Here is a 58,841-nt window from a genome sequence, read left to right as displayed (position 1 = left end):
AGCGGGCCGGGCGGCACCAGAGGGTTTCCCGCCCGCCCTCAGGGCCGCACGCCCGGGCCCTGCTGCTCCCCGACCCCGCCGGCCAGCTCTGCCCTCCGTGCCCCCCCGGGGTCGGTTCATATTTATTTAGACGTGCAACGCTGCAAGTAAAAATGAGTGATGCAACAGCGAAAACGTCAACGGTTTGAGCAACTCCGGGCTCTCGGTGACCTCACGTTACCCCGCGGCGGCCCTCTGCCCCCCCCACCACGGCCCCGCATCGCCCGCCCGCGGCTCGCCCCCGGCGTCCTGCGCATGCGCGACTCCGAGCTCCGCCCCACCCGGCGCCGGGCTGACTGACGCTCCATTGGGAGGGGGCCTCCCCCCGCCCACGACCCCCCAGCGCCCCGTTGCCCTCTTCCAACATGGCGGCTGCCGCCTCAGTCGTGCAGGCACGCAAGCGCCCCCTCGGCTCCCTTCCGCCGGGCGCCGCGAGTGGGAAAGGCACGAAGGAACCGGCCCGGGAACTCTATGGTTTCGCGCGGTGGGTAGCGTGCCACAGCCGCCTCGTCCGCCCGCCCCCGCCCGCGTTGCACGCCGGGACGCAGCGGGTCCTCCTTCCTGCCCCCCCCACCCCCCGCCCCCGCCCGCCGCGAGCCCTCCGAGCTTGCGCCGCGCCGAGATCCGCGTTGCTTCCAAGATGGTGGCGCGGGGCTCGGGCTGAGCGCGAGCGAGTCCGCGAGAGGAGGCGCACCCGCGCGCCTGGCCCGCCCTCCCGCCCCTGCGCGCCGCGCCGCGCCGCCGGCCTCGCCAGGCCGCTCGCCTCTCCCTTCCCCTGCCGTCCCCGCCCCGCCAGGCCGCGGGCCCGTCTCCTCCGCCCCGGGGCCCCGGCGGCTCCACCGGCAGCAGCAAGCGGCGGCGCCTCTTCCTCCTCCTCCTTCTCCTCGCCCGTGGCGCGGCCCCCGCATGAGCCCGGGCGGCGGCGGCGGGAGTGACCGGGAGCAGCAGGCCGCGGCGCCCAGGTCGGTAGGCGCTGCGCAGCGCCCGGCCCGCGGGAGGGCCGGGGGTGGGGGGTGGCGGCCGCCTCACGCCGAACCTGACGGGGAAGCGGCCCTGCCCGCTGCCCTCCGCCGGGGGTGGGAAAGGCGGGCGGGGGGCGCCGGCGGCAGGGGTGAGCGGCCCCGGTGGTCCTCTCCCTCGTCCCCGTGAGGCACATGGGTGCAGGGCCGCCCCGTCCCTCCCCAGCAGCGGGAAGGCCGGGCGGCTCCGGGCTCCATCCCGCCCCCCCCGGGGACACCGGGCTTGCTGGGCGACCTTGGATGAACCCAGCCTGCTCCTGCCTGCGCTTCGGGGGGCGACCCGGTGCCTTCGGCGTGGCCCGCTGTGGCCCTTGGGGGGGGGAGGTGGGGGCATGGCTGGTGTACGGGGCCTGCTGAACGAGCCGGGTCTGCTCACCTGGGAACGGGCTGCTGGGCTGGTAAACGCGATCTGTCACTCCTGACTGCAGGACTTGCCGCGTTTCAGTTTTTAAGTGTACCCGCAGTATTTCTGTTAAAGAGCTCCGTGGATTGTTATGGTTCACAGTCGATTGGTAAATCAGATGTCTGAGATGATGGGACATGGTCGTTCAGAAGTTGCTGCTGCTTAGGAAATAAAACATGGTCCGCAACTCTCCTATAAGTGGCAAGAACCTGTAATCTGTAGACTTGTAGTTATGCTTTTTTTCCCTCTAGTTAATGGAAATACTTGTTTACATTTACTTCTGTGTAAGTGATGTTCTGAGACAAAACCTGTGTCTTGCACATTACTTCAGGGATGGTCCCTCTGTGTCTGCACGGAAACTTCCCTTCATCAGCAGGAGTCTGTGCAGACCTGAGGCTCTGTGAGAATCGACTGGTCAGATTAGTTCTACCATGCCTCTTGCATGTCTACCAAAAAGTTTCTCAGTAGGAAGTTATACCTGATTTTAGCTTTGATTTCCTAAGAAAGTAAGACCTACGTGGTTGTATTGTCAGGGTGTTTGTTTTCCTTTTTTTTTTTTTTTTTTGGGGGGGGGGTGTCTTTTTGGTTGACTAGTTTGAAAAGGAGTGTTCTAAAAGATAAGGCTGAATTCCCAATTCATGCAAATAGCTTCCAGTTAGAGATTCCCTGCTAAGGGAGAAGCTACACTTAACTGCATTGTTAGGTATCTATGACTGAGTGGGAGAATAATGGAGATGGTGAGAGGTGCATCTTGCGAAGAATGAAAACTGCTGGAAAATGGGCTTTACAGTTTTCACAAACTGCTTGGTTTGGGTGGTGGCACTAAATACTTTGTGCCCTTTCATCTTGGAAATGGTTAAAGGTACTTTTTTAAATTTGAAAATATGGTGAAACTCGGAGTTTAATGAGTGTGTTGAATTGAAAATATGTGCATTACCAAATTGCTATGGATATTCAATAGTTTTCCTCACATTTGTCTTTTAAAACAGATGCAGTTTGCAGTGCTTATAACTTATCTTCATAACAGCAATATTCTGTGAATTCAGTGCAGACAAACCTTGGAAGAAAAGCTAGACCACAACTTATGTTTATAGGGCCAAAAAACACCTTTAATTGAAATTATTTCCATGTAGTATTACAGATACTTCATCTCTCTTTTGTGAATACCTTCCAATCCACTCTAAATATTTGCTGTCTAACGTAGCATCTTTCATACTGGAATTAACAAGTTCTTTTTCTGTTTACCAGAGTTGTTTGCTGTTTCCCCTCGCTGGAGTATCTTGAGTATCTCCCAAGGGTTTATAAATAAAAGCACCAAGCTAGATGGAAAAAAAAATAATAGCAAACAAAACTTTTAGTCTTTTTTTAATTACTGCTCCTGCTTAAAGACATATGCAAATGATGATTCTTTTGTGAATGGAGTTTACAACGCTGTGTGTGTTAATGCATCTAGGGGTGTTCTCAGCTTGTTAGGGCACCTGGAGTTTGTGCCAGTTCTAATCGACCTGAGAAAATAAAATAGGTTCACTTTATTTTCATTTAACTTCATGTTTTGTAGGAGAAAATCTGCTTCAGAAGTATGAAATGTCATATGTACCCTAGTGTGAAATCACGCTTATTTCATTATGAATATGTGCTTTGTTGATGTGTTCTTCACTAGTTCTCTGTGATTTCACAGGTTCTACTTAACCAAATACATAATTGTTAGGGAAAACATCTTTAGGTCAAGTTTTAAGTCATAAACATGTTTAATTGCGAGAACGTTTAAGCATATAACATTTTGTATAAACAATAATTAATGTGATACATGATATGACACTCATGGAACTGAGTGTTTTCATTTTTGTAAATATGCATCATCTTAGTTTTTGATATGCAGGAAAGACTTTTTAATTTTTTTTGCCTCTGCTACTTTTGGTTTCAGTTTACTTAATGAATGTCCAGAGAGAATTCATCTTTTTTTAAACGCAGGAAATGTCTTTCTTCCTCCCCACACTTGAAGGTAAAAGCCACTAGTTCTTAAAAATAGAAACGCAATTGAGGGATAAGAGGAGAGAATTCCTAAAGTGTATAGGCAAATATCTAATTTTCAGTGTCAATCTTTGTTTCTGTGGGCCAGGTTTTTGCTTCACTTTAGTTGATGAATTTATATTGATTTTTAAACAAAGGAGGTATGTTTTACACTTTTTTGTGGAGTATCCAATATATTTAAGGTAGTTATGAGTTTTATAGAGAAGCAGTGTTGAAAGGTTTTCTGCATTAATCAAATTCTGATTTGTACATGGTAGGAGATGGGTAATACATTTGCTGTCAGGGTCTGTAACAAATAATGTAGAATACGATATTTACTTCAAAAAAAAAAAAAAACCAAAAAAAAAACAAAAAACAAACTCCTTCCCGCCCCTTGGAGAGTGCTGTAGGCTTTGCTAAAGAGTTGGTTAGCAGAGATAACAGCAATGAGCAAATCACATGTTTGAAGTGACTTGTGTCACCTTACATACTTTGACCTTAACATTAACTGCATTAGCTTCCTGTATTTACAGGCAGTGCCTAACAGCCTCATAAGGCTCGATTGCCCATGAATGAAAGTTTGGAAAAAAGCTAGTTCATGTGAAAAGTAATGTGTAATGTATCTGGTTGGTTAGCAGAAAGTCAGCAAATACAGTGTAGAGGTAATATTTTGTTACAAAGCAACACTTCCATAGCTGTACAAGCTGCTGAGACATTTCTTCAGGCAAATAACCTCATAGGAGAATTATATAAAAGATAAATTCAGTTAATGTTAAGATCCAAGATTCATGCTTGGCAATGTAACATGTAGACAAATAGCACTTTAAATGGCTATTTTTTAGTCGTTCCACCTTCTTGTGGCTAGGAGTGACAGAACTTATTAATGACAAAACAGCTTACTGGTTGCAAAATTACATTATAAATTAAATATTATGATAGTGTTCTGTCTCACAAATAGTCTTATGAATGAATCTCTTAAAGGAAGCATTAACTACTTCTTACTTTTAATAGGTTGAGCCCGCTTCCCTGTATTATGCAAACTGCTGAATGGAGGAAGGGGGAGGAAGTCAGTCTTTACCGATACTCTTTCCGTTACCATCCTGCATGGTTCTTTACCCATGTTTTACAGGGTGGTGAAGAATTAGGAGAAGCTGCAGTTGTTCAGCTGAGTGGAACTAAATGGGTGGCTTCCCTCTGGACCCTCACTTCACTGTCTTAGGTAAGAGGGGTGACCTGCTTCTTCTGAAGCAGCTTGCATTTCCTTAGAACAGAGTTATATGTGTTTTAAGAGAAACTTCCAGTTAGCAAAGCAGCGGTTTGGACTCTTTTTTTTTTTTTTTTTTTCAACCTGGTAGGCTGAAAAGGATGGTTCATAGTGTGTAGCTGTTCAAGGCTTTTAATCAGAAAGCCTTACTGTTTGCATCCATCCAAATAGTTTTAAAAACATGCTCTATCTTAATATACTTTACCTTTGAGAATCATGCTTGTCTTGTGTAGTACGTCAACAGTGGGACTGTACCAGGGGTGAATTACAGCAGTGATGTTTTAGCACAAACTTGAACTGATGTACCAGTTGGCTGCTTGAAGGGTGCTACTTTTTTTAACGTTTAATCCTTGTATGCCATAATTTCAAAGCTATGGTCTAAGTAACTAAATAACACAGAATTTGAGTGTCTCAAACTCCAAGGTGCAGTATCTCAGTTTGAAACCTAATGGAAATTTGGCCTCGCATGTACCAGTGGGATCACAGGCAGAAGTCACGGAACCCGCATTTGGGTTTGGTGGTTGTTGCATAATTGTCTGGCAGTGATTAGTCTGTGTGGTTCGCTTTTCATTCTGGTGTCCTGCCACAGTCGTCACAGGACTTCTGCTGCCTTGACTGAGCTAGAGTTCTAGGGGTGAAGCTAGTTCTTCGTCTCTCATTCATAGAGGAGACCACGCTCTTACTCCATTTGATGGACCCCTTTTTGGACTTGGTGATACTTCCTTGATAATGATTACACCAAAGAAACTGGTGGAATGAGGAGATGACCATGACAAACACACATCCCCCTCTCCCTTACCTTTAGGAGCTGTGTGCAGGGGAAGCACAAGAGCCGTCTGTAATGTGTTGCCAAGCTTGCGCGATGCGGAGAGATGCCAGACTTGTCCAGGCAGCCAGGCTCTGGCACTACTTGTGTGCTCCTGCTCTGGTATGCTCTGTGGGACCCAGGCTGGAGCAGCGGCAGTTCAGCAGGCTTGGGGTGTTAGAGCGTGGTGGAGTGGCTCTTAAAGGAGCTGAACTTCTAAAATGGGCTGCAGGTCAAAATACTTGAGGAAATGCTACCATAGTTGTAGGCGAGTTTTACTTCTGTGTTATGGCTAGTCGTGTGTTTGAGCTGATTAATGCTTAAAATATTTTACAGTATGGTGTTGTTTTCTTAAAAGGTACCAAAAACTTTAAGAAAGCTAGATAATACTGAAGATGTCTGTCATGGCTTCAGAATTTTTCGATATGTTGTTCTCATCTCTCTTATTTGTATAGCCATATTCAGGTGATGGTTACTTTTTATTTCACAGTGAAATCTTATGTACAAAGTCTTGGTGCTAAATATTGTGGTTTAATATGTGTATATAACCTGTCTTACTTTTAGGAAGTTCAAGGTATACTACCATATACTGGCTGCAGTAGCAGTACCTAGATACATTTCAGCTGTTGTAGCAAAAGTTGCCTATTGTGGACCATGGAAATAAAACACGGACCTGTTGGAGCGGGTCCAGAGGAGGACATAAAAATGATCAGAGGGCTGGAGCACCTCTCCTGTGAGGAAAGGTCAAGAGAGCTGGTGCTGTTCAGCCTGGAGAAGAGAGGGCTCTGGGGAGACCTTATTGCAGCCTTTCAGTCCCTCGAGGGGCCTACAAGAAGGATGGAGAGGGACTTTTTACAAGGGCATGTAGTGATAGGACAAGGGGTAATGGTTTTAAACTGAAAGAGGGTAGATTAAGACTAGATATAAGGAAGAAATTTTTTACAATGACGGTGGTGAAAAACTGGCACAGGTTTCCCAGAGAGGTGGTAGGTGCCCCATCCCTGGAAACATGCAAGGTCAGGCTGGATGAGGCTCTGAGCAACCTGGTGGAGTTGAAGATGTCCCTGCTCACTGCAGGGAGGTTGGGCTAGGTGGCCGTTAAAGGTCCCTTCCAACCCAAAGCATTCTGATTCCATGCTTCTGTACTTAGAGTCCAAGCAACCTGCAAGTCCCCTGAGAGTTCCAAGGACACCAGAGCTCTTAAGAGAGTATATCACTTCTGTGAAATACTGGCATTTCTTGGTTGCAAAGGTTGAGCCCTTTAGGTTGTAAGGTGATTGTAAATACTCCATTTGCATGGTTCCTGTGGACTGAATATCTTGGTGAAAGAAGCGTGCTTGTGAATACTTGTTTTGTATTTGGCTAATGTTGTTGCTTTAAGAATGCCATTCATGGAAGAAAATCATTGTTTTTTGAAATTGTGTGAGAGAATCTGTGATACTAGGTAAAATACCTACTATTTTCTTTAGTGTAGCTGTCTCAGAATTTTTTTCTGCTTCTGTCTTGTGGCAGTTATTGCAAAAAAAGAAAGGTGCAAGACATTGTTTAAGCACCAGATAGACGTAACTTCATGATGTCTTTCATCAGGCCAGATATGAGTTGCGAAGTATTTTTTGTAATTTATAATTCTTTTTTTAAATATTTTGCAGTTCTGTATGCTACAATTTGGTTAAATTCATTAGCTTACCATCTTTGTTAATATCATTCACTGTGCCTTGAAGTCTCTTTTTCTTATTGAAAATGTATGACAATGTAAAAAAAGGAGCTCTTCTGGCTCTAGTCGTGTGACAAGTCAAGATTTCTTTACGTTGAGTGGGAACTGTAGTGTTAGCCATGCTTTTAGTCACGTTTTCCACTTGCATGTTTTTTAGGCAGATGTGGCTTAATGTTGATTGAGAATACTAAAGGTGAACGTTGAAGCACATCTGACTTCATGAAATTATTTTCATTCCTTTTAGCCAAGCATTACAGATGCTGTATTTCATTTTGTTGCTGTTTATGTACCCTTTGTGCAGATCTGTTTAGTAGGCCGCTGAGCTCCTGCTCTGCCTTGGTGGTAGCTGGTGGGGAGAGATTGAGGAAAGAGAACTGGAAGTCCAGGTGCTTTAGTTCTGTGCTCTTGGAGTTACTTGCTCTTCTGCTGCTAGCTATGTGATATTAAGCAAATGCTCTGTCTCAATCTCTTCTACTGCAGTCTTGTTTCTTCTGTAAATTGCACTGGCTTAAACTACATAGCTGCAGCTATGTTGGGAACCTTTGTTTTCTCCTATTACTGGGCAATAATCATAAGAACCCTGGTAGATGTATTTGTGATACTTTTTCATGCTTACTTGCTGTTGTGCTCATACTCTGTGCACACTGGAAGTTGGTGCTTTTGTACCTTAGAGGAGAGTGAGTAATTTCATATAGATGATGTTGTGGTGTGTATGTACGTGAACAAATACATACATTGGAGTTTTAAGTTGGAAGTTCCGTGGTAGAAGGTGTGAAAATACTAGTCACATTTGTTAGAATACTTTTAACTTGTTTTGCCTAATGATGTCACTGTGAATGAAGAATTATTCTTCAATAGAATGTAAAATAGATTTTCTGGATTTCTGCTGTTTGTATGGAGTGGAAGTGTCATCTCTGAACAGGAAAATCATCAGTTACTGTCTCATGCTGTTCAGATAAATTTATGCTGTTTTTTCTTCTGAATGGTAGTAAAGTTTTATTGACACAGTTGCATAACATTAACTTATTCATACTAGTTGTACATAAATCCACATAATTATCATAATTGTTTGAAATAGCAATCTTGTTTCGTAAAACAGAGTGCCCTGTTTAACTTTTTTCTTTAAATATAAAAGATTGTGTACAAACTGTTAGTGCTGTAGAGCTTTACGGGCACGACCGTGTCAGTCCGGGATCATTTCTTTTCACATCTATCATATAGAATTGGGCGTTTGGTACTGGATGGGTTCTCTGTTTGACATCTTTAAGGCAAACCTGAATGTACTTTTAAGGTAACCAGATCAGGGTTTCCTTCTTGGGAACTCCGATCTGTATTGGAGATCAGCCTAAATCAGCTGCACTGGATTTGTTCTTAATAGTTTTACAACGAAGAAATGAAGTATTAAATCTTAATGGTACTGGAAATACGATACTCTGGTAAATGAGTGACTTTACAAAAGGCAGTTACTAGATTTCTTTAGTTCTATGCCTATATGCTGGTTCTTGTCACTTTTTCCCTTGAAATTCATTGTGCTTTTAGGTGTTCATTGAAAATGTTTGGAGTTTTAGTTGTGTATCCCTCAATTATGGCTTCCCTGAAAATGAACAATTTATAGAAAAGCTTATCAAACTTCAGCAGTTTTGTGCAGCCAGGACAAAGATGTTGTTCTATCCATGACTTCTTTTGAGTGTTGGGTGGTTTTTTTCTTATTGTAACTACCAATTCTTTAAAAAAAAAAAAAAGAGGACAGGGACGAGAAGCCTTGCCAGAATCTTCCAGAAGAAGGAAATGGGTATTTGTAATGAATTGGGTGAATGGACTTGTAAAACTCTATTGCATCACTAGAGAGGAAAGAATAGGGAACATTGTGTGTATGGAGTTTCTACTTTCATAGTTTCCCTAACATACTAAGTGTTTTCTGTTGTGGGTTTTTGGTGGGTTTGGTTGTTTTTTTATTTTTCTTTTTTTTTTTTAGTTTGGGAAGTCATAGAATTTAGCTTTAGGTAGTTCTGCAAGGAGCAGGGAGGTGGACTTGATGATTGTTATGGGTCCCTTCCAACTTGAGATATTCTGTGATTCTAAGTATATGTTTCCTTTAGTTGCAAACTTCTGATTAACTGAATGGCCATTCTTGAATGTATTGTTCTGAAGCTGCACTGAATTTCAGATTGGCATGGAGCATAGAGCAAAAACTGAAATGTAGTGTTTTGCATTATAGGTACAAGAACTGTAGAAGTCCACTTTAGAATCTGAAAGAATAAGTTTCTGCAACTCTGGAAAGATATGGTATGTTTATGCTTTCACTTATATTGTATGCGTGCTAATAATCATGATAACAAATATTTATACTTTTGTTCCCTGATTTAAAAAAAACAAGTTGAAAAATTCAGGAAGAAACACCCACAGTCATTTGGCCCACATTTTTTTGTCTGTGATGTCTTACTTAGGCAGAGTTATCTAGAAAACTTGAGTTACTTGGGGTTTTTTTGGAAAGAAATATACACTGATGATACATCATTAATGAATTCCATTTTAATTTGTTTTACAAGCTCAGCATCACACTGCTACCATCCATCTATTTCTCCATGGAAGGGAGAAGAATCAGTGCTGTTTCTTAAAGGTTGTTGTTTTTTTTTTCCCCTTGCCGCTGAGCATATTTATAGTTAGGCGTGTACAGTTTTTAGGTATGACTTGGAAAGTAAGTTCAGTAAGCAAACATCAGTGTAGATCAAATTTGCAAATTGGAATGTTAGGAAATACAGAAATGTGACATTCAATAGCAGTGCTAATGTGAGCCCGTGGCACATGATATCTCTTTTTGTCTGGGCTCTTAAATGTCCAGCCAGCTTAAAAATATATACATGCATTAAAGCAAGGTCAGAACCTTAACTGCTAGTTATTTTAAATTTCCATTTTCTAACTTTATTCTAGTGTACTCCAGTGGAGATATGGAATAACTGTACCGCTGTGTAGTGACTCAAGTTCTGTAGTTTTGCAACTTTGTACATAAAGAATTTTTTAAACTTTTGCATTACTGCATTCATTTTCATGAATGCAGTTATACTGGAAGTTCATTTTTGTAACATATTAAATAGGTCTGTTAATGCGTGTATAGAATTGTATGTAGTTACTTCAACAAATACTTCTAAGCTATGTGTGTACTTTCATTTTAACCACTTAAAATGTGGGGAAGAACTCGGTAACTGCTGATAAAAATTTTATACCCTGTATGTTTATGTCTAGATTTTTCTTTTGAAGATACTTAAGAACATATGTAAAGTTTTGAAATCATTACCTTGCAGAAGAGTTGTTGGGTATATTTTATTTTCTTTGAAGTTCCATGTCATAGAAAGCTATAGACAGGAGCTAAGATTCATTCTAAGCTGAAACTAAATAAAGTGTGTGTTAATTAAAAACTGTAAATCTCTTAAAAAGCCATAATATTACACTATCATAATCCAGATGTTCCTGAGAGAATTGTATAGCTTGGTCCTTTACTCTAGCAGGCATCTGGCAGGTAGTGTATATTCATTTTTGCACCCACAGCACCACTGGGACCACCCGCCTGCTTCTTGCTCCCCAGTTTCAATACCAGTTGTGTGTATGATGGCTCTTCAAATCCAAGCTGTTGCTTTATTGCTGTTATTTCTGCTGGCTGCTTTTTTCTGAATGTTTAACTGCTTGCCGTTGTATGTATGCATGGAGTCTGTGTAACGGTATGCGCTTCATAAATTGATGAACAAGAATTCCTCTCTAATCTCCCCCCAACTTCAGTAATGAATACTAATGGAACATCAGAAAAGCTGAATATTATGCTACAGAATTGCATGATTACTTGGTCTTAATATGAGCTATATATAAACAAATGTGCTGGTGACACTGGAGAATGTGGTGAACAGAAAGGTACTTTACATGGAAGGCTGTGTGGAAGATGAGTGGCAAACGAAAGCAAAATAACAGTGTAAGCAAAAAGACAGATGGAATAAAAGTTTAAATACTAAAGCTGAAGTGAAGCTGTAAAACTTACCTGTTTGGAAAATAACTTAATGTGATACCTAGCCAGTAAAACGAGAGCTACTAAAAGAAATTTAAATAGATGATTGGATTTCACCTCCTGATGTGAGAGGGGCTTTCCATTCATAACTGTGTATGATTTTGGAGGGAGCCTGAAGTAGCAGACATAACTGAAACAGAAGTAAATGGTTCTGCTGCAAAAAGTATTTGGGGGGGGGGGGGAGGTGTAGTGGAAGAAATACCAGCTATGGTCCAAGTGAAAAACACAGAAGCTAATTTCGGCTCTTTCCCTCTTTTACAAAAGTGAATAAAGTACAGTTATGATCTAACCAAAATCAAATGTTGAAGGGAAAACTTAGTGTCCGGAGTTGGGGGGGAGAGGGGAGCAGTTGTAGAAAATGAGAATAATGCACAGGCCTTTAGTTTTGGGGTGGGGGAGGGAATAAGAGCAAGCACTAGACCTTTTTCTGTTACTGTGTGATTTGTGGAGTATTGACATTAAGGCAAAGTAAATGTACAGATATTATGGGATGCAGCTTTTATATGAATCTGTAGTTGATCTCTGTATATTGAGATGCACCAAATTCTGCCTTTATTAAATTCAGTAACTTGCGTTTTTACTGAAGTGTAGATTCCAGAATGGCACCAACTTTAATTTGAAGATAGTAGCAAATTCAGATCCCACCCCAAATAATTTCTTCAAGCATTAATTGTATTTACGATCCTTCATGCTTGCGTTCCTGTTCTAATTTGAGTTTGTCAGCCTTCGGTTGCTAGTTGTGAGGGTTGTATATGCTTTCTTTTAGTTGGAGGATCTTTTTTATGTGTTCTTTCTGTGCTATGAGAGAACTTGGTTTCTTCCAGTGTCCGTATTTATGAACTTGATTAACTTCGAACTCTTTCCATTATCTAATCGTAAGGCACTTTCTGCTGTCTTTGTGCTATCTTTCTGGCTGTTTTCTGATACTTCTGGAATATTTTTGAACAATATTGAATAAGTGAAGAATGGGGCTCAGGTTTTGAACATGTCTGAAGTACTTTGTGCAGATGAACAGGTGCCTTTCCAGGAACCCTATATGAGTTGTATCTGTCATTCTAGCTGTAGTACTAGGAGCATGTGTGTGTGTGCTCATCAGCTGTGACTGCCTTAGTCACTTTAGGTTGGCATTTTCCAGGATAGAACCCAATTCTTTTGGTCTTCTGACTATGTGATTTTGTATTTGTTGTTCTTAGTTGAATGGTTTGGTTTACCAGGCAGTGGAAAAAAATTCTTGCAGATGTTTTTTTGCAACTTCATTAGGATTTATGTAATCAGGTTTTATTTGTGGCTGTTTTTTTTTTTTACTTTTGGATCGTTGGTAATTTGACCTCCTATTAGTTGCATGAAGAAAACTTCTGGAATCTTATGTCTTTTCATGTTTTCTGTGTTGGAAGCAGCACGTGGGCAACAAAAGCAATTGATGTTTCCAACCTTATCAGGAAATAGTCTCAAGCATGCCTATTACATCTTTTTTTTTTTTTTTTTTTCCTTCCTGCGAGCAACAGTTAAAGTTGAACTTAGGGATTTGGTGAATATTCTACAATTTCCTCCAGGCCACTTGAGGAATCAATCTCGAGTTATAAAAGGCCAGTTTGTCTATTAGTTGGCAGTTCCTTTTTTTGAAGCAGTGAGCTAGCATGCATAGTTCTGAGGGCACCTTTTACTGTATAGACTGTCAGTTTCATCATGGTACTGAAAGTTATGCAGGAAGTGTATCAGATTTGAGAAGAGCATTCATTCTTGGGGGATTCAGAGGGATTCTTCAGAAAACGTACAAAAGCTGTCTTTAGTTGTGTCTTGAGAGATGGTTGTTTTTAATTAAGCAACTCAAATTCTGGCACTGGACTGTAAGGAAGCTCATGGCACTTCTTCTGTACAGGTGATTCGCCCCCATTTTCATTAGATCATCTGTCAAAGAGAATCTAAAAAAAGTGGATCAAAGATTTGGGTGGAAACTTAAATTCTTTTGCAAAGGAAACTTAAATTCTTAAAAATACTGTCTCCCAGGGCATGCAACATTCAGTAAGGTCACTAAGAAGTCATAGTTTAAATAAGAAAAGTGTTCCTTCACTCAAGGATCTTCCTAGACCTCATTTACTGTGTGTCATGTGCCACATAGCTGTGCTGTCACAGAAACTGAACACCTGTGCATCAAATAACATAGTGAAAGTAATAAGTATAGGAAATCCATGCAAGTGACAACGTTCAATTAAATGATTTGTAGGTGGAAGTTTTTTGGCTTTATTATTAATTGCTGACAAATAGGTTTTTACATTCTCCATGGCATGGCTTTAGGTTCTGTGTTTGAAACCGGTGGCCCCTCTTCTTGGCTCGTGTTTGTGACTCCAGACTTTGAAGATTAAATGAAACGTGCAAAGAGATCTCGTCAGGCTGTGCAACAATGTTGTTTTCTAGCCCCTTTTTATGCACCTGAACTTGGTTTCTGCCTTCTTTTTCTTTCCCTGATCTATTCTTTATTTCCTCCCTCTTTTTCAGTTGATAGGAACATTCTTTCCAGAAGATCTGTGCTTTTGTCACCTTGGAGACATGGGTGTAGTCTCAAACCACTGCATAAATGTTATTTGTCCTGTTCCCTCTCAATGAGTGCTACTCCATGCCATACAGCGTTCTTCAGATACATGGTTTGAAGGCATGGATCTTGTGTATTGTCTTGCTAATTATAACAGGCATTGCTGTAGTCCTGGTTGAATATACCTCTTGAAAATAGTCCATAGGCAGATGTAGAAGTGTCTGTACTGGAGCTTGTCCAGTCCCAAAGAGCCTCTAGCAGCCATTTCGGGTTTCTCAGACACAATTCCACAGGTACAAACTGTGTTTGATACCTGCAGCTGCTCTGTGTGTCTGTGAAAGCCTAAACTGTAAGCCATGCTAATCAAGACAGTGAAGACCAGAGAAATCTGTCTGAGTAACTCTGTTCTAAGAATAAATATTTGTTGTGGGGCTCCTGTTGCAGGATCCTACCTTCTAGAAGGCAAGTTATATCCAGAGATATTTTGTAAAGGAATTCCTGTGACAGAAAAGCAGCTGGTTTAGGTCAGGTTCCTATTCTTCATAATCCACTTTTTCAAGACGTTAGTCGGTTCATCAGTCTTATTTCCCTTTACTGATCAAGTAGTGTCCTTTGCCTCTCTTACCAATTTTTTTTCTGCCTTCTTTGCATCCGGCAGTCAAAATGCCCTTTGTTCAAACTAGATGTAGAATAAGGAATCTTTGATGGCAGTCTCCTTCACCACCCACCCTGTGTTTCAACATGCTGGACTCTTTGCCAGCAGACAGTACTCTGCTGATGCATCAATGAGTAAAGTTTTAGAAAAATGAATTCTTTCATCTGTGCTAGGGAATCCTTGCCAGTCATACTCAATCCCACAGGAGTGGCAGTAAGGATAGGTATGAAAAGTAGAATGAGAAGGAGATGGAAGGCAAAATAATTCATTAAGATTTCTTGCATCTGGATTGTTGAAAAGTAGCAGGAGATTTTTAGACCCCAGTACAGTAAATCTAGTTCTAAATTATCTTGTAACAGATTAGAAATGCTGCAACTACCTGATTCAAAGCTCTGATCCACGATAAATTCAACTTATACCTTCAAATTTCAGGACAAAACTTAGATGAACTTTAGCTCAGTGAAATTCATCCCAGTTAGGATACTGCCTCTCTTCAGAGCTGCTGTAGATACTATGTTCAGTTGTGTGTTAAATCTCACTAACAGAGTTGGATCTGTGTCAAGCATGGGCACAAACTTTGTCTTGGCCGTGATTGTAGAGCTGCCACCTCAGTGCATATTCTTTAACATTCCAAAATCTGATGTTTTGGAATCCAGCACCAACACTTCATGTGTTCCTGCGCTACTGACAATCGTGTTCATGACTTCTCTCCTCCCATATGAAACAGCCTCAGGAGAACCCTGTTTTACTAAGGTTGCTGTCAGCCTGTTGTTCTAACATGCTTCTATCTGATTGGAAGACTTCTGTGATTAGCTTTTGTCTGTGGTCTGGGTGATACAGGACACAAGTCTGAGTAGGGAGTGATTGTTTCGGTGCACTCCAGAACATGAGCTGATACCTCCAGCGGTCAGACAGAACGTGGGTTTCCAGACCAGTGAGGCACTGGAGGTTACACCACTGTCCTCCTTTGACCAGCATACTAAAAGTTACTTGGACAAAGAGCTAGAAGAAGGTTTTATTTCGAAGTGCATTTTTACAGAGCCATTTCACATCATTTCAGAAAGCAGCAAGAACTTTAGAAGAAAGCACTGCCTTGGAATAGGTATGTGTTTCTTTAAAGCTGAGGCTTGCCTGAAGATGGGCATTGTCAGGTCTTAAACAATCAGAATGCCATAAGCACTGTTTTAAGGCTTTTCTTAGTTTTGCATCAGCGTCTTGGGTTTCGCTGTTTGCTTTTCCGTACAACTAATGGTCAGCAAACATTAATTTGAAAGTCTTTACCCTGTTTGTCATTTAATGTTGACAGATGAGGAACCCTTCCAACTGACTTTTATTCATTGCACTGTGTTCCTGGCATTGACTCAGTTAAACTTTGACAATTTACACTTGTAAAACATGGGTACTAGAGAACCTGTTTTGTTTCAGACGTTTTCAGTAGCCTGCTTCTTTTTTGCTTATGTCAACTGCATTTGTGTTTAGATGAGAAGACTCAGGTATTACTGATGTTAAAATAATTAAATGTCACTTTTTGTATCTCAAGGAACACACCCGATAAAACTAATAAGCATTATTTTGAAAGTAATACAGATTTTGTTCTGTTGCAGAGTTTGTAGCAGAATGGTAAATTGTAGTAGAATGGCAAAAGTGAGCATCTTTTTTGACAAACTTTAGAAAGTCATTGGTCTTGCTTACTGATCAGTGATTGCTCATCAAACCTAAGACCTCACTGAAGGACTTGTGTAATAGGTTGGAGTGAAACACAAGAACTTTCTTTACTGAGACATTTAAAGCTGTCTGTGCTGTTTTAGTATTTGCACCAGATCATGGTGACTGCGGATGTGCCCTCAATAGCTCTCTAGCCTTTGTGCACCTTGCTTCTGTATGAGGCTTCTGCTGCATGGCAGCCTACAAATGTGGGCTTTCATCTGGGTTAGAGCCACAGGAATAAACTGCTCAGATACTGTACAGAGGTCTGTCTTCATAGCTACTGGCTGTTTAGAGAAAGTAAGATAACTTCTTATTTACTACATACAGTAATAACATTTCAATTTTAATCACAACTTTATATTAACAAAAAGTGTATAATACTATTTGTGATCTGAATCTCCATCAGAGGCCTTTTTTCTTTACAGTCTTTGTGCAGTGCACCTGGGAGCTTGGGTGGGAGAGTGAGTGGGGTGAATTGAGTGTTAAGGTTTATGTTTGGAAATATTTTATCAGTTGACTTTAGTTCAGAGTAGATAATAGCAATAGGTAAGAGACTAACTGGTTCCTTTTCAGCCATGGAAGTAATCAGCTGGGGTGGTCCCAGGGCGCTCTGGGCTCGAGTATTGCTGAGTGATCATTGGCTGCCACCTGCGTGACAAAGTAAAGGACCAACCCTTCAATTTGTACCGGTGGAGCCAGATCACGGGAAACAATTGACAGGTAAAATACACTTTTGAAAATTTAAGGGAGAGGAGAGAGTACATGTGGTGTAAACGGAGCAAATAACCTAAAAGATAGGCCACAGATAGCAAAGGTTGCTCCTCTGAAACTTACGTAGCTTCAGCTTGCTTTGTTTTGGGGAGAGGCACACAGCAAAGTGCAAGTTACATGTTGCTCCTCTAGAAATACAGAGCCTTGTTAGGAACCGCTATTGAGTTGCAGCAGGGAAACAAGTAATGGAATTTTATTTTAGTTAGAAATTATAATTCGTATTTACACACATGCTTCCAAATCTTTGAATGCTTGTTGTCTTGATGTTGGGTGCTTTCCACTGGTTTTGTTGTTTTTTAGAGAGGTTAAAAATAAGTTGAATATTGAAGCTCACCAGTGGAGTGTACTATAGTGAGTTACTCTAGAAGTCTTAGAATGCCATTCAAAAATGAACTAATTTTTGTGCAGTAGGTCTTTCTTCTAAGTTTTTTTAGTGGCCTGGCTGTAATTCGTCAGGACTTTTAACTAAAATATTTTTACTTATTTAGAGTTGTTAAGCTTATGCTTAGCCCAGCGTGATACAGGACTGGTGTGACAACTCATTTTTAATCAGTGACTCAAAATTGTGATCACCCTGATGTCACCGAATGGCCACAGCTTGTAAAAGGTAAGTATAAAGTGTATCGTGTTGCTTCTCAGGATCAATTTTAGAATAATGTTTATTTTAAAAGCATTTCATTTGTATGGCTTGAAGTTCATTTTGTAAATAGTATTAAGGTATGTTGCTTGTTTAAGATAATTCAGCTGGCAAAGTTGACTTACCTTTTTGCTTAAAGTGATTTCAAAGCTCACTGAGCTTGTCCTTGCTTGCTGTTTAAAATATGAGCACTGTGGTACTCCGTGGCATCGCTCTTAAGAGTAATACTGTCACTTAAAAGTGTCTTGTGGTTTTTACTGTCATACTGAAATTGTGTATAAATTGTTTAGTATATGTATTTAAGCAATTTGTTCATTTTTTTTGAAGTATTTGTCCAAGAGGCTTGATGATGTTAAAATCTGAAGGCTTGCATACCTTCACTTTTCTATCCTAGAGAGATATAGTGGAGGTAAAAGAAGTGGCTTGCAGAATGGAGAAGTTGCTCCTTGTGGTTTTGGAAGCGAGCCACCATTTGAATTTGCTAGCTCATACTGCAGCATTCAGATTAGTTGGTGTCTTGTGATCAGTATCTACGATCTAATTCAAAGCTGAAATTTGTAAGAGCATTTGCTCTGAGACTTGCTCTGAACAGAACTCTTGTTTCAGATTTTAAGCATGATGAAGGGACGTCTTGCCGTACTATATAGTTGTTTTTCAGTACTGTTGCCTGCTCAGAAGAGTAACAAGGTATCTTGTTTGTAAACAATTGTGTATTGCAGAATAAACAGCTTCTCAACAAACAAGTACAATTTCTGTAATTGGGTTGATTTTCCATGTTGTTTTAATGAGTACTGAAAGCTCATTTGGTGCTTACATTGTCATTTGAAACCTTTTAAAATCCAGTTAAGTGCATTAATAGTTTTGTAAATCATGGTTATGGTAGGTCTGCTCATGTTGTAGGAAACAGTAAGCTGAAGGAATCTGAGATCTGTTTTCTGTAGAGCCACTTACTTAGAGGACCAAAGCTTTTTGACTCAGCTAGGTTTTATTTTTTCTGAACTTTCCTGAAACTTGGTCTTCTCTTACATTACTTGTTTGTCTTACAGAAGAAACATTTTTTGCAGAGTAGCATGTACTAAACTGCACTGTCTGTTCAAAGCCCAGATAAAACTCACACAAATTGTAAGGATAGAAGATTTTGGTTTTACTGATAGCTGTGTTTACATGTCTGTACTGCAAATCACCAGGCTGCCTGTTCACATTCTAAGTTTAAGTGCAGTCTGCTCTTTTTCTGCATTTTTTCCATATTGCTGTGTATTTTAAAGGCTCCAAGTGATTAATACTCTTGGTTTTTTTGTTTTGGCACCACTATTTCACTTGAGTATTCGTATCAACTTAAAGCACTACTCTTACCCAAAGCTTCATTCTATTTCCTATGACTAAAAGATAGCAACTGCCTCAAACTTCCGAGCTCTGTGCTATCAGTTTCTGAAGTCCTGGATGTGATAGAGGAGCTAGCCAGTATGAGTATAATAAACGCTATTCTTTCCACTGCTCCTCAGGTTGTATGGCTTCTAGCACCTACGTGAATAATTAGAAAAAAAAGTAATTGAGGTTCTTCTCTCTGCTACGTATTTCTTTTGGTCACTGGAGTTGAAGGGAAGTGAAATTTTGGCTTGTTTTGTTGTTGAGCGCTATTGTTGTCAGCAACTACCTCATCAGTCCTGAACTTTAATGAGTAAAGGGAACATCATTTGGAGGGAATAAATAGAGACCAAATTTTGGGATTGGGCAGTTTTTGTGTTATTTTCCGGTTAGAGTCTATTTGTATGAGCATGAATAAAAGGTTAGTTGGATAGTAAGTTCAGAATTCTGTCCCTAGTGTCAGTTTAATTTTGTAACAGTGAAATATAAACAAATAACTTCCTGTGTTCTGCATCATCTGTCACTGCATAGTATCCAGCGAGCCTAGGAATTTTAAGTTGTCTGCCAGAAGTGCTTTCTAGGCACTGGGACTGTTAATATAGTACAGTTTGGTAAAATCCAGAAAGTTGCTAAATCTGGTATGTCAGTAAAATAACTAAGATTTTAGTGGAGAATTAGGAGAATAGTCCAGGCTTCAATAGGAGGGACCATCCAGTAAGGTAGCACAATGAAACATAGGAAAAAAGGAGATGTTTCAGGCTACAGATGGAGATTTCCAACAGCATTTAGAATAGTGTAAGTAGTCTTATAATAAATCTAGAGAAACTTAAAAATTCCATTCCTATAAACAAAGATTTTCCTGGTAAAGCTATGGCAAAGCCTGCTTAGCTGTGCTAAGTCCCCTAGCCAACTCTGTTGAAGCCCACAAAGCGAGTTCTATTTGCAGATTTTAGCTCACTTCTGTTTTGAGAAAGCTCTCTCATGAAAGACACTTTTGTTCATATAAGCTACAGAGTTTTACTGTAATGGCTGTGCTGTGTTTCCACTCCTCATACAATATATCCAGCAGGGCAGTTCTGGTCCACTGTACCAAAATCTATACTCAAGTGAAGGTTGTATAATGTTCTTCAGGTTATCATTTCAAGGCAGTTTAAGGTGATAGAAGTCAAAACTGCTGTGTTTGTAGTGCCTTGTCTCCTGGGTTATCTGGCTACAAAGTCACTGGGTAGAGGGAAGTCCCAAAAGGAAGAAAAAAATAAGCTGTCTAAAAAAAAAAAAAAAAAAAATTAAATGTTAACTTCTTGAGTTAGTGCTGGCATAAGGGACAATATGGGAATAAGGAGGAACTGAACAGCTGTAATTTAGCCTACTTAATATGGAACTATACCCCTTAAATTACTCTGTAAATGAAGTCAAAGAGTTTGGCAAGCTGAACACAGATGTTGATTGTGTGTTCGAAAATGCCAGGCCATAATGCCTAATTCTGAATGTCTGACCTGTTGGCTGGAAGGAGGAAACAGGATGCTGCCTGTAACGCTTCTGCTTTGTGAGGTTATGTCCACAAACTCAAGTAGAGAGAGACATGAAGTTTGAAATTCTGTTGAGACCTGCTTCTGAGCTGCTGCTTCTTAGAGTCCAGCTGTGCAGAGAATCTGTTTGTAGCAGTTGATCACAAATAAATTTTGAGTATGTCTTTTGGTTACACAAGTGGTTATGAGGTGCCCTGTGCAACCTGGATATGGAAGTACTGCCAGCAGAGCTCTCCTCTAATGGCTGCAGTTGCGTAAGCTGTGGGAAAAAAATGTGCTGTCCTCCTTGGAGAAATTTGGCTTAACTATATTGTCAGGTTTTATGTTATAACCCGTATTCTAGAGTTTGGTAAAACAAATTAAATGTGCAAGTGCATAATAGTTGATGGTTTTAGTGGCAATAATACATTATCATCACTTCCACCTTTCCAAACTCTTGATATTGTAATGGCTTAAAATAACAAACAGTGCTTAAGGTTTTGTATCTGTATTTGCAGATCACCAGGAGAACCTCACTCTGAAAACATTGAAACTAGCCGAATGTAAGTAAATGAGTGGATGAGTTTGGTGCATCATGTTTACAAGTATTTTGAATGTATGTAACAGTTACTCTTGCACCTGCTTAAAAAAAAAGACGACAAAATCTGAGTAGAACTGTGAAATCGCCTTCTAAAATTTCAAGTTAATATTTTGCTATGGAAGAATAATTTTAAGCATCTGTAGAAACTGTGATGATTCTTTTTTGGGTTTTTTTGACGGGTGAATGGGTTTAAGGGAAAATTCAGAGGTTTAATTTAATGTGAACCAGTAGATGGTAGCATAGTACAGTGTCAGAAATCTTCAGGCCTATCTTCAGACTTGACAGCAGGGGTGTAATTTCTAACTGCTGTTCACTAACATCTTGCATGGGCTTGAAGACACTTCAGTACTAAGGCACAATACCTGCTAATATCTGTTGTGACAAATGGATTGCTGAACTAAGAAAAAAAAGTCTGACTTAATTGAGCAAATTCATCTACTAGTTACTTCTGGAAACAGAAAACTATCTTTCTTTCACAAAACAGTATTCACATAGCATCCTGCTCACAGTTCTGCACCTTGTTTTGATCTGCCTTCATTAGCCAGAAGCCAAGCTTTGCTAGAAGCAGGATTGTGGTAGGCTGACATGTTCATTTCGGCTTCAAATTCAAAACCCTTTTAAAAAAAGAAAAAAGTTGAGACTTCATCTTCTGTGAATTAGCAAACAAAGATTCTTTGCTAGCTATTCAAACTGTTTTGTATACGACTCAAATAGGGAAACCACAAATGCTGCTTTTCTGGCTCACAGCACACGTTCCAAAATAATAGAGGGAGTTGTGGCCCAGTGGTTTGGGTACTGTCTGAGGCTTCAGAAGATCTGGGTTAATTTATTTGCTGCCACAGACTTCTTCCCTGACCTTAAACTGTCTCCTCCACACCCTCCCCCCAAGTGGTCTAGCATTTCACGCACTGTGGGCTGAATGCCAGTGTCAGGATGTTTTGCATGCTAGGGAATAGTGTGAATTGCCCAAGGACTTCTCTGCTGTAGCTGCCCAACCTGGGGAAGAACAAAGCTGGGGTGAGCCCCTTCACGTTGGACTGCATACCTAACCTCAAAAGTGATGAGAAGGAAACAAGGAACGCTTTTCTCATGTGTTTTTGGCAATTCACTGCAGTCAAGTCTTCTTTTCCACTAGGAGCATTTCTCCTGGGGTGACAAATTTGCCTTTCCCTTCTCATGCCATCTGTTACAGAAGTGCTGTCCAGCTGCTTTCTTGGGAGTACAGGTTGCAGGGATCCAGATCTGAGAGATGACTGTCTGTCCGTATGTGGACATGTGTTTGAGACAGAGGTTGCAGGGCAAAAACCATGCTATAGTCTCGTTGCTACAGTGGCAGCCCCTGCTGCATTGTGTTTTATTGTTGCTGCAGAAGTTGAGTTGTGTTCTTTTGTTTCCTTGGCCTAGCAAAACAAGAGGCATCAGGCTGTAGACAACTGTGGATATTGTCAGTTGGACTACTGCTTTTTACACATTGTACGGAAAGATGTGTCAGAGGCAAGGATCTTGGCTAGTGTGAAGCAAAGACTCTGTAAGGACCTGTGGTAAATCAGGAGGAAAAAGCAGTACAACTATTTTTCCTTCCAGCAGTTTGAAAGGTTTTTTTTGTGTGTGCGTTTTATCTTCCTGAAAACTCAACCCGAAAAAAAATAATCTGCAGTAGCAAGCTTTTCTGTGTGAAAGCTGAATATATATTTTTTTTTTTTTTTTTTTTGTGCTGAACGATGTCAGAGTTGCCTTAACTATGTAGATTTCAGGTATCTGTCTAAAATAGATGCAAGTCAGTCAAGCTCTAGGGATTCACGTATTTGAGTAGTAATTATACAGTATTAATGCATGGTATACTTGCAAAACTAAATTTTTTAAAACTGTGTCACAGTGTGTTGTGTACATCACCTATTACAGAGAATTTCTGTAATCCTGCTGCATCGTTGCTCTTGCCATGTAAGATGGAATGGTAGGCTGAGTAATACAGTATGACCTGCAAGCCTACTGTGTAGCTAAAATAGTTACTATGTTATTTACATGCCTATAATTCATTAGTAAATGCAGGGACTTACACAAGTGTTTTGCTATTTGCACAATGAAAGGTTAAGTTGTTTTTGCTCTGGTTGGCAGATGTAATTGCTTTATTTGTTTCTGTGTTTTGCATTGCAAGGCTCTATACCAGGAGCATAGTCACATATTTTTCATATGTGTGAATTAAAATAAATTTTTAAAAAAATCTACTGACTCTTTCAGACTCTTAGCAGCAAATGCTTCCATGGATAAGTTTTGCTTACCCAAGCTTTTCAAATTCTGGCTCTATGTGCAATGAACATCTTGATGCTAGCTCAGAGTTTGGAGTCTATTTCCCTTAGCATTCATTTAAGTCTTTGAATTTTTAAGATCAGCATCTTCTCCCGTCTGCTCCTGTCATAGGTCTGCATTAATTTTCAGCTTCGATGAGTATAACTTTCTTAAAACCTCTTTAGCACTAAATTACATAATTTTTAATTGTTTACTTTAACACTAAATTGACTTCTTATCAGTTCATGTATTTTCACTCTGTGTATTGTATGTTGTCACATATCAAGGCACAGGTTTGGATATTCTGATGCGGTGGCTTTCTGTGCATTCATTCATCTTTGCTTCTTTCTGTTTTTGAGAATGGGATGCTTTGCAATTTTGAAACTTCTCTCTTTCTAAAGTCGTTGAACACACACCACACACACACACACACCCCCTCCCTGATTTAACATGGTGTTACAGTTGCATTTGATGTATAGTTATCTTACATTGGAGTAGATTTGATAACTGATTTGTTTCCCTTGAAAAAATGGCAGAATGAAAATTCTGCAGTAGCCTCAAAACATGACTGAAAAACAAATTACAACCATTGCAAATATATACAGTAGCTGTATAAGTATGTTTCATGATGCATATTTTCAGGTTGCATCCTAGTGCTCTCTCTTCATGGAATGCCTTAAATTACTTTCCTCATAGTTGAAAACACAGGTGGATTTGCATAACATAACCACAGGACATGCTGATCATGGCCTCTATATCAAACCTTGCCACATACTGGTATTTTTTCTGGCATTTGCTGCTTGTTTTATTGGAAGGAAATTCTTGGAAGGAAAAGATGTAAGAAGTATGTTTACATATACCTGCAGCCTTATACTGTGTTGTACTGTGATCTGGCTAGGGTGAATTAAAAAATGTCTTCAGAGTCTCTTGCAATGCATCGTTTAGCCAGGCAGTGATTTACCTGAGGAAACTTCATCAGTTAGTAAGACTGCATTGCCTCTATTCAAGAATTACTACTTTCTTAAATTTAGCAACTAAAGTTACAATGAAGTGTCTGTTTTACCTTTGCTTTGAAGAGCAAAAGGGCAGTAAGATAAACTGATTGAATTTTGTAATGATTTGAAAGAACGGGAATTCTAGATTTTGCACTAGAAAATATAACTGAAGCAAATGCATTATGGACCTTGGTTCCCATGGAGCTTGGAGGATGCTCTGAATTTACCAGTTAAAATAAACAGAAAGGAAGCTTAAAGAGGAGATCTTTCTCTATGGAGCTTCCTAATCCACAAATGCTACGCTGTTCTTAAACTGGAAACTCAGATGTTTAAGTCTTATGATCCATGTTATTTGCACTTAGTTTCTACATGATCATGTTCATCCCTCTAGGACAGTGTCATGCAGAATGAACTTGTAGTAAAAGAACGCTGTCATGGAAACCTAATTTAAAAATAGTGTTCTGGAGATTTTAATAACCTGGAAACAGAGTTGTGTGAGTGTCCCTTTCATGCACTTGGCCTCTTTTCTTCAAGTTGTAGAAGGAGTGTACAGGGTTGATCAGCATTTAGGTCTCTTCAGGTCAGTCTTACATATTGCAATGGTCAGTCGTCGTCTTATATCAGTATTTTTATCTGAAATAGTTTGTCTCTTATATCACACTTTCTACTGAAACACTCCGGTTGTCCGCAAGTAGACTATTGGGATCAGTGTCTCCAAGTTAGTGTCTATATCTTTTGATCTCTCACTGCAGTGCTAATGTTAATCTCCTTTTTTTGGTTGGGGTGCTGATCAGAATACGGTGTATAAATTTCACACTTGACAAATTTAAGCTTGTTCAGTAGAGTACAACATGAAGTTTAATTGTACTTGCTGGAGTGCCAGGACTTCTTTAACCAAGGGGAAACAACGTGGAAGGTACTAAAGAATACATATTTTGCTTAGTATTTGATTAAAATATTCATTATTTGTTTTGTCCTGAATATAAAAGACAGGCTGAAAGATTCCTGCAAGTATGTGAAGTTACTGTCGTTTTTGTTTCTTACCAGTAAAGGCAAAGTTGGTTTTATTGTGACCTCATAGCCAGTACAGAGTATTAGAGTTTAGGACTCCTTATCTGATAGTTTAAATTTGGAGAACTGTTGAAATGTTTTGTGTGGTTTGATATGATTATTCTTTGGAAGTTTAACAGCTGGTAACAGTTGTGTACTTTTTTCAAAATTACAAAAAATAAATTTGTTCAAAGAGTAAGATCTTGCAAATCTATAGTCAGTCCTAAACTTATTAGTAAGTTCATTCCAGCGGTAATTCAAATTACTTTTTCTTTGTGGTGAAATAGATTTATGGGCTTTTTTTATGAAGGCTATATTTCTCCCTGCCTTTTCAAAAGGCACTGATTCTATAAACATGAATATAATATCTAAAATAGTCAAGTATGTTTAGTCATTACCATTCACATGTGTGGATTGCTTACAATAATTCCCTCAATAATTGTGTCCCAATAATCAGTTATTTAATGGCTTCAGGCCGGGGGGGTGGTGGGGTGAGTCGTGGAAACTGGGGATTTTTCCTGAAATCGCTTAGCTTGAGAAGCCAGGGTACAATTGATGCATTATTCATCTCTCAATTTTTTGGCTAATTGAATGTTGGAGGGAGCACGTAGGTGACAGGGCACTGCATGCCTTCTTAAGAAGGACTGATAGGAACCAGGGTATGAAACCAGTTGGTCTGTGGAATGACGTTATCTATATACAGTCCTGGAGCTAAGAACCTGCAGAGGAAAGGGTGGTAATGAAGGGTGCATTTCCAATAGGATTGTAGCGAGGTAATTTGTCTGAGAGACATGACTGAGACGTGCTGACCATGTTCTTGACCCCCTCTCTCTAGCTGTTTTTCTGTATTGCTCCATAAAGCCAGGGCAATTTTTCTGTTCTCAGGTTTGCACTTCTGAGGAAGTGCCGTGTCTGACTTTGGCAGCACATGGTGTTCCTGGAGGCACAGTGTATCTATAATAAGTGGAGGGGGAGGGAGGTCCCATGAGTGAAGCTGGTATGGTCCAAGGGGGTTCACAGTCTGTACCCCAGCTGTTGGAGCCCACCACACTGGAAAGAGCGAGGTTTGGAAAACGCGAGCTCTGTGCGCATGTGCACTTGCGCATGTACATTTGCTGGGGTGCCAGTGGATGAGGCAGGCAAAAGTTGGTTTGCTATTAGTACTGAAAAAACCTCTTCCCTGCTTTTTTTCCTAACCAAAAAGACAAACATAAATTTTCCTCTAGTTTCCATGCACGTTAATACTTTTGTTGGGTTTTTTTTGTGTTAAGAAAACAGTTTATGAACATTTTGGCACTTCTGAATTCCTAATAGTTTTATTAAAACACGGTGTTGTGAATTTCCACTTATTAAAATTGGCCAGCTTGAAGCAATGTGAGACTTCTGTGTAGAAAGAACATAAAAGGTGATGTATCCTAAGCAGAAACCATTCAGAAATATCTCATTTCATACTGATATTTCCAGAGAAATATGAAACCTTTATACATATTTCTAAACTTAAGGTAAACTTAAAGCAAAAAATGATGCATTTATGCGGATATTTTTAACTTCAGGCAGGTTTTGAAACGTGGATGAAAATTCTTTGCTTTGTAGGTGAACTTTAGAAAAGTCTGAAGCATCTAATTCTTTAAAATTCCTCAGATGTTTAAACTTCTGATTGTCACAAAAGATTCCTTTCTGTAGCATTTCTCTGTATTTAGTTTAAGATACTTGAGAAAAGCGAATTAGATGCTGTTACATAGGAACTTTAGAACCAGTGCACTCAAATCTCTCGTTTTGTATATGTTTTAGACATTCAAATATTACTTTACGACCCAAAATGCAGCCCACTGCACCTTTGCCTAAGTATCTAGAAGGGCAGAGGCTCAGTGGTGTGTGTTTCTAGTGATACTCGACAGTTTTGGCAGCATCTAAATTACAAATGCGAGGTACTTGTTATCTGGCCTTTTATTAAAGAACAACTTAAAAGCCTAAAGGCACACATTTTTTCTTTAAGTACTGCAAAAGTAAGTCAGTGAATATGAAATTCTTTTTAAACAGAGAACTGTGGTTGTGAAATTGTTGGACTTTGGGGAAGGAAGATGATGTATTTTAGGTGCCTCTCTTCCTCCCTGAAGTAGTGCGTCTTGCTTGAGGCGGTTATATACGGTGCACTGTGTAGGAGGTTACCCTTACAGCATAAGGATATGCCTGTGATATGTCTGCAAAATGTTTGCAGCTGTAGCCACACCAGTGCAGTTTCATATTCAGATGTGCAACAGCAGTGTGAGTCTTTGCAAACATATATGCAAGTCAGTCACTGAAGCCTTAGCTACCCTAGAAGGTGTCTGTGTGCTGATGTACAGTAAACTAGTCACTAAGTTAATAAGGGACTAGTTATTCTCCATTAGATCCCTGTACAGGAACTTAAAGGGAACTGCAGTCTTCACTTTATAGCGTGAGCTAAGAATAGAGAGTGTTACCTCGCTTGATGAACCAGTTTTAATACCTCAGGCTGAGAACTTAAGTTTTCTGAATACTAAATGAGCAAGGGAATGGAGAAAGAGATCAAATTTTCACGTCTGGAGAATGTAGAATGTATGCTACTTTTTTTTTTCCTGAAGAATATAGGAAATGTGGGCTGTTGGCACTGGACAGTAGTGATAATCCCTCAAATAACCTGACAGGAGTGTGGTATGGAATATCTTGCTGTTCTGTAAAATCACACATTGGCTTACTCAGAACTGCATTCTTTCGAAGTGCTTTTGTGGATGAACTTCAGTAAAGATAGCTCTCGTGGAAGGCTCCGTAAATTCTGTTCTACCTTCTTAGGTCTGTATCCTCACTTTGTCTCCAGCTCTTTTATTTACTTAAATAATTTATCTGAGGCCAAGTCAAAAGTCTGCAGAACAGCTGCTGGGGAGAGGTGGGGGGAAATGCTAGAACTGTTGTATTCTAGTACTGTCGTACTTGTATTGTTTGCTTCAATAGTTGATTTAAAAAAAATAATCTAGCTTTCAGTCGGACCTTCTGCCTCTAACAGAATTTTTCAGAACTTCAGTCAGTGACTCTGACCATGTGTCAAAATGAAAATGATTGTACAAACAGCATTATCATAGGCATGGCACAGTTTAAGAAGTAATTGGTAGTTAAATATTGGAAGCAAAAAATCTTGAGTCCTTCAAGTTACATCTTAGAGACAAGTCAGCTTAGCTTTGTCTCAGATATGACCTGATTAAGGTGGAGTGTTGTTTAATGTGATAAAATGTGTTGTTAATATATCAGTGTTTATACATTGAAATAACTTTATTCAAACTAGGTGTTATGTAAGCTAGAAAGGTGTGCATGCCTCTTTAAGACTAACAAATTTTCCCGTTGGAAAACATAAGTTCTCTCTTCATAGGGAATTGGTCATCTTTTCACAATATCAGCTTTTCTCAAAATACCTAATCTAACAACTCTAGCTGCTTTAGGTAAATAAATAAATACACACACACTCTCCTAAATATATACTTAGCACAACTCCAAGAAATAAACCATATAACATTCATAGGTGTATTACACAGGTCAGAAAACACAAAAATTATGGCAAGAAACTTGTGATCTACGTGTAGACTGCAATGGAGAATTGAGATGGAAGGAAAATGTGATGAGGAAGGATTAAGTTAAAATGGTAATGTGTATATGAAATAACTACTGTTTTGCATGCACTGTGGAAAACCTGGTCAGTGAGAGGGAGGAAAATTAAAGGAACACTAAGATGCAACTTGAGTTGGAGCTTTCATGACAACATTAAGGCAATGCATAGGAGAGGCTGCAAGAAGAGTCAATAAGGAGCATGTTGGTGAGACAGGTGGCTGTAGCTCAGGTGTAAAAATTCAATACTAATAAAGAAAGGCTTTCACATTATAGAATCATAGAATGGTAAGGGGTTGGAAGGGACATTAAAGATCACTTGGTTTCAACCCCACTGCCATGATCAGAGACATCTTCCACTAGACCAGGTTGCTCAGAGCTCCATCCAACCTGGCGTTGAACACTGCCAGAGAGAGGGCATCCACAGCTTCTCTGGCAACCTGTTCCAGTGTTTTACTAACCTCATGGTGAAGAGTTTCTTCCTAATATCTAATCTAAATCTGCCCTCGTTTAGTTTACAGCCATTCCCCCTTGTCCTATCACTGCACACCCTTGTGAAAAAGTCACTCTCCATCCTTCCTGTAGGCCCCTTTCAGGTGCTGGAAGGCTGCTCTAAGGTCACCCTGCAGCCTTCTCTTCTCCAGGCTGAACAGCCCCAACTCTCTTAGTCTGTCGTTGTAGGAGAGGTACTCCAGCCCTCTGATATCTTTGTGGCCCTCCTCTGAACCCGCTCCAACACATCCATGTCCTTCTTGTGTTGGGGGCTCCAGAGCTGGACGCAGGCGAGAGCGGAGTAAAGGGGCAGAATCCCCTTCCTCGCCCTGCTGGCCACGCTTCTCTTGATGCAGCCCAGGCTACGGTTGGCTTTCTGGGCTGCAAGCGCACATTCGTGGTTCATGTTGAGCTTCTCATCCAGCAGTACCCCCAAGTCCTTCTCCTCAGTGCTGCTCTCGAGCCACTCTCTGCCCAGCCTGTACTTGTGTATTGGATTACCCCGACCCATGTGCAGGACCTTGCACTTGGGCTTGTTGAACTTCATGAGGTTCATGCAGGCCCACCTCTCCAGCCTGTCAAGGTCCCTCTGAATGGCATCCCTTCCCTCCAGCATGTCAGCCACACCACTGAGCTTGGTGTCGTCAGCAAACTTGCTGAGGGTGCACTCAGTCCCACTGTCCATGTTGCCGACAAAGATACTGAACAGCACCGGCCCCAGTACTGACCCCTGAGGCACACCACTCGTCACTGGTCTCCACCTGAACATCGAGCCATTGACTGTAACTCTTCGAGTGCATCCATTGAGCCAGTTCCTTATCCCGCAAGTGGTCCATCTGTCAAATCCATGTCTTTCCAATTTAGAGACAAGGACATCATGCGGGACAGTGTCGAATGCCTGGCACAAGTCCAGGTAGATGATGTCAGTTGCCCGCCGTTTGTCCACCAATGCTATAACCCCATCATAGAAGGATACTAAGTTGGTCAGGCACGATTTGCCCTTTGTGAAGCCATGTTGGCTGTCCCCAGTCACCTCCTTGTTATCTATGCGTACCTGCTTACAAATGATGGTATTTCATATTCTAAATCTGAATGTCTGGAATGATTGGAAGTAAAGAATGATTAGCGTATGAAATCTTGGCATTCAGAAATAGATGTCTGTGAAACCATGTGGTGGTCTAAGCTGTACTAAAACCCTGCTGTTTTTTTAAAGCCTCTGTACTAAAAGCTAAAGTGTGAAAGAAAAGGTAAAAAAGCATACATGGAGAGAGGCAAATTTTCCTAAGTCTACATACAAAAATTTGAGAGACTAGAATTCTTTCCTAGGATCAGAATACAAGAATATAATTCCTTGTTCATATAGTAGTGGGTTTGACGATATTGCTAGGGCTGCTTTATTTTTTTTTATGGTCTTCCACCTCTGGGTCAAGGTGCCAGGGAAACTTTTCAGCTTTTTCGTCTTGGAACACACTGGGGCATTTGGAAGGTCAGGTAGATACTGAGGTAATGGTTTTCTTTGTAAGAATAGTTTTCTGGAGCAAAGTTGTTATTGCAAAGTTGTTATTACTGAATAAGATACACCTCAGTAGTTACTTTCGGAACTTGGGGACATTTCCCCTTCTGAAGCACCTGCGTTGAAACTGATACTTAACCAGCTGGTATTAACAGTTAGGTGCAGCAAGTGCTAAGTAGTACCAGTGGGTCTAGTACTTCAGTTCTCGAGTACTTGTTCTATGGAGGTATTTAAAAGACACATAGATGCGGAGCTTAGGGACATGGTTTAGTGATGGAATTCAGTGTTAGGTTAATGGTTGGACTCAATGATCTTGACGGTCTCCTCCAACCGAAATAATTCTGTGATTCTGTGCATCAACATTGCAAAAGGCAACTTTAAGTTAATATCACAATTTCTAGTTAAAATCTTGCTTCCCATGTTCTAATCTCTGTAGTACTATATCACTGAAGTTTGATTAAAAGCCTGCATGTTACACCTAACCAAAACGTTTGAAATGTTTCATGGTTTGTATTTTTTGTTGATAACTCCTTTTCTTAAATGAAATGAAGGTTTGGGGGTTTCTTTCCAAAATGTGGTCAGATATGGTGCTCTTGGTGCTGCATGCGGCTTCTGTCTCAGTTACATGCATCTTTCCGGCGATTTCTTTATCATTTGCATGTTTCTGTAAAAGCCTGTGACTATTTTTAATTGCCAGTTATATTTTCTTGTGTGTGTCTATATAGTACTGAGCACATTGACTTGTATAGAGAGACAGTTGTAATTCTTCAAAATTGCAGGAGAAAGGGGACTATTTGGCAAAATAGTTTTTTTAGGCAACCATATATGTTATTAAGCTGAGGAGAGAGATATTCAGCCTTGAGCTCATCTTTCATCGTGGTTTTGTCAGCAGTTTAATGAACCGAGGAATATTCTTCGTATGGATTTAAGAAGACTAAATATCTGATAACTTAGTCATCTGGAATCTTATTCAAAAATGATTTAGATTTTTTTTAAAGGGTTTATATCCTATTGGTGTAGTATTGATAGTGTTACTAAATTAATGCCTGAATCGTTTGTATTTCATGCTTCTTCCCTCTGTCAGTGGCAACCGTACCTCGGTACTATACATCAGACTCAATCACCTGTGTGAGATCCAGTTCTGTTTCAATTGCAGCCTTGCTTTGCATCTAAATTGCTCTTTCTTTCAGTGACAATTGAGATTGTTCAGAACTGAACAAGACTGTGTCCACTGTAACACTAGAATATAAAGCTGAAAACTGCATAAACAGGATTTGCCTTTCACTTACATAGGACCCACAAATTAAATTGTGTTAAATATATTTGCATTTGTCAAGATGAGAATCCTGCATTTAAAAAAAATCTCCTGATGTGTCATCTCTGACACAGAAATCTTGTGTTTCAGTGCCTGACTAATCTCTGCCTTGCTGATGCTTTTGAATGAGCTTTGTATATGAAAGCACTACTAATCCTTGTACTTACTGTTTGAATGTTTGCTACAGGAAGCGAGCAGCTGCAAAGCATCTAATAGAGCGCTACTACCACCAGTTAACTGAGGGCTGTGGAAATGAAGCCTGCACGAATGAATTTTGTGCTTCCTGTCCAACTTTTCTCCGTATGGATAACAATGCAGCAGCCATTAAGGCCCTCGAGCTTTATAAGATTAATGCAAAACTCTGTGATCCTCATCCCTCCAAGAAAGGAACGAGCTCAGCTTACCTAGAAAACAATTCCAAAGGTGCCCATAACAATTCCTGTACTGACCGAAAAATGAACAAGAAGGAGATGCAAGGCCCAAGAGATGACTTTAAAGGTAAGATGCTATTTAGAATTTTCCTAAAATAAACACATTTAGTATCCATGAGTAAAAGCCTACAGAATTGACTGTGGTGGTGTTCTGCTGACTGAAGTAAAATGTAATACTGGGCAATCAAATATTTTACTATGGATTCTGAAATATGGCTGCATTATTGCTGAACACTGATTCCAAATCTGGGCCTTTAACACATCTGTTAAAATCCACATGCATTTGTTGCTCTCTGAGGTTACTGGTTTTGCAAATGTGGAGAGTTTAAGTGCTGTTGTATGACTGCTTTAGTTTCACTAGTTTCGTAACTCTTCTGTAGTTAATGAGTTATAAAAGTTATACTTTAACTAACTCCAGATTCTATGTTAAGAAACATAAGATGAACAAAAAATGATACAGTGGATGATAGGCAATACACCTACCAAGATCAAAAAATTTTAGTGATTTCTGAGCCAGCGTATGAAAATTAAATACTGTTTTGTATGTCTGTTCTAACTTCTGTTTAGCATTTCAAACTCTCTAGAATAATAAATACATACTACAATTCTAGTTGTCACCAAAACCTGTGATGCAAACAGAAATCACAAGCTAAATGAAATTAAAGCCATTAAACTTTGAGCAGACCTTTTTTAAGTATTGTTGCAAGAAGTTGTATAAACTTAGTTTCACCTCCTTTAGTTAAGATGAACAAATCTGAACTGTTTACAGCAAAGAATTAAAAAGCCCTACAGGATCAGTAATAAGACATAGTACTGTGTTATAAGGGACCTAAGATGCTCCAGTCAATACCTGCATCAGTTCGTTCTTTATCTGATGCCAAGGATAAATTTGTCCCCAAATTATTTATGACCTGAGTAAGCAGAGAGGCAAACAGCAGGGAGAGGAGAAGGGGAGCCAGTGTAGTGTTAGAGAGGTAAGAGGCACATTAGGTCTGTTTGATTTGTCTCTTGGTTTTGTGTATTTTTAATGGAGGTTTGCACATACAGGATTTTCCTCCTTCTCTCTGACCCTACTGTCCTCTCTCCCCAAGATAGATACCTAAGGGTTTTCTCAGCCTATCTCCAGAGACAGTCTGTTCTCTAAAGCAATGGCTCAGACTTCATCTGTTGGAGCATCACAAGTATTGACCTGTCATTGTAGCTGTATGGACAGAGAGCATTGTTGCGTTCTTAAAGCCCATCTGAGACTCTTACCTTTGGAATTGGACAATGTCTAAGGAAACTAGCTCTCTGAAATTGTTTAAGATCCATCTGGAGCAACAGTTACTGGGAAAACTGCAGTTAAGGTTTAAGAAAGCGAAGGAAAGGATGTGCAGTTTATTTTTATGCTTGGTGTAGGATTGAAAGTTCTAAATAAATTGAAAGAAATCCCTTCAGAAAGAATTACTGAAATTACTTTTCTGTAGTGCTAAGCCTTAAGACTTCTTCCTCTTTGGGGAAAAATGTATCTGGAGGCCATTGTCAGTGTCTCAGTAATATCTTTAATGCCAGTCCAAAAAGAGCAAGGAAATAGAAAAATTGTAAATATATAACAAACATGGGTTACAAATGTAGTCATATATACAGTGAGCCATTTCAAAAGAAAGCTGTTTTCAGCTTTGATCACCAAAATGTTAAATTGAGAACAGAGGAGGTTAGTGGACAGTCAGAGAACACACAGTAATAACAAAGCTTCCATAAGACATAATGAAAAGATAATTAATAAATTTGCTAATTAGGGAGTGTGGTGTTGGCAATATATAAATCACATGCAGTCTTTTTCACAGTCGATAATCACTGCTTAAGCTTGACTTCATGTGCAGATTTGTCATGGAGTATTACTGAGAACAAGCTCTGAGGGGAGATATGTTTACTTTGCTGGATCACATAGTTGTAATCAAAAGAGTAAGAGGAGAAGGCATGTAAAAGCTCACACATTCAGACACAAGTCAGCTAAAATTGACTTGAGTTAAAAGAAAGCTTTGCGTAACGTTTGCTTTTCTCCAGCTGTTCTCACTGCTGTGGATTAAAAATGGGACAGACCATTATGACAACTTAGTTAGAGGATGGTCACAGGATACAACTTAAAACTGTTACGAAACTGCTGATGGCAGTACTAAATACTTCAACTGGAAGTAGCGTGTGATTAGCTCCTTGGATACTAAAACCTTTAAAAGAATGACTGTTGAATTCCTGTTGTAAGTGTGGAAATCTGAAATGTGTTATATTGTTAAATTGTCAACTTCTGCTGATAATTTTTATGCAATGAATAACCTCTGCAATCCAGAGTCAGTGAACTTGAGGCTATGCTCCTCCTTTTGAGGAGCTATGACGTGGAACAGCATCTGTATCGGCAGTTAAATTTCTTTTAGTCAAGTTTGCTTCTTCAGCATGCACTGCAGCAGATAAAAATAGGAGCTGTTGCACTAAGCTTGAATCTTTTCATAATATTTTCAGTGCTGTTTTTTTAACAGGACAGATTTTGGTTTTGAAGCTTTTTTACTGTCTTCAGATCGGTTGGAAGTCAGTCTCAGTAGCATGACATAAGCTCAATGTTTCCTGTGTTATATGGGCTCTAAGAATGGCTTGGGGCTCTCTGAAAATCAATAGGTTGTCTGTCTTTGCATCATTTAGTTTGTATTTTTAATTTAATGACTGCTTGGAATGAATGTTAGTGTAGGCAATCACATTTCAAAACACTTTAAGATGTAACTATTAAAATGATACGCTTCTTTCTTTCTGCAGAAGTGGTAGTTCTAGTGTTAATGGTGAATAGTGCTGTGATGTGTGGTTTTTAGATCTCTAGGGATGCTATTAAACAGATTCAGTTTTAGTTCTAGATTATGTTTTGGTTCAGAATAATCTGTTTAAACTAGGACATCTTTTCAGAATCTGATCAGGTGGTAATCCTACTCTATATCATCACCTGAGGTGAAAGCACCTGTGGGTCCTGTTTGAGAAGTAGCATAGAAAGCTATAAATAAAGTTTTCTCCCCTTTTCTGAAGAGAAGGGAAGATTTCAAATAACAAATGGACCACCAAATTACTTACTTCATATCAGGGGTTTGGGCAATAGGGGGAACAGACAGGTATTTGAAGCCCATGTGAATGTGCAGATGATGTGGGTAAACCAGCTTGTTCATCTGAATAGCGCGTTGATGAGTATACTGAAGTTGTGTATCTCAGTGAGGCCTAATGGGCAAAGAAATAACCCACGTGCCCAACTGTGTGTGTAATTTAGAAGGCAGCAGAGATTTGTGAGCATGCATTGTGGTTTTTTGGAAGGATTTCAGGCATCAATTTAGTATAACAACAGTTGCAGAAATCAATACAAATAGAAATAAGAGATCTTATATTCCCATTAATATCCAACAAAACAAATTATTGACCGTTTTCTTCAAGATAGGGAGAGAGGGCATATGAAGTCCACATGCACGTGCTATGTTGGAAAGAAGAGGTTGATACAGTTCAGTTTGTGTATAGTTTAATGACTTACACATTAACTGTGCAGATTTACCAGAAGACTATATTGTCACAGTCTTATTAAGTCTTTTAAACGTCTTATTGATTTAGTTGGTCATTTAGACAATGCAATACTGTTAACTACTAAATGTAGTTAATTGGCTGCAAAACAGTTTTACCATTGAGCATGTTTGCTGATCTACATCCATGAATAAAATATTTTTTAAAATCATAGTGAATGAAATCATGACTCTTCATGCTAATGAAATTATAAAGTAACTGTCCGGAATTTATATGGCACAGAGACTGTTTTTTCCAGTGTTAATGATACGATACACAGCTTCCTTGAGTAGAGCGAATTAGAAATATTTTTTCTTTTTAATTTTTATCTTTAAATTAATACTTTATCTTTTTATAGATGTGACTTTTCTAACAGAAGACAAGATATATGAAATTCTTGAACTATGTCGAGAGAAAGAAGATTATTCCCCTTTAATCCGGGTGATTGGGAGAGTATTTTCTAGTGCTGAAGCATTGGTACAGAGTTTCCGAAAAGCCAAGCAGCACACCAAGGAGGAGCTCAAATCTCTTCAAGGAAAGGATGAAGACAAAGATGAAGATGAAAAGGAAAAAGCCGCCTGTTCGGCTGCTGCTATGGAAGAAGATTCAGGTGCATCATCATCTTCGTCGTCAAGAATAGGTGATAACACACAGGGAGATAATAACCTCCAAAAACTAGGCCCGGATGAAGTGTCTGTAGATATCGAGGCAGTCAGACGGGTCTATGATAGATTACTTTCTAATGAAAAAATAGAAACTGCCTTTTTAAATGCACTTGTGTACTTGTCACCTAATGTGGAATGTGACTTGACTTACCATAATGTGTACTCTCGGGATCCTAACTATCTGAATTTGTTTATTATCGTTATGGAGAATGGCAATCTTCATAGCCCAGAATATCTGGAAATGGCTCTGCCATTGTTTTGCAAAGCAATGAGCAAACTACCCCTTGCAGCTCAAGCAAAACTGGTCAGATTGTGGTCTAAGTACAGAGCAGACCAAATTCGGAGAATGATGGAAACGTTTCAGCAGCTTATTACTTACAAAGTCATAAGCAATGAGTTCAATAGTCGTAACCTAGTGAATGATGATGATGCTGTTGTTGCTGCTTCAAAGTGCTTGAAAATGGTTTACTATGCAAATGTAGTAGGAGGGGATGTGGATACAGATCATAACGAAGAGGAAGATGAAGAACCCATCCCAGAATCAAGTGAACTAACTCTGCAAGAGCTGTTGGGTGAGGAAAGAAGGAATAAAAAAGGTCCTAGAGTGGACCCGCTGGAAACTGAACTTGGTGTTAAAACTATAGATTGCAGAAAACCACTTATCCCTTTTGAAGAATTTATTAATGAACCACTGAATGATGTTCTAGAAATGGACAAAGATTACACTTTCTTCAAAGTAGAAACAGAAAATAAGTTCTCTTTTATGACCTGTCCCTTCATATTGAATGCTGTTACCAAGAACCTGGGATTGTATTATGACAATAGAATCCGGATGTACAGTGAACGACGCATAACTGTGCTCTACAGCTTAGTTCAAGGCCAGCAGCTCAACCCATATTTGCGACTTAAAGTGAGACGTGATCACATCATAGATGATGCACTCGTCCGGGTAAGTCGTGCAGCAACATGGAACCTTGGTTTGTTGATTCTGACTGGTGCAAACTACGTGGGCTTTGACTGAAAAGGACTGCGTGCGAGTGTAGCATTTTATGTACTAGATTTCCTCTAGAAGAAACTCAAATAGCTTTACCATATTAATTTGGAATTCTAAGCGCGCTGCGGAAGATTTGTATGTTCAGCAGAACCATTTCTACTCAGAGTGATTGCAGACTTAGATGTCTTAAAGTGTCCAGTAGTTCTTATGCCCTGTTAACCGGTTCTGCGCAGTTACAGCTCTTAATGGTGAGAGTAACCAGCTTCTGTTTCAGTACTTTTTTTTGTCCTCTGGGCTGTCTTGGATCATCTTTTGATAGTAGGGTTTTTCAGATCAGAGATGGAATTAAAACCTTTCAGTTGCGTTCTCTTCTTGTGGACTTCTGAACTTCTAGATATAAAGTGTGTGTCATGCCTGCGTGATAAGTAGAACTTCTTGCTTTTCTAAGCGTTGTTGCAATTTGGTGCAAATGCTGATATTACTGAGAAAGGAGAAGGCAGAACTGCTAGTGCCTGAGAACCGTGAGAGCAGCCCATTTCTGAATGTGCTGGCTTCTGAAAGTAAAACTTAAAGCTATTTGTTCATGCATTTTTTGGAAGATGGGAATTATACAGGATACAAACTATAAAGAATATTTCACAGTAAACTTTTTTCCATAAATATGTCCTTTAATGGGAGGATTCTTCCTCCCTTTATTTTTTGCTTAAAGCTCTTATTTTTCAGAAGGTCATTTTTCTGTTTTCTGTTATTGAAGCACAACAATATTTGTAAAACTAACCATGGCTTTAAAGCTTGTTGCTGAAGAGGCAGATGTATGGTTGGAGAGACTCTGGGTAAAGTACCTTTTTTTTGCCTCTCAGCCCAGCTGTTACTTCTAGTTAGATTTGATGACTTTAACTGCTACTGAACGTCAGTTGTGAGAGCCCTAAATGAGCTCCAACCTTGATTTTTCTGGGTACCTATGAATTTCCAGATGGGTTAGCTGCTTCATGGGAATTGCTGATATTATGACTTATCAGGGAAAACGTTTGTCTCCAGTACCATTAGGGAAAAATAAAATTGCAATGGAGAAATGGCATCTGTCTGTAAACCCAATTTTATATTAGGCAAATGAGAAATATACTATTTTATGATTAAAGCCTAGTATGTACCAGTTTTCTAACTGAAGAATAATACTCTTTGTAATTATACTAAGTATCAGACTTACAGTTGTATCCAGTTATGTTTTGTCACATGAATGTAAAGGAGTTTATTTCCTTGACTGTTCAGCTTTTGTATATGTAAGTACTAGAAAAAGGGAGGGACAGTACTATCTCTTTAGGAGAGGATGGGCTAGAAGAGGGTAAGAGCTGGTTTCAGGGAGATGTTCCTTTTAATGTCTGTTCCAGCAGAGAGGAAGCAGACTTTCCTCCTCACGCTCATGATGGAAAGGAAAATCTGTAAATACGAGAAAAGGCTTTCTTCTACATGTTGCTTGTTGTGGAAAGAAGTTGAAATCTTTGAGGACAAAAAAAGTATGTTTAGTGTTGCTTAGAAAGCTCATGGGCAACATGAAGTTGGTGCAGCTGCTGTATTGCAACGGGGCCGCAGCAGTCACTGCTGTGCACACTCTTGGCCTGTTGGAAATTTAGGTAATTTAGATCAGATTAAGCTCAAACATACCAATTCAAATTACGATGCGTTTGCAGCAGCCCTTGCACAGCCTAGCAGTCTATAAGTACATGCCTGGGCAGTTGCCATGGATCCTTTTATGGCTGATAATTTAAGCTGTCAGCACATGCTAAATTGTGGTGATCTGACTGTCAAAGCCCCAAGGAGAGTCAGAATTTTAAACAGTTTACTCTAGAACAGAAAATAAAAATATAAAACTGTTCTAAATTCAAGTAGTCTGAGTTGAGCTGTAGTGTTAGTCAACGAGAGCAAGTGCAGCCGAGATATTTCTCAAAAGTGGAAAATAGATTATATTCAGTAAAATGAGATGAACGAAGACTTGCCATCCTAGCTGGAGGAACGGAGCTGTATGTGCCATTGCAAACAGATGCAACAAAATAGCTGTTGTGAGACAATGTGGACTTGGAGAAAATTTTGTTGATAAATATATGTAGTGAGTTCAGAAGTCGCCTTTTAATTATTGATGAGTTTTAACTGGTTTTGCGAAGCACCAGTGTTCAAGGAAGAGATTTTAAATATTCCTGAGGAAGTGTTAGAAGTTAAGAAAGGAGGAAATGAAACAATACAATGTCTCTGTTTACTGTGGTGTGCCTGTGTCTCTCTTTCCATTTGTTTCGTCTCAATATCAAAATGGATGCAGGAATAATCCATCAAAATGGATGTAGTTCAGAGTCTCTTCAAAGAGATTGTAAAGTCCTCTTGATGGTAAAAAAGATGACTGAGAGGATGTAAAAGGTGGCATGGAGAAGTTAAGTGGGAAATACTGATTTTCTCAACTAGTAGCACCAAGTCATATTATCAGCAAGCAGGCTTAACAGAAGCAAAAGGACATAATTTTTCCACACAGTGTACCTTAAAATTATGGGTTTCATTGCCCAGAACTTGTACCTCTCCATGAAAGAAAGATCCATCCAAAGCTAGTGGGCATGACAGGCATTTTGATGTGACCCACATGCAAACCTCAGGAAGTCTCTAAGCTGTAAGTCTGCTGGTAGCTGGAAAAGTACTGTAGGGAAAATATTGTTCCATGCTGTCATCTTGCACTTTCTTCAGCGGGTGCCTGATCTGTTTAACAATTGCGTGCTGTTGTTAACACAGGTACTTCCTGTTACAGGTTGAGAAGTCTTTTGTTTTTTCTCCTTAGTAAATTTCATAATTTGTTTCTGCTTCCTAATTGTCCTGTAATTGGGTTGGATGAAAATTTTCAGTCCTATGTCGTAATCATTAAAGTGACTTGCTCTGTCTCTGATGGCAGTCAAAGCTGGAACTGCAGGTCAGAGATGGGTACCATCTGCTTCTGTAATAGCACTGACAGCATCATGCTGAAGTGAAAACCACTTTGTACGCGTTTGCTTCAGTGATAGTTGCAGCTGCAGTATTGAAATCTGGAAGGGTCTCACTGAAAACTGTCAGAAAGATGTTGCCAAGATAATGGTCTTCAGTAGTAAAAGGGTGTTCTTAGATCTGTTCAGTGACAAAATGTTTCCAAATATGCTTAAATTACAGGTAAGTAATTATGATTTCCAGTATCTTTACCCTTGCATTGCACTTTTTACTTCTGGGGTTTGAATACTTGAACGCTTGTTGAATATATAATTACTTGCAATTTAATGTCACTAGACCTTTGTCTTTACAGAACAACCACTGCAGCCGTTTTGACTATATATGAAATAACTCTGATAATTTCATAACAGCAGCATTTTCAGGAATATTGATGAAAATTAGGTTGAGATGATCTTATTCATATTTTTCCTTGTTGATGCTGGATATTTTTCAAGAAAATATATTGATCAGTCTTCATAATTTCTTTTTGAAAATGGACTAAGTACAGGTCTTTCTCTGCTAATTAGTCAAGCTAATTTAGTTACCACCAAGTTGGTTTTTTTCTTATCAATATTTAAAATTTAAACTTTCAGAATTCATTATGTACATCTGACTTTTTGGACTTCATTAAAACCAGTGTGAGCACTGATAAGTGACTCTTTTTTTTAATTACTGTAGAATTTTTTCTTTTACTGAGAATTTGAAGCAATACCTTTTTAAATCTCTTTAAAGCAATAACTTGTTTAAAGCTGCTTATTAAGAGAGTCTTAGTTCACCCTGGAACAAATACATCTAAGCAAAAATTTTATTTACATATTCATTACTGGATTTCTTTGCATGTATGAAACTTGCATCCGAAACTTATTTTTCTTTTTTTTTGTTGAAATTGACTTAATGAAACATGCTTTCTTTGTATTATATATTTATTGCATACTTATTTATATGTATGTTAGTCTGAAAAGTCACTGGGGGGCATACGGTTGCAAATAGGAAAGTCCTAGTCCTCACTTTTATTAAGGATCCCTTACATTTGGGAGTGGGTAGCTGAGTCTGCAGTTCTTGAAAGCAGTGAGCATGCTTTTTTTGTCTAACAGGTTGCTTTTGAAATGTTAACTGTACTCCTGCCGAGTCATGTTACCTGAATAGTAATGAAAGGAAATTTATCCTTAAATCCTCTCTTCTGTCTTTTCATTCCCCAGCGGTTTTTATTTCATCTTCTTCCTCTACTGTTTTTTTGCGCAAATTGCGTATGGATTTATTCTCAGGTAGCAGTAATTTAAAGGGTGTGAGTTACGACACACGGGTTCTGCAAGTGAAAATGTGATGGGAGTCTGACTGGTACTTGCTTACGAATTAGAAACTCGCGTTGACAAATTTTACATTGAATGTAAACAGCTGACAGGCAGCAAGCCTCTCCTGCTTTTAAATGACTCTGCTAAGTCTGTTGATAAGCAAAAACTCTTACGTGACAATTGAAGCCAATAGGCAGATTCTCTCACAGTTTATTAGCAACAAAGTACCCCAGAAGCTTTGAGGTTCTCTTAGACTAAGTCGATGTTTATGCGTGTTCAGTTTTATATCTCAGCAATAGTGTGCCTTGGTTGTGTGCAGAATATGTCTGACGATGGTGATGTATGCATGAACTGTAAAGCACAGCTTGAGAGGATGCTGCTTAGTTGCTTAAAGTTATTACTTCACATGCAGTTTAGCAGAAAATGTAGTGACCGACTCTGGTCACCTCTGTCACTGATACTTTCAAACTTAAATGTTGTGTTCATGCCATTTTTGCCTTCTAGCATGCAGAAAGTATTCCTGCCGCTGCCATGAGAGAACTTTTATGTTACACTGCTAGAACTTGAGGGTATTTTGATAGTTTTTAAATGAATAGAGATTATTTCAATTAGTATCACTTTTAAGAAGGTAATCAAACTCCAGTGTTACGTTAAGCTTTTAAATGTTGTCATATTTCTGTCATCCAATGGAAGATGCCTGTCTCTCAGGAAAGCACATTGTTGTTTAGTAAACAAAGTAAATCATACAGTCCCTTATACTGTGGGACAATATAATGTTTCAGCCAACAAAATACAGATACTCTTTAGAACATCGTGGCTTGTCTTTCATCTTTTCAGTTTGTAGATACTAAATTTTTGATGTTAGTGCTGCAGACATGCTACAAATGCTTTCTGGGAAGTCCCTGGAAAATGTAATGATGAATTCATCTGCTTGGCCAGTCAAACCATCATGGCAGAAAACATGTTAGCTTCTAAAACTCTGGGAATTCACGCATACACATAGGTTGGGTTTATCTAGCAGCATCTGTGTTGCCACCACTGGGGTAGCTCTGATTATTTAAAAAAACATACAACTTTAAACTGCGAGTTTGTACTTCCTTGCTGTAGAAACACTGCTGCAGTTCTGCTAAAATTCAGTGCTTCTATGCTGTTGTGCCTAATGCTGTGTTTTCCACTGAGTTCCAGTTTTCTCGTGAAGCATCAGTATTGAGAGACATGGATGTTCAAAGGAGCAGCTAAATTCACAATCTTTATCAACATTGTCCTAGTTATAGAAGCTACTTCAAGGAACGTTAGGTTTTCACTCAAAATACTGTCCTTTTTGTAATCCTTTATCTGACTCCCTCACAGACGACATTGCAGCATTGCAGTCTGTCCATTCGGCATTGCTCAGTTGAGGATGTTTCTTTCCCCACTTTTAATACTGCTTTTCTTTTACATCATTCATTGCAGCGTAGTTCTCAGCCAAAAAATAATTTTGAAACTTTTTTTTGAGTTGCAATATATGTAGAAATGGGAACACTCTCCTTAATATTAAGTGTATCTCTGGGACACAAGAGAGCCCTTACACTATGACAAAGGGTTGCTGTCCAAAAAGAAATGCAAAGGCAATACTTGCTTTCTCAGAACTCATCAAATTTCTTAAAACTTGCAAAATAGTAAATTGCTGGTGGTAAATATTACAGTGTCATGATTGGGGAGAAAACAACAAAGTAGTATTAGTGCCAGTTGTAAGTGGAAGGGATTCAGATAAGAGAGCTTCTGTCTGTCCAGTTTGAATGTATAACCTGTGCTTATGGTCTTAAACTAAATGGTACTTCTCTGCTTTTAAAAAGTCTCAGTTGTATTTGGAACATGGCTCAATATCCATTGTCCTTCTATTCAGGAACAGAATCTTTCTACACATCGATAAGATGCATAATTTTAAGATTTACATGAACAGCAAGATGCAAAACTACACTGTTACCAGAAGCATGTGATGAGAATACCACTGGGGGTAGAACTGCAACATGGTTTTGCTGCACAAATATTGTTGATAAAATACAGTGAATTTCAAAGAATGAATGCTGTTTGTTCTCCTGGGGAGCAAGACTAGTTCATTGCAAATTATATGCAATAAAATACCAAATGGACAGACTGCTTTAGGTAGTACATAACTGAGTTTTCCACATACTCTTGTAATTTAATATACATCTCAGTCTGCTAATCTGAATTAGCTTGCTCTCATTCTTGGGGTCTGCATGGCTTACCTCCATTTTTTTAACTGAGCTTTGTATCCTATGGAGTTACACTTCTTCTCTTCCCGATACTAGTTTTCAATACCAGTTAGTACAATTCTTTCCCCACATAATCCTTTTGCATAAGGAGATTCAAAGTCTTCAAACCCAGAATAGAATAGAATAGAATGCTTTGGGTTGGAAGGGGCCTGTAGAGGTCACCTAGTCCAACCCCCCTGCAGTGAGCAGGGACATCTTCATGTCGACCAGGTTGCTCAGAGCCCCGTCCAGCCTGGCCTTGAATGTTTCCAGGGATGGGGCCTCCATCACCTCTCTGGGCAAACCCGTTCCAGTGTTTCACCACCGTCGTGGTAAAAAATTTCTTCCTTATATCCAGTCTAAATCTACCGTCCATTAGTTTAAAATCATTACTCTTTGTCCTATCGCAACAAGCCCTGCTGAAAACATTTTCCCCATCTTTGCTATAGGCCCCCTTTAGGTACTGAAAGGCCACAGTAAGGTCTACCCACAGCCTGCTCTGTTCCAGGCTGAACAACCCCAATTCCTTCAGCCCTTTCTCATAGGAGAGGTGCTCCAGCATCTTTGTGGCCTTCTCTGGACCCGCTCCAACAGCTACATGTCCTTCCTGTGCTGAGGGCTCCAGATCTGGACGCAGGACTCCAGGTGGGTTCTCACCAGAGTGGAGTAGAGGGGCAGAATCCCTTCCCTCGCCCTGTTGGCTGCGCTTCTCTTGATGCAGCCGAGGATATGGTTGGCCGCCTGGGCTCTGAGCGCACATTGGTGGCTCATGTCCAGCTTTTCATCCACCATGACCCCCAAGCCCTTCCCGGCAGGGCTGCTCTCAATCCCTTTGTTGCCCATGATGACCACCTTACTTCTGTCACCCGTCTGCCCCTGCTGTGCTGCTTGCAACGTAGCTGGCTGACTTGGCAGTTGCCAGGAGAAAATGCGTTCTTACCGGTGTTGTCATTTTATGAGTTGATGGTGTCGTTATTGCTGTCTTTATCCTCTCAGTTCTGTTCCTGTTTTGCTTTACGCTTCTGTAGTAAAATTCTGGGACATAAAGGATGTGTTGGCTTGTGTGTGCGAATAAGGTAGGGTAGTGAAATAGAAATGGTTCAGCATGTTAAGGACTCCTGCTGGTAAGTACATTTTGTGCTAGCCCAGATTAGAGGCGAATCTCACCAGTAATTTGGTCTTGGCAGAGGAATGTGCAGGTCCATCTGTGCCTTACTTTACTGTTGTTGAGTTTTCTTTGCCACATAGGTATGTTTAATGTAATCATGCTGCACAAGTTTAACCAATATGTTTACACTTTTAAGCAGCATATTTCTTATCAGCAGCAAAATACTGCATACCTTTTGATTTACTGAAAGGATACGTTTTTATTGGAAGAAAGTGAAAAACCTGTAATGGCCTTTATATAGACATGAAACCTTTTCCTATGAAACATCACAACTTCTATTTGACCTTAACGGAATTTTCACTTTCATGGAAGCAATGCGTTAGATCTGCTAAAGGCACTGAAGAAATAAGAGCAAGAAATTTCTGAGACTTCTTCATTGGGGTCAAGAGCAAAGGGGATCAATTTGACTGTAGTATTAGTGTCTTTTTATTTCTGAGGTTTTTTCCCCAGCTCTTTGCTTGTGAGATGCAACTACTAGTCAAAGCCTTGTCTTCTGTCTTCCACTGTAAATTATCACATAAAGGTTCTGAAAACATATCTGTGTTATCCCTTCACAAAACCATTTGTTGTCAAACCTGTAGATTGGATTGCAGTCTCTTTTCATTGTCAGAGGAGTTTGATTATCCCAGTAATACATCTTGTTTTCATATTGTTTTCTGTGAATTTTGTGCAACACAATTCTAACTTAAGTGTCTAAAAGAATATAAATGGAGAAAGGCTTAACTTAATTGGCTAACATATCAGATCTGTGATAAATTTCTTGCTGCATTAATCCCCAAATTCTAATACGTGCTTAGAGTCAATTAACATTGCTGTTGGTTTCTGATATTTTACTGTTATGATTTACACTTGCTTTCTTTGTAGGTTTGGAGGATAGTTTTGATTTCATTATTTGTTACTCAGTTGACTCTTCTAGTAAACAGATTTACTAATGAAATACTTCTGTCTGTTCAATCAATAGCTAGAGATGATTGCCATGGAAAATCCTGCAGACTTGAAGAAGCAATTGTATGTTGAATTTGAAGGAGAGCAAGGAGTAGATGAAGGAGGTGTTTCCAAAGAATTTTTTCAACTGGTTGTGGAAGAAATCTTCAATCCAGATATTGGTATGTGTTCTAGTAATTCACTAATTTATCAGATTTTTCCCACAAAATGTTGGACCAGATGATCTTTCAAGATCCCTTCCAACCTGGGCTGTCCTGTGTTTATGCAGTGCCTTTCTACATCTGCTGCTGCTTCTCTCTGAAGCCCTCCAGGTTTCTTGGTGACCATGAGAGTACTTAACCCATTGAGGCTCACTATTGTCATCATCAGTCATCCTCCTAAGGAGGAATGATGAAAGAAATAACTGTGTTTAGTTAGTGAAAGCTACCATTGCTTGTTCTGATATGAATCAATAGTATAGGGTTTCTTTGCAGGGTTCCTTTGTTTGTTCTCTCACCTTTCTCCTCGCTTTGCTTTGTGATTAGCTTCTAGAATTAGTAATCAAACCAAAGAGGAAGAGCTTCTGCAGTAAAACCAGAGTAGGACTATGGTGAGTTTCTGAGTTATTTCCTCCCCTTCCTCCAGCGTAAAAAAATCTGATAGTCAGTTCTTCTGATGATTTCATCTAAAAGGGGTGCAAATCCAAAGAGTGGCAGTAATGTCAAATTTGATTGCAGTTAGTTAAGAACTAGGAGTAATTTGATGTGTCGGAGCCAAAGTTTTATATTTGTGTTTTAACAGTCACGTTTCCATCTTACTGTTTTTTCTCTTGCTCCCTGCACCAGTCTTTTATGCTGCTTTCTTTATATGTGCAAGGACATGCTGCTTTTAATATGCAGCTTGTCTGCTGCTCTGAAAAGATGAAAAATTTGTAAAATGTTATGAATACTTTGTGTTAAAATAGAAATGAGACCTACTAGGTTCCTAAATTATGGACATTAGTTGATTTGGGTTCACTGAACTGTTTTGAAAAAGAAAGCTGTTGTTCTTGGTTTTGTAGCTTAGAAAATTGTTGAAGAAACACAGAAATTCATTTTGACTGGGTTAAAGAGGGAGTCCTCAGAACCAGTAACAGAATCTGAACATTGGCACTTGCCCTTCGCTATACGCAAGCCAGTTCTTGTTACAAGTGATACAGATCTATAGACAAGTCTCACTCTCTCTGGAGAGATTTGGAATCTGAATTAGCAATATTGCTTGGAATAAATTAGAGTATGGCAAGATAAGGAAGTCTTAGTACTTTGACTGACAAAGTTGTATTTCCAATGCGAAATACGTTTTTGACCTGAGTTTGTTTAAACGCAAGTTGTGTGGGGTGCCTACATTGGAGTACTCCTATGTAGTAATTGAAGTCTGGTTCAGCTAAGATCCAACCAATGTTGGATTATCCAATGCTCCATGCATGTAAAGGTGGACAATAGATTAGATGTGCGTCTGTGTTCTAAATTTTACTTCTGTATTCAAAATACGAGAAAGTATGTACAGTTTCTGTTTTCATATCAACTTTCAAAAAAAGGCATTTATTGGCTTTTGGCATAAATGTGTAAAAGCAGAAAATGTAGCTTGCCTTCACAGTCTTTTCTTTTGCACCTATTAATATGCACTGCAGTGTAACAGTTTACACACCGTATATACCACGTGTGACTTTTGTGGATTTGTAAACACTTTATTTACCAGAGAAAATTAAGGAGATCCTTTAAATGGAATTTAACGTGTCTGTCCTGTGATAGGTATGTGTGGAGTGATGTCTATTGCTGTAACAGTTTCTTTGCCATTACATTTCAAGTGTTCTCCTATCAAACTACCTTAAAGTTTTACTCAAAGGAGGCAATAACTCAGACAAAATATTAGATTTATGACCAACAGTTGCCATGGTAAAAGAGAAGGAGGAATAACTTCATACAATATTCCTGGCAACACTATACAATTGTTTTTCACTTATGGCAGCTTCCAGTTTCTTCTGGTGTTTTTTTACAATTTTAATGTACTATAGTCTTAATTTTGTGTTTAATCTTGTGTTTCATATTAAAGTGTTTCCAGATGAGGATCTAGTTAAACTGTTACTCCATTAGTCAGACATTCGCTGGAGTTGTTTGACTATTTAACTTTTCCATCATCTTCCAGAAAGTACAAGTCATTGCTTTTATTGTGCCAGTAGTCCAGAAGTTACTTCCGTCAATTCAGAAAATGGAATGCAGGCTTCTATTTACTGTTTCTCCAACAGATGCTTGTGTTGCTCATCCACTTCCGATTTCCAGTTGCCTTACCTGGTGTGTTAGTCTGTTATTTGTGTACTCCCGTAATAGCTGACCCTGACCTTACTGAGATAAATAATTTTCAATTTTGGGGAGTAACCAGAGTCTCCAAATGAGTTTGCAGTTCATTTCCTTACGCTGAATGAGAATTCAGGCTTTATCTCTTGGCTAAAGGTGACATTTTACTCTTAAGAGTAATTTTGTTGCTGTGTGGCTTTGTGCTCAGTGTGTACATCTCCATAGGTTGTAAATAAGCATATCTTTTAAGAGTTGACAAGATAAGTGCTTGTGCCAAGTGTAGTTCATATGCTTGACCACATTCTTGGCCACATACACTAACTTCTAATGTGTTGGGATGAAGGAGCCTGGGCACTTCTCCTTAGGTTCTGCCTAGAAATCGTGAGACTTCGCTGTATAAGCAACAGGTCACTGGGACCATACTTGTCCAGGGTGGTGTGTCTCTCCCCTTAAGGCTGTGGGGTTTGCATTTATCTTGCTTTAGTATCTAGTCAGGTAAGAAGTGGATTTTACTGTGGGACTCATTTAAATAGTTTATAGTCTGTACACAAACTCTGGTTTCATAAACAAGAGCTAAGCTAGTGGCTTGGTATAGCCAAAAGGTTAAGGGACTCTTTGCCCTTCTCTGGTCTGTACAATCCTATCCACTCCCTCCCGCTCCTAGCATATGCCAGTACAGCTGTTTGAAGCTTTCTGTGAAGGCACTGAGCATGTGAACTTCGCAAGAAATTGGTCAGCTGAAATAGCGAGCTGAACCAGAGGAAGGGATAGGGGAATAAAGCAAGACCTCCCCCTTTCAACAGTGACAAGCTGCTAGAATTGCAGCCCTTCCTGTGAAACAACAGCCCCATGTTATGTTTTCACCTCAAGCTAGGATGTATGTGATAAATGCAGCAACAGTGGACCTTGTCAAGTACCTTTAAACAAACAAACAAAATCTATTAGGCATCTAACTCTTAAGTTCATGTGTGATGGTTAATTCCTACTCCATCATCATAGCTTCCAGTTTAGTAACAGGGCTGCATCTAGTCCTGTTCCTCTGCTGAACTGGCCTGGAAAAGCCCTTGAGGAAAGGCTATCACTTTATTATAGTTGGAGTTCTTCAGAATTATTTCATCCACGTGGTGTTTGATTTGTGTTCTTTTCCTGCACTGTTGTATTTATCAAAGTTACCATCCATCTGTGTTGACGATGTGCTGTTGCTTCCTCAGTAATGGAAGGGGTGAGAGGTTGTGTATGTGCAGCTTCAGGAGGGCATCGCAGGGTGTTATATCGCAGGTCTCCTGCATGCCTTTAATGGTAATGTGAGTAACAGCATTGAGCAGCTCCAGTTACCTGAAGGTAAGTAGCTTTTCTTTGCCAGTAAACTCAGCATAATGTTAAGTTAAACATGTTTTAGAGACATTCTAATGCAAATGGGTTTGTAATGGTATGATTTACACCTCATTTCTATTGAAATGTAACCATAATTGTTCAACATCGTTTTTTTACAGGGATGTTCACATATGATGAATCTACAAAACTGTTTTGGTTTAATCCGTCCTCTTTTGAAACTGAGGGTCAGTTTACACTGATTGGCATAGTACTGGGTCTGGCTATTTACAATAACTGTATACTGGATGTACATTTTCCCATGGTTGTCTACAGGAAGCTAATGGGCAAAAAAGGAACTTTCCGTGATCTGGCAGACTCTCATCCTGTAAGTTCATTATGTTCTTTGAGTTTATTAAAGCATTTTCCATGCAATAGCTTAATCTAGTAGATTTAAATTAAAAACAAGATCACTGTCAGAAGTGGAAGCGAAATAACTAGTGACTTGTGTGAAGAGTCTGTTAAAATAAATCCGTAGGCAATAAAACCTCTTACTACATCTGGTTTGGAGGAGGCAGGATTGTCAGGTCAACAAATGGGGCTGGGTATCAACACAGCTTTGTTCTGGTTTTTTTACACTCTGCTGAAATTGCTTAATGTCACTAAGTACTATTAAGCATAAACTATTATTAATAGTATCTTCCCAAAGAGACTTCTAAACTTAGGCTGTTTATATCTATTTGTAGAAGTAGTTTTCTACAAAAAATGCAGAAGTAACAGTAGATGTGCAAAGATGTGATGCTCGGGGTTTTTTCTTTTTGTCTAAAGCAAAAGACAGATGAGGCAGTTCATGAATATCCCTGCAGTTTGGGAGCAGTGATCCGTGTCCGTCCTCCTCCACCCCTCCCCAGCCAGTGGCTGTACAAAAACAGCAAGCCGTGCACGTGCTTTAGTAGGTGGCGCATAGAAGGACGTATGCAGGATGTCTTGGCCCTGCTCCATCTTCAGTCTGGCTAGTATGAGTTGTTAGTTCGTTTCAGATGGCGGGATGTTTCCCTTTTCATAAGCAGTTATGCAAAATTTTCAGCTATTTAAAAAAGATGAGTAAAATGATACTGTTTAAAAAGAACTTGCCTTTTATTTTTATTTAATCAGAAAATGAGCCATGTGTAATCAAAAAATAGGTTATCCAGTCTGCTTTGCATGGCTACATAAAACAGCACACAAGCTTTGACCAGTTTCTCTGTAAAATGATGTTGAGAAATACACAGTGCTTGTGGTTTCCTGTAATTTTTATTACATACTCAAAATTTTTTGAGAAATTGGATTTATTTCTGTGGACAAGGCAGTCAGGACATTTCCTCATTTTTCTCCTATACTCCTGTGTTTCTTCTCTGACACCTACACTCATGTCTTCTAAAGTAATCCTTTTTAAACTCTTTGTATTCTAATACGACTTAAACACTTACTTCAGAGCTTCTCAAACCAAAAATGAAATTCGGAGTAGTCAAGCCTCCCAATGCTTTTTCTAATGCTGTTGAGCATGGAGGATAGGGTGTTCATCTGCCCTCACCACCAATGCAAGATATTTTTAAAGGAAGAATCAAAAGGATACAGATGGTGAGAGGATGAGGCTTCCATGTAAACTTTCAATAATTCAAACATTGAGGGAATATTTATTACTTCTACTTCACTATAAAAATATCATTGCACTCAGTTGTTGCTTTTACCTTCACTTTGCATTCTTGAGTCCTACACTGTTGTCTCAGCCAAAGAATTGTTCCTTTTTGGCATAGCCTTTGGTTTCCAAGAGAGTCTTGGGCTTTTCCTAAGGCATAGCAGGGAGCAAGGCTGGTTGCTCGTTTGAGTAGAGCAAACTCTTACAGGTAACTTCAGATTCCACTTGGCAAATTCTAACCGAATTTGTGATTTTTTTTTTTTTTTATTATTTTTTTTATTTTTTTTGTTTTGTGTATACACGTTTTCTTACTTTAATGACTGCCCCATCTATGTTGCTTCAAGATTACTTTCTAGTTTGTTTGGGTTGTAAATCAAGATGTAGGAGATAAAAGCCTGCTGCCTGAATTATTTGATATAAAATACAGCGTTTTCTTTGATTTTAACAGACATGTTCAACTTACTGCTGTAATATGTTCTGGATGCCAAAAGTAAATACAGTTTCAAAAGAGTTAAGAAAGGAAGAGGTAATCGGTGGCTCTTGAGCTACAGGTCTGACTATTGTATTTAGGAAGATTCCTGGGTACCGGTGGGCTCTTCGAAGAGCGCTGTCACTCGCTGCCATGTTTGGTTTATTGTCATTCCTTGATATCTGCTATTGGTTGTTTTTACAAACACTGAGCTTAAAACACCTTTGTTTGGACTGTTATGGGAGATCTTAGGTGACTTGTGTCATAGAACGTGACAGCCCTTTTTGAGGCAGATGATTTCATGTCTTCTGGTATTACTAAGTGAAATCTGTTGAAATTTATGTATGACAGACGTTTATTTCTTATTCTGTTAGGTTCTTTACCAGAGTTTGAGAGACTTGCTAGAGTATGAAGGAAGTGTGGAGGATGATATGATGATAACGTTTCAAATATCTCATACGGATCTCTTTGGCAATCCAATGATGCATGATTTAAAGGAAAATGGTGATAAAATTCCTATTACGAATGAAAATAGAAAGGTACACTCAAATATTGCTAACATAATCTGTAATTTTTAGATACTCTATGCAGAATTATGTAGGACTCTATAAAGGTTTGGTCTCACTTGTAATTTAAGTTTAAAAGCCTTTTAAAATTGCCATAGCGCAGTGTAGTAATAAGAAAAGGCTTCTCTTTTTAAAGAAAGCATCAATATGTGCATACATGGCCTCTGGGTGTGGTGTCTGACCTGTTGGAGGAATATTTAAGACTTGCGCTTTACTGCTGAGTGGAAGCTGAGCCCAAATAATCTACACAGAATGAAGTGTATTTCGTATTTTGGGGTCTTAGATTTTTGGGAGATACTTCAAATGGCATGTGTCGAAGTACTAAGGGTTTTTTGGGGATTTGTTTCCTTACAGGAATTTGTCAATCTGTATGCTGACTATATACTCAATAAATCAGTAGAAAAGCAGTTCAAGGCCTTTCGGAGAGGATTCCACATGGTGACCAATGAATCTCCCTTGAAATATTTATTTAGACCAGAGGAAATTGAATTACTTATTTGTGGAAGTAGGGTAAGAATCCTGAATGTACACCAGAAAAAGTGGAGCTTTTTTGATCCTAAGTATGTAATTAGTGGTCATTTTTTAAAATGTCATCTTCTTACAGAATTTAGATTTTCAAGCACTAGAAGAAACTACGGAATATGATGGTGGCTATACGAGAGACTCTCTTATTATTAGGTAACTTTTTCTAATTTCTGAAAGATTAAAAGGACTTTACATGCCTATTTCTTCATAATTAATTTAATATTGTAAGATTTAGTATTTTTTTAGTACTGGAGGTGCAGGTGTCGTGTATAATTTCAGTTTATTCAAGTACTGTCATTAGAAAAGAGGAGATCTTATAAGCATTGTCTTCAGCTTCTCGTGAACTTTAGTAAAGCTTAAAAGGGTTCTTTCTCTGGGTTTTTCATCTTTCTTGTATACCATGTAGTTAAATAATCCCCAGTATGAACAGGGCTGTTTCAATTAATTATCAATTAAACTATATTTTTTTTGAAGAGGGAAAATGTTTCTAATTTTTTTACCTTCTTAGCCACTTTGATTAGAGAGCTCTGACAAAGGCCAGAGAAATGTGCGTCTTCGGTCCTCTGAACTTTGCCAACTGCTTAACTAGTTCCTGCTAGGGCAGAAAACCTTTGACAGCAGCTGTATTTCTTTACTGTGGTGTTTAAGAAGGCGGTAGCAATGGGCAGTGTAGCGGAACCAGTGTAATTCCGTAAGAAGCAGGAATAATAAAATAAAGGAAGAATATCTGCAGATCACTTATCAGATGAATTAACATTTAAAGAGAGTTAAACTGCAGTGTTTTAGTAATATTTCTGATTTCTACTTCTGAATCTCAGCAATTGGCAAATGCATTACTGTTAGTTATGGTTTATGAATGCAGCCTGTAAAGTGATGTTAAGATGGATTAGAATTACTAAACCTTCAAAGTTCAGTTACTTTTGAAAGTCTCGATTATACCAAGGAAAGTTTTCAGTTTACTTACTTTTTGATTTCTTTCTTGATAGAGAATTCTGGGAAATAGTCCATTCATTTACAGATGAACAGAAAAGACTATTCTTACAGTTTACAACAGGCACAGACAGAGCCCCCGTGGGAGGACTTGGAAAGTTAAAGATGATCATAGCCAAAAATGGCCCAGATACAGAGAGGTAAAATAAAAAAAAAAAAACCACCCCTACATTTTGCTTGTTTTTTGTAAATGGAAGCGAGTTTGTGCTTTTTATTTATTACCGTAGTTAGATCTGAAAGTTGAATCTTCCAGCAAAGTAGATTCTCTCTAAATTCATTATTTTGGATGTGTGAAATAGCAATGTATTTCTTTGCGTGTTCCCAGATCTGAATTCTGTTTTGTTTTCCCCACAGGTTACCTACATCTCACACATGCTTTAATGTACTTTTGCTTCCGGAGTACTCAAGCAAAGAAAAGCTTAAGGAAAGATTATTGAAGGCCATCACATATGCCAAAGGATTTGGCATGCTGTAATAAATATGACAAAAGGGATTAAAAAAATGACGGTGATGGATGTCCCTGTCCAAAAAGGCCATAAGATAGTGAGCTACAGTAGTCACCTGTGTTTGTGCCTCCCTTCTTTACTGGGGACATTGGGCTGGAACAGCAGATTTCAGCTGCTTATATGAACAAAATCTTTATTTTTTCTTTTAGCGTGAAAGTGTTACATATTCTTTCACTTGTATGTACAGAGAGGTTTTCCTGAATATTTATTTTAAGGGTTAAATCACTTTTGCTTGTGTTTATTACTGCTTGAAGTTGAGCCTTTTTGAGTATTTACAAGAAAACAAACTGTACTCTCCCAAGGAAAATATTGCCATCATTTGTAGACCATGTAACCTTCAAGTATGTGCTATATTTTTGTCCCTGTATCTAATCAAATCAAGAACTGTACTTTTTGAAGAGTTTGCTTTTGAAACTTGAAGTCTTGGAAAACAGTGTGATGCAATTACTGCTGTTCTAGCCCCCAAAGAGTTTCTGTGCAAAACCTTAAGAATCAATAAAGATGGAAGGGAGAACTTGGAATGTTAAATTGCAGCCTTGAGAACTTTACTTTAGTCACAGCACAACAATTAAAATTCATTTCACTATATGTTGTCTTCACATGTCTTGTAATAAATTGTGTTTTAAATTAGGAAACATTTCTTAGCATATGGAAGGGTAGAAATTTTAGTTACATTTTTTAAAAAGAAGTTTACTGGGGAAAGTGCATTTTCAACTGAACAGCTTTAGAGTAGGGAGTGAAGTGTTTGGGAAAAAAGATAGGAAGTTTTTGCTTTATTATAAACAAAGCATGTGGAAGTGCACTTAAAATGAAGTTTTATTCTTAATTGCCTATTATGTTGACATTTTAAATAGACAATCCAAAGTCTTCCCTACATGTTATGTCATCACCATTTATTTAATAAATTGCTGTTCCTACTTATCAAGGCACATGATCAGTGTTGCAACATAATCTAAAGGGATGGCTACTGTATTTTAATCTCATCTAACAATAAGCAAAATTGAACAATATTAAGCGCAAGACCTACTTCATGTTGTACACTTCCAACCATTAAATAAACTGTTAGAAAGTAAGTACTAAGGTTATGTTCATCTACTACATAAAGTATTCAGTAGGTTTTTAATTTAACTCTACAGATCGTATCAGAAATAAATCCTTTACCTTTCGTAGTCTGTGTTTAATGTTAATTTCTCCTGTTGCAATATATGACAAAGGGATTATGCATTTTTAAGCGAAGACGTAACTGGCATATCTCTTACAATGCAAGCTGCAGCGGATGTGCAGAGCTGAGCTTGTGCCTTGACAATTGCTCTAACCAACTACTACCGATCAAACCCACGACTGTGTGGAATTGGCATTGAAAGGCATAGTTTTGAAATCATTGGAGGAAGAAAAGATGTCTTTCAGGACTATTTTAATAAATTCTTTCTAGTACTAGCAACAGACAACTGTTATGTAACTGATGCTGAATAAAACAGTGACCTTCTTTTCACCACAGTTCAGTGAGAAAGAAAACAAGTGACTTCCTTACTTTGATGAATTGGGTATTAAATTATTTGATTGGAAAACATTGTAATACAGCACAATTTGAGGGTTACAGGTACATAAAACTCTCCAGAAGTTGAACTGTAGTGATGCGGGGGCCAGCGATGTTCCGCTCTCCGGTCCCAGCTGATGCGGGGACTGAAACTTGCTGGGGCGGGAGCGGTGCTGGCTGTCTGCTGGTCTTGGGTCTCGAGGTGGCCCTTGGGGCATGCCTTCTGGAAGGTCCGCCTCGCTGCACCTCCTTGGAGAGGGACGCAGCAGATGCCCCACCTCTCAGCAGGGTGGCTGGCAGCGGTGCTTGCCGACGGCTTCAGGTTTGGGGCATCTCTTGCTGTAGGTGGCGAGAACAAGATTTGCCGAGTGCCTTGAGGTGTTTCGATACCAGTGCGAACCACACCGTGCTAGAACCACACCGTGCCGCTGCTGTGCGGTGCGTGCTGCGGCGTCAGTAGTCTTCATGCTGTTCAGCCGTGTACCTGTAACTCGGTTCGTGCTGATGTAGCGACAGGGGGTGGTTACGCCCAGCTGGCAAGCGTACAAGACTCATGTTGGGTTTTTTTATATAGGTCCAAAAGCTGGGCAGACCGCGTAATTGGATAGCAATACGAAGTTCGCTGAATGAAGTGTTGATATTGTAAATATGCTTTTTCTGTCTTCCTTTAGCATTAAGATTAAAATAGTACCGAATTGTATTGGCCTTTAAAAGCATAAGTTGTTTTTCAAGGAACCATTTTCAGGTAAGATCTAAGTACTTTGTTTGACAGATTTCCCATTTAAATATATACTGCCTCCCCTAAATGCCACTGTGTTGAAACCTTATCTCCTTAGTGGTGTTATAAATGTGCTAATTGTCCAGCAGCAGCAGTTTATAAGGTTTAAAATAAATAAATCTTGAAGTCTTATAGTTGTAGGCTGCTCTCCTGCCCTGCGGAAGTCCCAGTCAGTCTTCTGTTGCTTGAAAGGTTTGTCAAAGTGGCGAAAATGCCATTCTAATGTATTTTTTTGTGGGCTCCAGGCACACCGAGAATGTCTCTCACCCTCTCTTAGTCTTTCACCAGCGTGAAGCAAATTTTAGGTCTGTAAGACTTGCCTTGGAAACTTAGGTGTACTTATGTGTCACTTGGATACCTCTCTCGAGTGAGCCAGAAGACTCCACTTCCAAGGTGGCAGTTTGATGCCAGGATGCTGGTGCTCTCTCCTCGGGGCGTCCTTAATACGTTAACAAGAAAATATTTTGGGCATCTCGGCATTGTCTCACTTGACAAGTGACAAACGGCTCCTTGAGCATTGCCTTCTGTACCCCGATAGACTGCCAGCGTGCTTCTGACCTTGGCGCAAAGGGGATGTCAGGCTTTTAACTGTATTTTTGTAGTGTCGTGTGCCTCAAATTACAGTAATGCAAGATTACGCTGAAAAGAATCATCTTGGGTACTGGACAAATACGTCATTTTTTCAGATTTTGTTAGGAGTAGTTTTGTTTAGCTCTGAAGGTAAGTTGGCATGTGACTCTGCATGAGCAGAGCATCACCTTTTAAAAGAGGAAGGCGTCTGTTTGTTGCTAAAAAGATTTCAGGAACAGCCCTCATGAGTCAGCACAGCTCAGTTAACCAAGGGACAGCCTTCTGCGAACGGACCGGGCTTACCTGGGGCTTTGAGGACGGCCGGCGCTGGAAGGGGCTGGCCATGAGTCTGGCGCTCCGAGCAGCTCTGCGTCACCGCAGTCGATCCGTGCCTCCCACCCAACAGCGGTGTTGGCCGCCGGAGCCCGGTACCCCGCGTCGTGCCCGGCGGGCTGAGCCTGCGGGTAGCCGTGGCGTGGGCTGCTCGCCTGCTTGCCCGGGTTTCCTCTCCCCGGTGCAGGGAGCAGGACGCGGGGGTTTCCACACTGCTGATGTTCAGCAGGAGGAAACCCCCACAGCATCAGCTTTGAGGTGCTTCCCTGGCGCTGTTGGGGCTCGTGGCAGGCAGGTAAACGTTGAATCTCACCAGGAGATTCAAAGTTCCTCGTTGTCTCAGGAAGTTTCAGGATGAAGGTACTTCAGTCGGGCTGAATGTTTGAGCTATGCCTGCCTTACTATGCAAAAAAACCTCCAGCGTTTTCAGCATGTGAGATGGAGCAGGACCTTCTTCCAAGTTCAGCTATGCAAAATCAAGCCTTTCCTAACAAGAGGTTAGTTTATTATCTGTTTATTCTCTTAGCCTTAGAATCACAAGGGTTGGCGCTAAGTTACCTACAGTCCCCGTTCGTGGTTGTGCACAACTTTGAGAATTGTTGAAGTGATTGAA

General features: G+C 39.6%; 1 protein-coding gene across 6 annotated transcripts; it reads left to right on the top strand.

The window, feature by feature from the left end:
- Positions 1-436: 436 nt before the first annotated feature.
- On the top strand, positions 437-55,931 carry UBE3A (ubiquitin protein ligase E3A). Of its 6 annotated transcripts, XM_075427161.1 has the most exons (15): positions 756-1,001; positions 4,601-4,690; positions 9,473-9,540; positions 16,774-16,920; positions 17,460-17,578; positions 21,000-21,044; positions 32,536-32,846; positions 36,699-37,954; positions 46,670-46,814; positions 50,459-50,664; positions 52,798-52,962; positions 53,344-53,499; positions 53,594-53,667; positions 54,501-54,644; positions 54,859-55,931. In XM_075427161.1, the coding sequence occupies exons 5-15, from the start codon at positions 17,559-17,561 to the stop codon at positions 54,977-54,979; spliced, it is 2,643 nt and encodes an 880-aa protein (XP_075283276.1). In that variant the 5' UTR covers positions 756-1,001; positions 4,601-4,690; positions 9,473-9,540; positions 16,774-16,920; positions 17,460-17,558; the 3' UTR covers positions 54,980-55,931. The 6 variants fall into 6 exon arrangements, with proteins under 6 accessions (XP_075283281.1, XP_075283298.1, XP_075283276.1 ...); XM_075427166.1 differs by lacking the exons at positions 756-1,001; positions 4,601-4,690 and adding an exon at positions 437-523; XM_075427154.1 differs by lacking the exon at positions 4,601-4,690.
- Positions 55,932-58,841: the final 2,910 nt, after the last annotated feature.

The sequence above is a fragment of the Opisthocomus hoazin genome, chromosome 1 (assembly GCF_030867145.1).
Source record: "Opisthocomus hoazin isolate bOpiHoa1 chromosome 1, bOpiHoa1.hap1, whole genome shotgun sequence".
NCBI lineage: Eukaryota > Metazoa > Chordata > Aves > Opisthocomiformes > Opisthocomidae > Opisthocomus > Opisthocomus hoazin.
This window is presented reverse-complemented; position numbering and strand designations above follow the sequence as displayed.

Excerpts from the sequence above, each read along its gene's own strand:
- UBE3A (XM_075427183.1), top strand. The coding sequence starts at position 17,559 with ATGGCCACAGCTTGTAAAAG. Across the intron at positions 17,579-20,999 it reads ATGGCCACAGCTTGTAAAAG|ATCACCAGGAGAACCTCACT; the intron begins GTAAGTATAAAG and ends CTGTATTTGCAG. Across the intron at positions 46,815-50,458 it reads AATCTTCAATCCAGATATTG|GGATGTTCACATATGATGAA; the intron begins GTATGTGTTCTA and ends GTTTTTTTACAG.